Here is a 72,089-nt window from a genome sequence, read left to right as displayed (position 1 = left end):
TCAAAACGGCCTTAGGCGCGTCCTCATAAGGGAGCCGCCTCAAAAGGCTTCTAGAAACATGTAGAATGTAACAGTCCGATTTTCGCTAGAGTTATTTTTAATTATTTTTATGTGTGTTTATATGTGCTCGTATGTGATTATTTGCCTTTGTGTGTATTTTTGGTTTGGATTCGTAGAATTTGGTGTTAGAGGGGTATTTTAGTCATTTTGGACTTAGGGGCATTTTGGTCCTTTTGTGAGTAGGGGTAATTTTGTAATTTTGCTGGGGATTATTTTTAGTGCTTAGTGAGAGTTGTTATTTTACTAAGTTACTAGAGAGTGTGGTAATTATTCCGTTAACCGGTAAGTGACCGTTATTATTACATTTTACCGTTAAGTGAGTAGTAACATTTTGGGTTAGAATAGAAATGGGTTAGGCACATTAAGACATTGTGAGTTGAGTCCAATTATGTGGAACCTATATAAACACTATTCTTTGAGAGAAATAAGTTTTACCATCATTTTTCATTTTGGAGAGAAGAGGTAGAGAGAGAAAGACAAGAGAAGAAAAGGGTTTGAAGAAGGAAGGCTAGAGAGAGCTAGAAGAAGGTATAATTCAAGGGGATTGGAGCTAAAGTGAAGCACTAGCTTGAGATTGTGAAGAATTAAGGTAAGGGGGTTAGTCTTTGGTCATAATCACTTAGTTGTAGCTTCTACCCTAATTCTTTTCATAAGTGCTTATTTGCATAATTGATTATTGTGGAATTAATTGGTAAAATTCGTGCTTATGTTTTGATGCAATGTTTGGGTATGTGAATTGAATGTTAATTGAGTTGTTGATGATGAGATTACATGTTCAAGTTATGTATATATGTATGCTTGTGTTTTTGCTCAAAAATTGGTGAGATATAATGTGTTCTTGATGAATTATTGATGAACCCATGATTGGCTGTTATTGTTGTTGTTGAGAGATGTTATTGTTTATGAAATATTGATGAACCCATGATTGGTTGTTGTTGTTGTTGTTGAGAGATGTTGTTGTTGATGAATTATTGATGAATTCATGATTGGTTGTTGTTGTTGATGTTGTGAGATGTTGTTGTTGATGATTAAAAACTTGGGTAATCATAATTGTTGAGTTTGTTATGAATTTAAATTGTTCTTGAGGTTTTAATGAAAAATGGGTCAATTGGTGGATTTTGTTGGGAGAATGTTTTGGGTCAATTTTATATGAAATTGAGAGTCTTTTCATGTTTGGAAATGTTTAAACAAACTTTGGGATCAAATTTGAGCTTTGGGAAGTCAAAATTGAGGTTTTGGGGTGAAAAAATGAGTTTTTTCCCGTAATAGGACTGTCCCAACTCGCCACAGCAAGTTGGGGCGAGTTGGGTGCGAGCAGGAGGTGCTCACTGTGAGCTTACTCGCCTCGTGAGTAGATTCACTCGCCACGGCGAGCTGCACAGTGGCAGCATCCCTGTTTCGCGTTCCCGCATCATTTTCCCTCGTTTCTATTTTGAATTAGCCTTCGGTGTAAACATTAAAGTTGTAGATAATTTTGTTAGCTTTCCATAGGCTTTAGTTTGACTTGAAAATGATTTTTGGTTTTTTAGTTATGATGAAAATACTCCAAGGAGGTCTTAGTGAATTCATACATGTTTATGTTATGTTGTTTGTTGAACATGTTAATGTTGGTTGTTGGTTGTGAATTCATACATGCTAATTTGGATGGTGATATTGTTGGTGAATGCATGTATGCAAAATGATGGTGATGATGTGGTGAATTGATTGTGTGAACATATGCATTGTGTTGAGTCATATCTAATTGAGGTGAATTGTAAGAGAGGAGGTGTATTCTTACATACGATGTTTTTGTTGCATCGAAGGTGACGACCTTGAGGTGATCTGGTACCACATGCATCTAGAAGAGTCTAGAACATTGCATGCATTTGAATGGTTGATGAGTTGTGTCATAATTGAATATGTGACTTGATGAATTGTGCATTGGTGAAAATTAGTGAATGTTGTGATTGTGTGAATTGGTGTATATGTACATTGGTGGATTTTGTTGATGGTTGTGAATAATTGAATTATGAACTAATTTGCATGTATTACTTGTTTGTGCTTATACACTTGGTGAATCAATTTGATGATAACTGTTTTGATAATAATGATGAGGTGAGCATTGTATATGTATATACCTATGATGTGGTGATTCCTTGATAATGATGATTGCGTGCTTATAACTTTGAAATGATGTATTGTACTTGTTGAGCTAAGCATGCTAGATGAGTAACGAGGTGAGTAATGTTTTCATTGATTGATGTTGATAAATGATGAACTCTTGTCGATGACTTGATTAAAGATTAGATATGTTTGTTATGCTATGATAATAATGTGATAGCTTGAAGTGCAAGTGATAGGGGATAATCATGTGATGCTAGTATTCTAGGAGGGATGGTTATGTATATGTGATATGTATGAATCCTTGAATGCTACGTTTATTATTTGTTGATTATGATTAATGTAATGCTTACCCCCAGTGGTTTCAACCGTCTACCTGTTTGTATGGATGGGTAGTCGTTGTGCAGGATTAGTCGTTTGGTACTTGCTTTCGGTGAGTGCTTGGATAACGGGAGTTATACCCGCTATCGGTCGGAGTCGTAGGTTTAGGCTTTGATTAGGTTACCGTGTCTTGTCATTTTGTTAGATTCTGTTTTATTTTATTGGAATTTGTCAATATGTCGGACATGGAGGATTTTGAAAGATGATGCATTGTTGACCATGGCATGAATATGTTGGATGTATATGATTTGTTCCGCTGCGACAGTTGAGATATTATATATATGTATGTTGCTTGTTTGGATTTTGTTAGACGTAGCGTCTATTTCTTGAATATTTGTTATATTCGCGTGTTTTATCGCTTTAATAGAAATAGGGCGTTACAAGTTGGTATCAGAGCCGTGGTCGGTCTTGTCCAGACTAGCATTCGTTGAATTTCCTGTTTGTATGCGACATGTACGGAAGTACTGTCGGTACTTGTTGTGTTGTTCCGTTCTTTTAGGTGAGTTTGAGTGTAGTGGGGGAGTAGCAGGTTGTTTCAGGTTTGTTTGGTCCGCCAAGGGAAGGTATCTTTGGCTGGGAAGGCTCAGTTGGTTGTGGTTTGTGTTATGGTTCCTGTTAACTTTGAGTTTGATCTTGCATGTCTTCCGTTGAAGCATATGGATGTGATTTTTGGTATGGATTGGATGTTGACTTTTGGTGTTAATATTAATTGTTTAACCAAGAGTGTAACGTTTTCTAAGCCGGTAGCTGAGGAAGGTGGGAAGTTCTTGACCGCGGAGCAAGTGAAGAAGTCTTTGTACGGCGAAGCTAGTTTGTTTATGATGTTTGCTTCCTTGAAGGAAAGTAGTGAGAAAGGTGTTGGTGATTTGCCGGTAGTGCAAAAATTCCCAGAAGTTTTTTCGGACGACATTACCAAGTTACCGCCGGAGAGGGAAGTTGAGTTTGCAATTGATTTGGTACCAGGAACGAGTCCTATTTCGATTGCACCGTATCGAATGTCTGCATCAGAGTTGGGTGAATTAAAGAAGCAGTTGGAAGAGTTGCTTGAGAAACAGTTTATTAGGCCGAGTGTTTCTCCGTGGGGTGCTCCAGTGTTGTTGGTTAAGAAGAAGGATGGAAGCATGAAGTTGTGTGTGGATTATCGGCAGTTGAATAAGGTGACGATTAAGAATCGGTATCCGCTTCCGAGGATTGATGATTTGATGGATCAGTTGGTTGATGCGGAAGTGTTCAGCAAGATTGATTTGAGATCAGGATATCATCATATTAGAGTGAAGGCGGAAGATATATCCAAAATTGTGTTCCGAACGAGGTATGGACACTATGAGTATTCTGTGATGCCATTTGGAATGTCTAATGTGCCAGGTGTCTTAATGGAATATATGAATAGGATATTTCATCCTTTTCTGGACTGTTTTGTGGTGGTGTTTATAGATGATATTTTGGTGTATCTGAAGTCGGAAGAAGAGCATGCCAAGCATTTGAGGATTGTGTTGGGAGTCTTGAAGGAGAAGAAGTTGTTTGCTAAGTTGTCAAAGTGTGAGTTTTCGTTGCATGAAGTGAGTTTCCTTGGTCAAGTGATTTCTAAAGGTGGTATTGTCGTGGATCCGTCGAAGGTTGATGCGGTGTTGCAGTGGGAATCACCTAAGTCTGTTTTTGAAGTTAGAAGCTTTCTTGGATTGGCAGGTTATTGTCGGAGGTTCATTGAGGGATTCTCTAAGTTGGCGTTTCCATTGACGCAGTTGACTAGGAAAGGACAAGCTTATGTTTGGGATGCTAAGTGTGAGAAGAGTTTCCAAGAGTTAAAGAAGAGGTTGACTTCAGCTCCGGTGTTGATTTTGCCGAATCTGAAGGAATCGTTTGTTGTGTATTGTGATGCTTCTAAGATGGGTCTTGGGGGTGTGCTTATGCAGAATCGTCAGGTTGTGGCTTATGCATCGAGGCAGTTGAAAGTGCATGAGAAGAATTATCCGACTCACGATTTGGAATTGGCAACCATTGTGTATATGTTGAAGATTTGGAGGCATTATCTGTATGGTTCTAAGTTTGAAGTGTTCAGTGATCACAAGAGTTTGAAGTACTTGTTTGACCAAAAAGAGTTGAATATAAGGCAGAGAAGATGGTTGGAGTATCTTAAGGATTTCGATTTTCAGTTGAGTTTTCATCCCGGGAAGGCGAATGTTGTTGCTAATGCTTTGAGTAGAAAGTCGTTGCATATGTCTACTTTGATGGTGAAAGAGTTGGAATTGATTGAACAGTTTAGTGATTTGAGTTGGGTTAGTGAGTTGACGCCAGATGATGTGAGGTTAGGAATGTTGAAGCTGACGAGTAATATTTTGGAAGAGATTAAGAATGGTCATAAGGAAGATTTGGAACTTATAGATCGAGTGGTGTTGGTTAACTAAGGTAAAGGAGGAGACTTCAGGTTGGATGAGAACGGTGTTTTGATGTTTCGTGATCGTGTTTGTGTACCATATGTTCTTGAGCTTAAGAAAAGGATTTTGGAAGAAGGTCACAGGAGTAGTTTGAGTATTCATCCAGGAGCGACTAAGATGTATCAGGATCTGAAGAAGTTGTTTTGGTGGCCTAGAATAAAGAAGGAGATTGCAGAGTTTGTGTATGCTTGTTTGATTTGTCAGAAGTCTAAGATTGAACATCAAAGACCGTCGGGTTTGATGCAATCGTTGTTTGTGCCGGAGTGGAAGTGGGATAGTATATCAATGGACTTTGTTGGATCGTTGCCGAAGACTGTTAAGGGTTTTGATTCTATTTGGGTGATTGTTGATTGGTTGACGAAGTCGGCACATTTTGTTCCTATCAAGACTGGTATGTGTGTGGCGAAGTTGGCTGAGATCTACATTGAGCAGATTGTTAGATTGCATGGTATTCCTTCTAGTATTGTGTCGGATCGGGATCCGAGGTTTACTTCCAAGTTTTGGGAGAGTTTGCAAGCTGCTTTGGGAACTAAGTTGAGGTTGAGTTCTGCTTATCATCCCAGACTGATGGCCAGACGGAGAGGACTATTCAGAGTTTGGAAGATTTGTTGAGAGCTTGTGTGTTGGAGCAAGGTGTCAGTTGGGTCGAATGTTTACCGTTGATTGAGTTTACTAACAACAACAGTTTTCATTCTAGTATCGGAATGGCACCGTTTGAGGCTTTGTATGGTCGGAGGTGTAGGACGTCGTTGTGTTGGTATGAGTCAGGTGAAAGTGCTTTGTTAGGACCGGAAGTTGTGCAAGAGACTACGGAAAAGGTTAAGATGATTCAAGAGAAGATGCGAGCGTCTCAGAGTAGGCAGAAGAGTTATCATGATAAGAGGAGGAAGGACATTGAGTTTCAGGTTGGTAATCATGTGTTTTTGAGAGTGAATCCTGTAACCGGTGTTGGTCGTGCTTTGAAGTGTCGGAAGTTGACTCCTCGTTTTATTGGACCATTTGAGATTATTGAGAAGGTTGGGGTTGTAGCGTATCGGACTGCGTTACCACCGTCTTTGTCGAATCTTCATGATGTGTTTCATGTGTCTCAGTTGCGGAAGTATGTGTATGATGCATCTCATGTTATTCAAGTGGATGATTTGGAAGTAAGAGATAATTTGACCGTTGAGACTTGGCCAGTTAGGATTGAGGATCGGGATGTGAAGCGTTTGCGTGGCAAGGAGATCGTTTTGGTTAAAGTGATTTGGGTTGGACCGACTGGTGAGAGTGCCACTTGGGAATCGGAGAGTAGGATGAAGGTTTCATATCCGGAGTTGTTTCCTTCAGGTGATTTTCGAGGGCGAAAATTCTTTTTAGTTGGGGAGAGTTGTAACTATCCGATTTTCGCTAGATTTATTTTTAATTATTTTTGTGTGTTTATATGTGCTCGTATGTGATTATTTGCCTTTGTGCGTATTTTTGGTTTGGATTCGTAGAATTCGGTGTTAGAGGGGTATTTTAGTCATTTTGGACTTAGGGGCATTTTGGTCATTTTGTGAGTAAGGGTAATTTTGTAATTTTGCTGAGGATTATTTTTAGTGCTTAGTGAGAGTTGTTATTTTACTAAGTTACTAGAGAGTGGTAATTATTCCGTTAACCTGTAAGTGACCGTTATTATTACATTTTACCGTTAAGTGACTAGTAACATTTTGGGTTTGAATAGAAATGAGTTAGGCCCATTAAGACATTGTGAGTTGAGCCCAATTATGTGGAACCTATATAAACACTATTCTTTGAGAGAAATAGGTTTTACCATCATTTTTCATTTTGGAGAGAAGAGGGAGAGAGAAAGACGAGAGAAGAAAATGGTTTGAAGAAGGAAGGCTAGAGAGAGCTAGAAGAAGGTATAATTCAAGGGGATTTGAGCTAAAGTGAAGCACTAGCTTTAGATTGTGAAGAATTAAGGTAAGGGGGTTAGTCTTTGGTCATAATCACTTAGTTGTAGCTTCTACCCTAATTTTTTTCATAAGTGCTTATTTGCATAATTGATTATTGTGGAATTAATTGGTAAAATCCGTGCTTATGTTTTGATGCAATGTTTGGGTATGTGAATTGAATGTTAATTGAGTTGTTGATGATGAAATTACATGCTCAAGTTATGTATATATGTATGCTTGTGTTTTTGTTCAAAAATTGCTGAGATATAATGTTGTTGTTGATGAATTATTGATAAACCCATGATTGGCTATTATTGTTGTTGTTGAGAGATGTTATTATTTATGAAATATTGATGAACCCATGATTGGTTGTTGTTGTTGAGAGATGTTGTTGTAGATGAATTATTGATGAATTCATGATTGGTTGTTGTTGTTGATGTTGTGAGATGTTGTTGTTGATGATTAAAACCTTGGGTAATCATAATTGTTAAGTTTGTTATGAATTTGAATTGTTCTTGAGGTTTTAATGAAAAATGGGTCAATTGGTGGATTTTGTTGGGAGAATATTTTGGGTCAATTTTATATGAAATTGAGTGTCTTTTCATGTTTGGAAATGTTTAAACAAACTTTGGGATCAAATTTGAGCTTTGGGAAGTCAAAATTGGGGTTTTGGGGTGAAAAAAATGAGTTTTTCCCGTAACAGGACTGTCCCAACTCGCCATAGCAAGTTGGGGGCGAGTTGGGTGCGAGCAGGAGGTGCTCACTGTGGATTCACTCGCGAGGCCAGCTGCACAGTGGCAGCATCCCTGTTTCTCGTTCCCGCATCATTTTCCCTCTTTTCTATTTTGAATCAGCCTTCTAGTTGAAAATGATTTTTGGTTTTTGAGTTATGATGAAAATACTCCAAGGAGGTCTTAGTGAAATTTTAAGGAAATTCGGCATAACTATTTCTAAGTCGACCCAAACCTTATGGATTGTTCCAAGCTTCGAAACTTGAGTTTTATGAGTTCAATTAAGGTGTTTAATGGTATTTAAATTATGATGTGATGGATCTAACTTGTTTTGCTTTAGAAATGGGATTTTTCTTAAAAAGTGATAAAGAGAGACGAACTTTGTGATTTTCATGAATTCGTCGTGTTTAGCCGGTGAAACCGTGATTGTATACTCTACTGCACTTATATGTGGCCTAGAGGTATACTTAGTTGAGGCATTGGATCTTGTTTACTTGGTTTTGGTTCGATAGCTTCAATTATTTTGAAAATGGTAGAATGATAGACGAACTTTGTTGAAAATGGTTCCTTTAAACCGATTACTTTATAAATCTTTCGTGAATGGTTTTATATGATTAATTGAGGATATGTGGATGGTTGTTGATGGTTGAATATGATGTATATCATAAAAGTGTCGTATTGTTCCACTTCACTTGATTTATGAAAGTACATGGAATGTTGAAATAATTATGTGAAGTTGATTGAAGATGTATATATGTGACAACTATATGTTGATTGAATGGTGAGTGTTATGGATGATTGTATATATGTTAAGTGGTGGTGAATTGTTGTCGATTGCATATATACTAAATGTTGGTGATGATCATTTGATGAATGAATGGTGGTGAACATGTTTATGTTATGTTGTTTGTTGAACATGTTAATGTTGGTTGTTGGTGGTGAATTCATACATGCTAATTTTGATGGTGATATTGTTGGTGAATGCATGTATGCAAAATGATGGTGATGATGTGGTGAATTGATTGTGTGAACATATGCATTGTGTCGAGTCATATGTTCATGCATTCATGACTGATGGTGGCTGATTTTATATCCAATTGAGGTGAATTGTAAGAGAGGAGGTGTACTCTTACATACGATGTTTTTGTTGCATCGAAGGTGACGACTTTGAGGTGATCTAGTACCACATGCATCTAGAAGAGTCTAGAACATTGCATGCATTTGAATGATTGATGAGTTGTGTCTTAATTGAATATGTGACTTGATGAATTGTGCATTGGAGAAATTTGGTGACTGTTGTGATTGTGTGAATTGGTGTATATGTCCATTGGTGGATTTTGTTGATGGTTGTGAATAATTGAATTATGAACTAATTGCATGTATTACTTGTTTGTGCTTATACACTTGATGAATCAATTTGATGATAACTGTTTTGATAATAATGATGAGGTGAGCATTGTATATGTATATACCTATGATGTGGTGATTCCTTGATAATGATGATTGCTTGCTTATAAATTTGAAATGATGGATTGTACTTGTTGAACTAAGCATGCTAGATGAGTAACGAGGTGAGTAATGTTTTCATTGATTGATGTTGATAAATGATGAACTCTTGTCGATGACTTGATTAAAGATTAGATATGTCTGTTATGCTATGATAATAATGTGATAGCTTGAAGTGCAAGTGATGGGGGATAATCATATGATGCTAGTATTCTAGGAGGGATGGTTATGTATATGTGATATGTATGAATCCTTGAATGCTCGTTTATTATTTGTTGATTATGATTAATGTAATGCTTACCCCCAATGGTTTCGACCGTCTACCTGTCTGTATGGATGGGTAGTCGTTGTGCAGGATTAGTCGCTTGGTACTTGCTTTCGGTTAGTGCTTGGATAACGGGAGTTATCCCCGCTATCGGTCGGAGTCGTAGGTTTAGGCTCTGATTAGGTTACCGTGTCTTGTCGTTTTCTTGGATTCTGTTTTATTTTATTGAAATTTGTCCACATGTTGGACTTGGAGGATTTTGTAAGATAATGTATTGTTGACCATGGCATGTATATGTTGGATGTATATGATTTGTTCTGCTGCGACAGTTGAGATATTATATATATGCATGTTGCTTGTTTGGATGTTGTTAGACGTAGCGTCTATTTCTTGAATATTTGGTATATTCGCGTGTTTTATTGTTTTAATTGAAATACGGCGTTACATAGAACGCTCTAAACTTGACTTAGAGCCTAAGTTGTTTGGGGCCTAAGTCACAGAAATAAAAGTCCAAGAAAGACTATAAATACCCTTCTTGAGATTATTCTCAAGGCATGACCTAAACAGACTAATCTCTAGTTTTAGATATATTGTACTCACTGCTAGTACACAATGATAGAAAACTAACATACATATTGAGGCAAGGTAACAATTTAAAATCAAGATTCCTCTGACGTATAAAAAAAAAACATTTGAACAAAAATTTATAATACTAAATAAAATATTTTTTCACAACTATCACTACAAGAAATCTTGCATTTTGCCAGGGGCGGAAGCCCTGGCAAAATGCAGAAAGCCCTGGCAAATGGACGTTTGCCAGGAGTTTTGCCAGGAGCAGAATACCCAGCAAATCCGCTCATCGCAAATGACCCTGCCAGGGCTTTAGCTCCTGGCAAATACGCTCCTGGCAAAGGCCCTGGCACAACCCCTGGCAAAATGTGTCTGGTAGAACACATGCTTTTCTGACGCATTCTGGTCAATGCAGAATGTGTCCCCTCACGTCAGTCCTTTTCAGAAACATGTCAGGCGCTTTGCCAGGGGTTAACCCCTGGCAAATTGTGTACGACTTTTAAAAAAAAACATTTTAAAAAAAGATAAAAATATTAAATTTAATAATTAAAATAATTTTAAAAAAGAAATTAAATTTTCTTTTTGAAAATTAATTAAATTTAATTATTAAAATATTTAAAATAAATGTTTTTAAATTGTTTTTTATTTCTTTTTTAAAAATTGATTTAATAATAAAAATTATTTAAAAAACATTTTTAAAATGTTATTTTAATTTAATCAAACATCAAAAGAAATGTGAACTTTTCAAACATCAAAAGAAGTTGAAACATAAATTTGATCCAACATACTTATAGAAAATATTCTTTAAAGTTGCAGAAAAGTAAAACTCTCTCCTTGACAACCAATTATCTATTTCCAAAATATCTTTGAACTTAACCTATACCAAACCAACATTTCGAAACAAGGCATCTATTCCAATATAAGCATCATTTTACAAAAAAATGAATTTAAACAATAATAAAGTCAACAGGTTTCTAAATTGACACAAACCTATTGTACTCAAGCCTATACTCTTCATAACCTAAAGTCTTTGTTCACTATTGTCACTTGATGAGAACCACATCAAAATCACCTTAAATTTCGATTCTCTCTCCAAATAACCAGTAACAATTTCACATCAATGGCTAGTGAACCAAAAGTTAGGATCATGAACTGTTGAATTAGAGTACCACCAGATTTTCCTAATGGGTTGCATACAACATCAATGGCTGCCTTCCCTAACACATTTATTGTAACAAGTCGATATCATACGTATAAAGTTGTATAATTTTGGAGTATTAAGGCCTTGTTTGGTTAAACATCTTAATTAAGCGTTTAGAGCATACACGCATATCAGATAAATGTTAATGTATAAGCTATTTCTATCATAAATGATAAAACTATATAAGCTATTCTAGAGAGCTTACGGAAATATGCTGAAAACAATTTATGGACATGTCATAAGTTGTTTTTGTAAGCTCCCCAAAACGGTCTTACAAGTGTTTATAGCAGTAGTTCAGGAGATGTAACAAATGAATGGATTATGTTAATATGAGAATGAGAGGAGTAAACTTTGACTATCATAACATAAAGTTAATCATACTAAGATGTGACCTTTACATAACTTTTAATCTTTATTCATGTATGACAAAATTTCATTGGAAATTTAATGTTATAAATATGATATGATTAGAAATTTTAAGAGACGAGTTCAAACCTTGGTATCCTCATCCAAGGGTATGTAGGCCATTTCTTTGCACGGATCAAATAAACTGTACTTAGCACTCTTGCTGAATATGTTTTGCAAGGCACCAACATAAACAACAGCTAGCAATGGAGTCAACCCAAACTTTCCAATAACGGTGCGAGTGGATCACCAAATAATATGAGAGAAAAGAAACCAACTCCAGTCATAAAAAGTATATATTAGTATTCTCATTTTTCCTTCAGAAACAATAAGAACTTCATCATGAGCTAGTTCGGATAAATGCCTGAACAAGTACTTATAGAAGCATTGCAATCAGTTTTTTAAATAGTAGTTTCTCATGTAAGTTTAGAATTATGTTGTGCTCTCTTGTCCAATTCCTTGATAAACAACTTCAAACTTACAAGAAGTTTTAACAAGTAAATAACAATAAACTTAATTTAATAGAGAAGTTCTAGTTAACTATTCAAAAATGGGCCAACATCATATTCCTCTTGCTAATAGTTTACATCATAAAAGGTTCTGAATTAAGTAAGCAACATCTTAACCAGCCGTCACATGATAGCATGTATATTATCCACTTAAGTATTACTTGATGAACAAAGAATAAACTTTCTAAATTAAGTAGTAATATCATTAATCAATTCATTAGACAAAAGATTACAAATGAGGGATCATTTACGCAATGAATAACTCCCAATATCCCTTTAACAAACTTAACAATGAAAAACTATAACAGAAATAAAACTAACTAAACTAACTAACGAACGATAAGGAGAAAAGGTTATCAACAAACTACTTATCTAATATTACGATTTAATCCATATTATTGCAAGTAAAACAAGGGTCTAACGTTCATGAATTAAATTTAGAAATCATAGTAACATAGAACAAACTAATCAAATGATCATCATGTTTAGGATAATATTAAGATGACATGTTTAGTTTAGGATATCAGAATAAAAAATTATCATGGGAAATACTACAACAGAACAGAACAGAACCAATCGAATAATGAACTAATAACAACAAAGTATGAAAGCTAAAACAATGAAATTACCTGATTGGCAAGCCCCAAAACAGGATAGAACATCAGATAACTTTGTGTACAATAACATAAAACCAATAGCCATAGGAAGATTCACCCATGTTTTCAAAAAAGGTATAATCTCAGCACTACTTTGGTTTCTCAGTAGGAAACACACAGTCAGCCTGTTATACCCTAATTTTGGACCTAAAAATGCTAGCTCAATTCTTCTTTTCTTGTATTTCAAGTCATTTGATATGTCTCTGATCAATTGCACCTTCCTCTACATCTTATTTCAATGTTACTTGCAAAATTCATGAAAAAGGGTATTTTAGTCCTTTCTTGTATCCAAACTCATTTTAGTCCTTTAAAAATTGTTTGAGTCTTTTCAATTGGTTTGAGTAAGTCTTTATTTCAATTCTATGTCAAAATCCATTTTAAGAATCACAGTTGAAGTCATTTTGAGTCAGTCTAGGTCCTAGGGGCATTTTAGTCATTTCACACAAAATTTCGACAGAGAGAGGTTACTTTAAAGTACCTCATTTAAGTAATTGGTTCATTTTAGTCAGTTTTATTATTTTTATCGTTTCACTTTACGTTATTTTCCAGTTACCAATTTTAATTCATTTTTATTTTTAATTTTCATTTTAGTCCTCAAACTTCCTAATAATTGCATTTTAGTCCCTGTTATACCCTAATTTTGGACCTAAAAATACTAACTCATTTCTTCTTATCTTGCATTTCAAGCCATTTGAACTATCTCTGATCAATTGCATCTTTCTCTGCATTTTATTTCAATATTGTTTGCAAAATTCATGAAAAAGGGTATTTTAGTTATTTCCTGCATTTAACTCATTTTAATCCTTGAAATTTGTTTGAGTCTTTTAAATTGGTTTGTATAAGTCCTTGTTTCAATCTCATGTCAAAATTCATTTCAAAAATATCAGTTGAGTCATTTTTTTAGTCAGTTTAGCCCCTAGGGGCATTTTAGTCATTTCCTATGTTAAAATTTCCTTCAGTCTTCTAAAAATTTGGTTGAGTCCTTTCAAATAGTTTGAATAAGTCTTCATTTCAATTCTATGTCAAAGTCCATTTTAAAAATTGCGTTTGAAGTCATTTTGAGTCAGTTTTGCCCCTAGGGGCATTTTAGTCTTTTCATGTGTTAAAACCCTGTTTAAATTCTAAAAAATGTCTCTGAGTCTTTTAATTTGCTTGTATGAACTCTTGCTTTAATCCCTTGTTAAAAAATCATTTTTAAATTGCATTTGAGTCATTTCGAGTCATTTTAGTCCCTAGGGGCATTTTGGTCATTTCACATAATATTTCTGTTTCATTTTAATCTGCTTTGTTGTTTTTAATCGTCTCGCTTTACGTTTATTTTCAATTTACTTTTTTCAATTCAATTTTAGTTTCAATTTTCATTTTGGTCTTGTACTTTTGTTATTTACATTTTAATCCCTTTTAAGTTTGTTAGAGTCCAAGTGCCATGTGTCCAAATGCTATTGGTCCATAAGAGTTTGTTACAAGTCCAGTGCCACATGTCCCACTCCAATTGGTTCAAGGCTTACCACATCACCTATATAAGTCAAAGTCATGGTCAAGGTTCATACACACTAATCATTTTCACAAAAAACTCCACAAAAATCACAAAAAATTCATAATTTGTTTTCTCTCTATTTTCCCTCTCTTCTAACAACTTTCTCTCTCCTCTAACTAATTTCCACCATAGCCAAAAGCTTCATCTTCAACCTCTAACAAACCACCATAACAACTTCCCTCCACCACCTTCAACCACCCTAACAACCTCCATAACCACCACAACAACTTCCATAACCACCACACTCTCTCCATTTCATTTCATTTCCAATAACAGTAACAACATACAAATCCCTTTAATTCCTCTTCTTTGTCAAGAATGTACATGGCGGCATCATCATTTTCATCTTCTCCAATGAACGAACCTCCTCTTCAAGATCAACACCACGATCTTCAACATCAATTTCAACAAGAACGACAGCAATCTTCACCAATCATCAAAGACTTTCTTCACAAAACCAAATCCCCAATTTTCGATTTTCCCATTTCAGTTCAATCTCATCAATTCAATCGAACCCTAACCCTAACAATGTTTCAATTACCCGTGTTCAACACCAGAAGAATCATCGCCACCCAACGGTTTTCGATGAAGATGCATACGCTGAAGCCTTGGAGAAGATAACCGAGTGTGATAACTTTCCTAATGTCTCGAAGCTTCGTGATCGACTTGATTGGCTTGAAGTGATAAAGACTGGTGATCCTGTTCAAGTTCGTGATGCCCAGTTGAAGATTACATACGGTTGATTCTAGAATTTCGCGTACGCCAGGTTCGATTTTTGTTAGAAATTTTACTCCTTTAGATGAATTTGATGGTAAAACGCCTGTAGTGAATGGTATAGAAGAAGGACCAAGAACAATCCTGTTCTTACTGGTAAGCTTGGGCCGAATTTGTTGATTTCGTTTTCTGCATACCTATTTTGCTAAATGCACACTGCAAGCTGGTCTTCACACCCCTGCTCATGTCCAAAACCTCTAAAAAATTGCTACATACTTTAATTCTTCTCTTTGATTGATTCTCCTATGTTAAATTTTCACCTCTAAAAATCTGAAAAATATATGCATGTGCTTCTTGTATTCGATTGTGTTTCTTTTCTTGATTTAGCGTTCTTGTAGATTTTTAGATGTACATGAAACTTTATGTGTTCTTGAGTTTCTTGTGTGTTAATTGTTGCCTTTGGAAAGTATATAAAAATACATGTGATTATAGTTTGTCTCATTTTCCTTGTGGATTCGTTCCTTCGTTTTTGCCTTGAAATGTAAGGATAAATGTAATGAATGTGTACATGAAAATTGCTATAAAATTTTGGTGTCTCTCGATCTAATTGGTCTTTAATACTTCGGTTTGGGAAGCATATTATAAGTCTTCATGATATAGAGACCTTAAGATTGAGACTTATCATTATCTTGTAGTAATCTTCTAAGCACGTTATCACGTTTGTTGTTGCATCTTACTTCCAATTTGTTAAACACTTTCTTGTCTTCAAAAACACTCCAAATATATGCTTGATGCAATTTTTTCTTCTTTTATATTTCTATGTGAATTTGCCTCTTGTGTGTTCTATGTTTCTATGCTTTTTACCATTTCAAGTGCTTATAAAAACTCTCCAAAAATTCTATGTGATTGTATATACTTCTAGTGCATTTTGTTAGTTTTTTTTCTTTGTTTTTCTACCATTTCTTTTATGTCATATTTCCATCATTTCATGCATTTTTGTTCACTAACCCCTTTATTTCCATCTTGTGTTTTTTAGCCTCATTTTCCTTACCATTTAGAATTCATGCAAGATTTAGAATGTAAAACTTAGGAATTTTTGTACTTTACTTTTATGCAATTTTAATTTCTTGCAAGACCATAGAATGTATCTAGGCCAATGATGTAATAAGGACAATGGACTCTAATAATGTACACCGACACAAGCACCGACACATGCACACACACCACTTTAGGTATATAGCTAGAATATGCATGTTTAGATGTATGTTTAGGATTGTATGCTTTAGATGTATGCCTAGGATTTACACTTAGAAAAAACCAATTTTCCAAAAAAATGTGAACAATATCACTCAAGCCATTACCTTGGGATCAAAATCCCATTGTAATTTTTCCTTTTCTTTTCCTTAATCAAAACCTTAATGAACTTTAATCATACTTAGACCATATTTTGTAAATGACTAGTTCAACCTCACAATTTCATAATCTCATGCCCTTGAGGCCTCTCTCTTATTCTTCAAATTCCAATTTTCAAACTTAAAATCAACCAACAAAAACAAAAACATTTTTGGAAGAGAACTACGATGGATTTGATCCCTTAAACGGGTACGTAGGCAAGGAACCAAAATTCCTTCAATTCAAATAAAATAAAAATTCAAACACATTCTTCTTCCTCCAATTCTTCACTTAGCAAACTTTAGGTGTAAATATCATTTCAAAATAGCATTTAAAAATAAAGCGCGCGCGTAGAAATTAAAGACGGTTCCTATAGGATACTATAGTCGTTATGGGTGCCTAACACCTTCCCGTAGCGAAAACAACTCCCGAACCTTGATTCTCAAAGGGTTTTGCTTACTTTTTCCCTTCCCAAGAAATAATAAGATATCACCGGTTTAAAAGGTTCAAACGTAATCAATGTTTGACACCCGAAAAACCAAGATAAAACAGCTGGCGACTTCACTGGGGAGATTCGAGAGTTACGCCTAGTCTTTATTTCCACGCTTGCGCTTGTATTTTTACTTGCTTCTTTTACTTGCTTTCCTATATGAATAAATGTTTAATTTCTTGCAAACGTGTGGGGTGAGAATATCAAAAGTCCTGCACCCGGGCTGAGTGAACTTAGGATTTAGGAGGGATATAATCGACAATTCATTCCGGGGGTTGCCTCGTGTTTTGGATTATGCGATCAATCCCGCATAGCTGAGGCATTTTGGGGGTGATGTTGTCGGCGCGTGTTGTCGCGTTTAGGCACTTTACTTCTAATTGTTCTATGACGCTATGAACCGTAGATAACCAAACCCATCCATGGCCATTTTCTAGCATGTAGTGCGGAGGCTAAACCGAGTGTTGTCTCGAATTTTAGTCGTCACGCGATACTACACTCAAGTTAGACCTTCCACGGATAATCATGGAGCGAGTGTTGTCTCGTGACACCGTGATATACGTCGGAGAGGTTGCAACTTGGGAACCTTTTTAGAACCCGGTTACTATTTCCTAAAGCCCTAGTTTCACCGGACACCGTGTCCACCCATGACTCCTCGACTTTGAACTTCAACCCACCATGTTTTCTCCGAACTTGAACATAATCATGCATCCATGCATACATGCATAAACTTTTTTCCATGCATTTATCGGAGGACTTAGACAAGTCATCTTTTGAACATCACGGATGTGAACACCAAGTGATCCCATCTCAACTAAACTTCTAGTTTTGCTCAAGATCTTCAAATAAAACCGTGTTTCTCCGTGATGTTCACAACCACTTTGACAAGTCCTCTGAAAAAAAAAAGAGTCTTTTTACACTTGCATATCATGCATCATTCATCGGTCACAAATGGCTTCCCGTGCTCATTGTCTCCTGGTTCTTCTGCCGCAGTCTGAAAGGTGGCTCGTGCTCGCAAGGTTTACCGACCAGATAGAGTTCATCAGACAAGATTGTACAAGAGAAGAAACATGGCTAACCTTGAGGAAGAGAATGCCAGCCCCTCGGGCCAGCCCGTTGAAGAGTCTAATCTGGACGAAATTCTGAGGCTCATCAAAAAGAGCGATTATAAAATTGTTGACCAGCTGCTGCAAACTCCATCAAAGATATCCATCTTGTCTCTGCTCTTGAGCTCAGAAGCTCACAGGAAAATGTTGATGAAAGTACTGGAACAGGCCTATGTTGACCACGAAGTCTCTGTGGATCAGTTTGATGGAATATTGGGTAATATTACTGCTTGCAATAACTTGGGGTTTGGTGACGATGAACTCCCCGAAGAAGGGAAACATCACAATTTAGCTCTGCATATCTCGGTACACTGCAAGTCTGACATGATATCCAATGTGCTGGTGGACACTGGATCATCCTTGAATGTAATGCCTGAATCTACACTAAGGCAGTTGAGTCATCATGGGATTTCTCTGAGGGGAAGTAGCTATTTGGTTAAAGCTTTTGACGGATCTCGCAAAGATGTTCTTGGGGAAGTAGACTTGCCAATTACCATTGGTCCTGAGACATTTCAAATCACTTTCCAAGTCATGGACATCAATGCTTCGTACAGCTGTCTCCTCGGAAGACCGTGGATTCATGACGCTGGAGCAGTCACTTCTACTTTGCATCAAAAGCTCAAGTTCATGAGGAACGGTAAGATTGTCACTGTGCATGGTGAAGAAACATTTCTGGTTAGCCAAGTATCATCTTTCTCTTGTGTTGAAGCAGGGTCCGCTGAAGGGACGTCGTTTCAAGGCTTGACCGTTGAGGGTGCAGAACCCCGGAGGGCTGGTACTAGCATGGCTTCACTAAAGGACGCCCAGAAGGCTGTTCAAGCAGGGCAAGCTGCTGGCTGGGGCAAAGTGATTCAGATCTTGGAAAACAAGCGCAAAGAAGGCCTGGGATTCTCCCCAACCTCTGGAGTTTCAACGGGAACTTTCTACAGTGCTGGGTTCATCAACGCTATTACTGAAGATGCTGCTGGAAGTAGTCACGTGCCTACATTTGTTGTACCAGGAGGCACTGTGAGAAATTGGGAGGCCATTGATGTTCCTTTAGTCATGCATGCTTCCATGTAATGTGTCTTGTTGCTCATGTTTTTATTTGTTTTCAAAATAACAATCCTTTCGCTCTGCCCAAGGCGAAAGTGATATCATTGTAAGGGTATGTTTGTTTCGGCATTGCCGTTATCAATAAAAGTTGTCGTCTTTCCCACGACTCTTTGTTTTTTACTTTTTAGTGCCTTTTTCTTGGAAATAATGGTAATGCCAGAAAAAACCAAAACATTTGTATCTTCTTATTAATTTCAAAAATCTGCATAGAAAACATTTTTCTAAAAAATCATCCCAATCATATTATGCAGATTGAACCATAATAAACCCATTGAACACAGTGACCCTATGGTTCCTCCAAATTTTGAATTCCCTGTATATGAAGCTGAAGATGAGGAAGATAATGAAGAGATACCGTATGAGATCACTCGACTGCTTGAGCAAGAAAGAAGAGCCATTCAGCCTCACCAGGAAGAGATTGAGCTTATCAACCTGAGTACTGAAGAAAACAAGCGAGAGATCAAGATTGGTGCCGCACTTAAGCCAGAAGTGAAAAAGAAGATCACTCAGCTTCTCCTTGATTATCCAGATGTCTTTGCATGGTCTTATGAAGATATGCCGGGTCTAGATCCCAAGATCGTGGAACATCGGATACCGACAAGACCTGAATGTCCCCCCGTCAAGCAGAAGTTAAGAAGGTCTCGTCCAGACATGGCTCTTAAGATCAAGGCTGAAGTGCAAAAGCAAATGGATGCGGGTTTCCTCATGACAGCTGAATATCCTGAGTGGATTGCCAACATTGTGCCAGTACCGAAGAAAGATGGGAAAGTTCGAATGTGTGTTGATTACAGAGATTTGAATAAAGCCAGTCCGAAAGATAACTTCCCATTGCCTCATATTGATGTGCTTGTTGACAGTACTGCTCAATCCAAAGTGTTCTCCTTTATGGATGGTTTCTCTGGCTATAACTAGATACGAATGTCACCTGAAGACAGAGAAAAGACGTCCTTCATCACTCCATAGGGAACATTCTGTTATAAAGTGATGCCGTTTGGCTTAATAAATGCTGGGGCTACCTATCAAAGAGGTATGACAACTCTGTTTCATGATATGATTCACAAAGAGATTGAAGTATATGTTGATGATATGATTGTGAAGTCAAGTGATGAAGAGCAGCATGTTGTGTATTTGAAAAAGATGTTTGAAAGATTAAGAAAGTACAAGCTGCGGTTGAATCCTAACAAGTGTACATTTGGTGTAAGATCTGGAAAGTTGCTGGGCTTCATTGTCAGCCAAAAAGGCATTGAAGTTGATCCTGACAAAGTCCGAGCCATTAGAGAGATGCCGGTCCCTCAAACTGAAAAGCAAGTCAGAGGTTTCCTCGGACGTCTGAATTATATTTCAAGATTTATATCTCACATGACCACTACTTGTGGACCAATTTTCAAATTGCTCAGAAAGAATCAGCCTGTTGTATGGAATGATGAATGTCAGGAAGCTTTTGATAGCATTAAAGAATACCTGTTAGAACCACCTATCCTTGTCCCACCCGTGAAAGGAAGGCCTTTGATTATGTATCTGTCGGTGTTAGATGATTCAGTGGGCTGTGTTCTCGGTCAGCAAGATGAGACTGGTAAGAAAGAGCATGTCATCTACTATCTGAGCAAGAAATTCACCGACTGTGAGACTCGGTATACAATGCTTGAAAAGACTTGTTGTGCTTTAGCTTGGGCTGCCAAACGCCTGCGTCATTATATGGTGAATCATACAACTTGGTTGATATCCCGAATGGATCCAATCAAGTACATCTTTGAAAAGCCTGCTGTTACGGGAAAGATTGCGCGTTGGCAAATGTTGTTGTCTGAATATGATATTGTGTACAAAGCTCAGAAAGCAATCAAAGGAAGTGTCCTCGCTGAGCATCTTGCTTGTCAACCTCTTGATGATTACCAGCTAATTAAGTTTGATTTCCCTGATGAAAAGATCATGTATTTGAAAGCGAAAGACTGTGAAGAACCACTGATCAATGAAGGGCCGGACCCCAATAACAAGTGGGGATTGGTGTTTGATGGTGCTGTTAATGCTTATGGTAAAGGAATTGGAGCCATCATTGTAACTCCACAGGGGCACCACATTCCTTTCACCGCTCGAATAACTTTTGAATGCACAACAAATATAGCTGAATATGAAGCATGCATCTTGGGCATTGAAGAAGCCCTCGACCTGAGGATTAAGCACCTTGATATCTATGGAGATTCTGCACTTGTTATCAATCAGATAAAGGGTGAATGGGAGACTCATCATGAGAAGCTGATCCCTTATCGTGACTATGCCAGACGTCTGTTGACATACTTTACCAAGGTTGAGCTGCACCATATCCCTCGGGATGAGAATCAGATGGCTGACGCTCTTGCTACTTTGTCTTCCATGTTTCGTGTTAATCACTGGAATGATGTGCCCGTGATCAAAGTGCAGCGTCTTGATAGACCCGCTCATGTGTTTACTATTGAAAATATGCCAGATCAAGCTGATAGAGATGTGAATGACAAAAAGCCCTGGTACTACAACATCAAACAATTCTTGCAGAATCATGAATATCCACCTGGTGCTTCCAACAGGGATAAAAAGACCTTGAGAAGATGGGCTAATAGATTCTTTCTGGACGGAGAAATCCTATACAAGAGGAACTATGACATGGTCTTGCTGAGATGTGTTGACAAACAAGAAGCTGAGAAGTTGATGCATGATGTACATGATGGTACTTTCGGGACCCATGCTTCGGGCCACACCATGTCAAGGAAACTGTTAAGAGCCGGCTATTACTGGATAACCATGGAGCGTGACTGCCACAAACATGCTAAAAGATGCCACAAATGTCAAATCTATGCTGACAAGATTCATGTGCCTCCACATGCCCTCAATGTTATCTCTTCCCCATGGCCCTTCTCTATGTGGGGCATTGACATGATCGGAAGAATTGAACCAAAGGCTTCCAATGGGCATCGTTTCATTCTAGTGGCAATTGACTACTTCACCAAGTGGGTTGAAGCTGCTTCCTATGCAAATGTGACCAAGCAAGTGGTTGTCAAGTTTATCAAGAATAACATCATCTGTCGATATGGTGTTCCCAACAAGATCATCACTGACAATGGTTCCAATCTGAACAATAGCATGATGCAAGCTTTATGTGAAGAATTCAAAATCGAGCATCACAACTCTTCTCCTTACCGACCTCAGATGAATGGTGCAGTTGAGGCCGCTAACAAGAACATCAAGAAGATTGTTCAGAAGATGGTCACTACTTACAAAGACTGGCATGAAATGCTACCTTTTGCCTTGCATGGTTACCGTACCACAGTGCGTAGTTCAACCGGGGCAACTCCTTTCTCTTTGGTATATGGTATGGAAGCAGTTCTCCCTCTGGAAGTGGAGATTCCATCTCTTCGAGTGATCATGGAAGCAAAATTAACTGAGGCTGAATGGTGTCAAAGTCGGTACGATCAATTGAATTTGATTGAAGAGAAACGTATGGATGCCATGACTCATGGACAGTTGTATCAAGTACGAATGAAGAATGCTTTTGACAAGAAAGTCCGACCTCGAGAATTCAAGGAAGGCGAACTTGTATTGAAAAGAAGGATAAGTCAGCAACCCGACCCAAGGGGCAAGTGGACACCTAACTATGAAGGTCCTTATGTTGTCAAGAAGGCTTTCTCTGGTGGTGCTTTGATTCTTACACACATGGATGGTGTTGAGCTCCCAAATCCTGTTAATGCCGATATAGTCAAGAAATACTTTGTCTAAAAAGAAAAGAACAGCGTGGTAGGTCGAAAACCCGAAAGGGCGGCCTAGGCAAAAATGCGCTTCCCGGTGGATCGAAAACCCGAAAGGGCGATCCAGGCAAAAGTTAGGGACAAAAAAATGAATATGAAAGAGCTCGCTGAGATTGTACGCAACTCAGGCAAGAATGAGCGCCTCGATGAGCCGAAAACCCGAAAGGGCGGTTCATGCAAAAATGAGGTTGATAAAAGACAAGTAACTATATCTGGCAAACTACCATCACCCCTTGGGACATCTGCAACTGTCAATGATCATCTTCATCAGAAGCTTCTGTACTTGTGAATTCAAAATTTCTATGAAACGTAGCGGTCATCGTGTTCAATGTATCACCAACCAATAAAATTACCATTTTCCAAGCTTTGTAAATCCGTGAAGTCATGCCTTTGGCTGACTCTCACTCTTCTACATCAATTTGAGCCTGTGCTATTGTTTGAAACTCTATTTTTCTTTCTACTTTCAATGTTGTACACAAAATATTTTCTTTCCATTTTGATAATGTCAATATCTGAAACAAACATTTTTGAAAATTGAAAAATCTTTTTCTGTCTATTTTGAAAGCAAACCTGAGCAATAAGGTACATTTCAATGAAACATGCATGAATAAATGAATGTCAATGTCTATTTCAATACTTGTTACAAGCAGGTTACTCCCCAGGATGATCTGTGGTCAATGGCAAGAATGAAAAAACAGAATGAAAATGAAAAAGTTGAAAAATGAAAGTAAAAAGCTCGCTAAGTTGAAAACCCGAAAGGGCGGCTTAGGCAAAAATGAGCACCCCGCTGATTGACAACCTATGAAGGCAATTCAGGCAAGAATGGGGCAATGAAAAGAATTTACTCCCCGGTGAATCGAAAACCCGAAAGGGCGGTTCAGGCAAAAATGGGGTTTGAAAATGAAAAATGAAAGAATGAAAATGAAATAAAAGCATTGACCACAGATGCGAACATCCAATATTTACCCAGCACTGACACGCCTAACAACGGCGACCTGTATCCAAGAATCTTCCAAGGTTCCCTTCTCTACAAGTTTTATTGCCCTCAGCCATGGTTTCGATACGTCTCTCAACGACGATCTCTCCAAAGAGGTTTTCCCCTGTAAATATGTTGCAGCACGAGCCACTACGTGCCCAATCTTCCAATGTTTTGTCTGCCTGTGTGAAACTTCTCTGTCAAATTACAAACCAATCATGCATTTCAAGCATTCATACATGCATAATCATGCATTTTATGTGCTCATGCAATTCAATAGTCTTGTTATGCCATACATACATGCTGCATTTCCAATTTCAATTTCCAATCTAAATCAGTTTCCACTTCCAATTCCAATTTCAAATCAATCCCAATCTCAATTCCAATCCAAATTTCAACTGTCAAAGTCAATTTCAATTTCAATTTCAATTCCAACTGTCGATTTCAAATCATTTCAACTGTCAAATTCGATGCAATCTCAACTCCCCAATGTCAAATTCGAAGCAATCTCAATTTCAATTCAATGTCAAATTCGAAGCAATCTCAATTTCAATTCAATGTCAAATTCGAAGCAATGTCAATTTCAATCCAATTCAATCTCAAATTCGAAGCAATGACAATTCCAATGTCAATTCCAATTTCAATGTCAATGTCAATTTCAATTTTCAATTCAATTCCAATCCAATCTCAATGTCAATGTCAAATATCCAATCCAATGTCTATGTCTATGTTTCTAATCAACTTTCAATCTCTCTTTCAATGTCAACTTTCAATTCAATTCAAACCAATGTCAATTTACTCTCAATTTGCTTTTGGGCCAACAAAAATGGTCATGTCTACCTTCAAATCGAATCAATGTCAATTTACTCTCAATTTGCTTTTGGGCCAACAAAAATGGTCATGTTTATCTTCAAACCAAGTCAATGACAATTTACCCTCAATAGGTATCTTGTCAAAACAGACTTCCAACATATCTTGTTACTGGTCAAGTGCCAGGTTCGATCCAAAAAAGAACCACTTGTACCTGCTTACATACCTATACCCCCGGACAAACGACAAGTTCGATCTAAAGAACAGTTTGTACCCAGCTTATGCTTTGTTATCGGTCAAACGGCAAGTTCGATCTAAAAGAACAGTTTGCACCTACCCACATGATGTGGTGATAATCCAACGGCAAGTTCGATCCAAAGAACAGTTTGTATCTACCCTTTTGTCTATATCTCCAGCCAAACAGCCAGTTCGATCCAAAGAACAGTTTGTGTCTGCCTATCTGTTTGTATCTTCAATCAAGTGTCAAGTTCGATCCAAAGAACAGCTTGTATCTGCCTATATGTCTATGTTTCCGGTCAAGTGCCAAGTTCGATCCCAAGAACAGCTTGCACCTATCTCTCGTTTTGTGTTCCTGGGTCAAGTGCCAAGTTCGATCCCAAGAACAGCTTGTACCTATCTCTTGTTTTGAATTCCTTGGTCAAGTGACTAGTTCGATCCAAAGAACAGCTTGTACCTTATTTTCTATCCCCTGGTTTGTCTACCCTGTCAATGTCCACCTGAATCCCCAGTGACATGACATGTTCCATAGACTCCAGTCGTTTGTCTTGCATTCATAACCAAAATGTTGCATGACATTCATATCTTTGAAAATCTGAAAGCGTATTTTTATGTCCAAAAGCAGTGCAAATGTTAATATTTAAGTATCTTTGTCCCGTCAACTCTAAGACTTCGTCTCTTGACCCTCCGGACAAAGAAACTTAAATAGGGGCAGATGTTATACCCTAATTTTGGACCTAAAAATACTAACTCATTTCTTCTTATCTTGCATTTCAAGCCATTTGAACTATCTCTGATCAATTGCATCTTTCTCTGCATTTTATTTCAATATTGTTTGCAAAATTCATGAAAAAGGGTATTTTAGTCATTTCCTGCATTTAACTCATTTTAATCCTTGAAATTTGTTTGAGTCTTTTAAATTGGTTTGTATAAGTCCTTATTTCAATCTCATGTCAAAATTCATTTCAAAAATATCAGTTGAGTCATTTTTTTAGTCAGTTTAGCCCCTAGGGGCATTTTAGTCATTTCCTATGTTAAAATTTCCTTCAGTCTTCTAAAAATTTGGTTGAGTCCTTTCAAATAGTTTGAATAAGTCTTCATTTCAATTCTATGTCAAAGTCCATTTTAAAAATTGCGTTTGAAGTCATTTTGAGTCAGTTTTGCCCCTAGGGGCATTTTAGTCTTTTCATGTGTTAAAACCCTGTTTAAATTCTAAAAAATGTCTCTGAGTCTTTTAATTTGCTTGTATGAACTCTTGCTTTAATCCCTTGTTAAAAAATCATTTTTAAATTGCATTTGAGTCATTTCGAGTCATTTTAGTCCCTAGGGGCATTTTGGTCATTTCACATAATATTTCTGTTTCATTTTAATCTGCTTTGTTGTTTTTAATCGTCTCGCTTTACGTTTATTTTCAATTTACTTTTTTCAATTCAATTTTAGTTTCAATTTTCATTTTGGTCTTGTACTTTTGTTATTTACATTTTAATCCCTTTTAAGTTTGTTAGAGTCCAAGTGCCATGTGTCCAAATGCTATTGGTCCATAAGAGTTTGTTACAAGTCCAGTGCCACATGTCCCACTCCAATTGGTTCAAGGCTTACCACATCACCTATATAAGTCAAAGTCATGGTCAAGGTTCATACACACTAATCATTTTCACAAAAAACTCCACAAAAATCACAAAAAATTCATAATTTATTTTCTCTCTATTTTCCCTCTCTTCTAACAACTTTCTCTCTCCTCTAACTAATTTCCACCATAGCCAAAAGCTTCATCTTCAACCTCTAACAAACCACCATAACAACTTCCCTCCACCACCTTCAACCACCCTAACAACCTCCATAACCACCACAACAACTTCCATAACCACCACACTCTCTCCATTTCATTTCATTTCCAATAACAGTAACAACATACAAATCCCTTTAATTCCTCTTCTTTGTCAAGAATGTACATGGCGGCATCATCATTTTCATCTTCTCCAATGAACGAACCTCCTCTTCAAGATCAACACCACGATCTTCAACATCAATTTCAACAAGAACGACAGCAATCTTCACCAATCATCAAAGACTTTCTTCACAAAACCAAATCCCCAATTTTCGATTTTCCCATTTCAGTTCAATCTCATCAATTCAATCGAACCCTAACCCTAACAATGTTTCAATTACCCGTGTTCAACACCAGAAGAATCATCGCCACCCAACGGTTTTCGATGAAGATGCATACGCTGAAGCCTTGGAGAAGATAACCGAGTGTGATAACTTTCCTAATGTCTCGAAGCTTCGTGATCGACTTGATTGGCTTGAAGTGATAAAGAATGGTGATCCTGTTCAAGTTCGTGATGCCCAGTTGAAGATTACATACGGTTGATTCTAGAATTTTGCGTACGCCAGGTTCGATTTTTGTTAGAAATTTTACTCCTTTAGATGAATTTGATGGTAAAACGCCTGTAGTGAATGGTATAGAAGAAGGACCAAGAACAATCCTGTTCTTATTGGTAAGCTTGGGCCGAATTTGTTGATTTTGTTTTCTGCATACCTATTTTGCTAAATGCACACTGCAAGCTGGTCTTCACACCCCTGCTCATGTCCAAAACCTCTAAAAAATTGCTACATACTTTAATTCTTCTCTTTGATTGATTCTCCTATGTTAAATTTTCACCTCTAAAAATCTGAAAAATATATGCATGTGCTTCTTGTATTCGATTGTGTTTCTTTTCTTGATTTAGCGTTCTTGTAGATTTTTAGATGTACATGAAACTTTATGTGTTCTTGAGTTTCTTGTGTGTTAATTGTTGCCTTTGGAAAGTATATAAAAATACATGTGATTATAGTTTGTCTCATTTTCCTTGTGGATTCGTTCCTTCGTTTTTGCCTTGAAATGTAAGGATAAATGTAATGAATGTGTACATGAAAATTGCTATAAAATTTTGGTGTCTCTCGATCTAATTGGTCTTTAATACTTCGGTTTGGGAAGCATATTATAAGTCTTCATGATATAGAGATCATTATCTTGTAGTAATCTTCTAAGAACGTTATCACGTTTGTTGTTGCATCTTACTTCCAATTTGTTAAACACTTTCTTGTCTTCAAAAACACTCCAAATATATGCTTGATGCAATTTTTTCTTCTTTTATATTTCTATGTGAATTTGCCTCTTGTGTGTTCTATGTTTCTATGCTTTTTACCATTTCAAGTGCTTATAAAAACTCTCCAAAAATTCTATGTGATTGTATATACTTCTAGTGCATTTTGTTAGTTTTTTTTCTTTGTTTTTCTACCATTTCTTTTATGTCATATTTCCATCATTTCATGCATTTTTGTTCACTAACCCCTTTATTTCCATCTTGTGTTTTTTAGCCTCATTTTCCTTACCATTTAGAATTCATGCAAGATTTAGAATGTAAAACTTAGGAATTTTTGTACTTTACTTTTATGCAATTTTAATTTCTTGCAAGACCATAGAATGTATCTAGGCCAATGATGTAATAAGGACAATGGACTCTAATAATGTACACCGACACAAGCACCGACACATGCACACACACCACTTTAGGTATATAGCTAGAATATGCATGTTTAGATGTATGTTTAGGATTGTATGCTTTAGATGTATGCCTAGGATTTACACTTAGAAAAAACCAATTTTCCAAAAAAATGTGAACAATATCACTCAAGCCATTTTCTAAATAAACCTTGGGATCAAAATCCCATTGTAATTTTTCCTTTTCTTTTCCTTAATCAAAACCTTAATGAACTTTAATCATACTTAGACCATATTTTGCAAATGACTAGTTCAACCTCACAATTTCATAATCTCATGCCCTTGAGGCCTCTCTCTTATTCTTCAAATTCCAATTTTCAAACCTAAAATCAACCAACAAAAACAAAAACATTTTTGGAAGAGAACTACGATGGATTTGATCCCTTAAACGGGTACGTAGGCAAGGAACCAAAATTCCTTCAATTCAAATAAAATAAAAATTCAAACACATTCTTCTTCCTCCAATTCTTCACTTAGCAAACTTTAGGTGTAAATATCATTTCAAAATAGCATTTAAAAATAAAGCGCGCGCGTAGAAATTAAAGACGGTTCCTATAGGATACTATAGTCGTTATGGGTGCCTAACACCTTCCCGTAGCGAAAACAACTCCCGGACCTTGATTCTCAAAGGGTTTTGCTTACTTTTTCCCTTCCCAAGAAAAAATAAGATATCACCGGTTTAAAAGGTTCAAACGTAATCAATGTTTGACACCCGAAAAACCAAGATAAAACAGTCCCTAGAGTCTTTTTGTTTGCATTTTGGTCCATTTTTTCCCTTTCAGTCCTTTAAATCCTTTTTAATTTACAATTAAGTCCTTTTAGTCCAAAAGTTTGCAGTCCAGTCCATTTTTTTCAAATTGCAGATTGGTCCCCAAAGTTTCTAAAATTGCAAAAAGGCTCTCAAGTCACAAACCCAGCAAGGCCGAAGCCAACCAAGTCCAGGTCCACATGCCAGCAATTCATTGGTCCAACATTACACATGGCAGCCTATAAATACAGCCACATCACCAATTACTAAAAAATCATCAATCACAATTTGCCAACTCAACAAACACGTTTCACCAATTCTCTCTCCTCTAACAAAATCAAAAACCACTTTTCATCAAGAACATGATGAAGCTTACGAAGAAGCTTACGAAGAACTTCATCATCTAACAAACCCTAACCATTTCCAGATTCACAGAAACCAACACAAATCAACGAATCCTTCATCAAATACACAAAATCAATACAAGATTCCAGAAGATCGAAGCCAAAATGTGTTCAATTTAACAAAATCAGTGCGAATTTGGCAAGAGTTCTCAGAGATTACTTGTGTAATCATCATCATCGAACGTACTTCCTTGCAATTCAAGTGTGAATTCGTCAAATTACGACGAATTCAACACGATCACAAGGAAAGTGTTGAAGAGAAGGAAGAAGAGAGGTTGATTTCGAAGAGAACCAGAGAAGAAGAAGAAGAAGGTTGTAACTGATTTATTTTCGGTTTACAACAACAACGAACACTTACCAGGAAGATCCGAAGGTTACACGAAGTTTTCTGCGGATTTTCCTTCGTTTTTGCCTCCGATTGAACCTCAGGTAAGTTTTTCCCCAATCTTACCTTCATCTGTGTCATCATCTGCGTTTGCATTCATATTGATGCGATGTGAGTAGATCTAGAACAAATCACAAAGAATGACGAAGAACACACGTTGAACATCAGTTTCGAAAAAGTTGAGAGCAAGAACGAATGGAATCCATCTGAGAAGACGATGATTCCGTCGTTCTTGAAGACAACGGCGTGTTCTTCTTCATCTCTTCATATTTCCAACGCCGTTAGGGTTTCAAGTGAGAAAGAACGAAGGAGCCTGAGAGAACGAGAGAGAAAGAGGAGTGAATGAGTGGTTTGAACCGGTCCTTATGCTTATATATGTGTATGAACCAGACCGGTTCGTTTGAACCAGTCTGGTTCACTTTTGGACCAATATCTTTGCCGTTAGATCTAGGTTTGGTGTTTTTGGGTCAATCCTGCGCTTTAGAATCCTCCCTGTGACCCAAGATCCTAGTGAGCGTGGGTTTGGGCCTGGTGTGTGTGCTGAATTTCGTTCTTGCACACATTCTTGCTATTTTAATACAATTGCTTGCTAGTTACACCCCCTGCCTTGCCTAAATCTCTTACAAAAATTCCATAAAAATTCCTAGATATTTCTTGATGTATTTGTGATGTTTTTGTGATGATTTTGCATGATAAAAATTGATAAAAATGTGTGTAATATTTTCTTGCTTATGTGATGTGTTTGTGTTAAACTTGTGAAAGTTTTGCACGTTCTTGAGTCTAAAAATATTTTAAAATCTCTAAAAAATTTCATGTATATTTCTTGTTAATTTTGTGGTATTTTTTTGTGATGATTTTTGCATATTAAAACTTGATAAAAAATAATGGGTTGATTTTCTTGCTATTTTGTGATGTTTTGAATTAAAGGCTTGTGAAAATTGCTTGATTCTAATTCCCATTTCTTGATAAAAGTTTGTGACCTATACCATATGATTTTGTGAAGTTTTAGCTATTGTTTGTATATGCTTTTGCTGCATGTGTGTGAATTTTGCTTAATTGCTTGGTTTGCAAGTTATGTTTGTGAATAAATAATGCAAATATGCCTAAGCTTACTTTGGAAAATGTCAAGTTCATTATATTGCTTTAATCCACATTCTAAAGCTTGATTCTAAACCTTTGGAAAATGTGTTGGAATGTAAGAATTCTAGGTCATATGGTTCTTGTATTTTATGAGTAATTTTAGTCATGTTTTGCATTCATTTAGGCTTTATTTTGGGTTATCTTCTATGCTTTTGTTATAACATTGTTCTTGCTTATTTTCTCTTGATATTACCATGTGCCACTAACCATTTCCTTGTGTTTCATGTCTCATACACTCCATAAGCATACTTCATTCTCCCATTATAGTTTCATTTCTTGCACTTTAATTCCCATACTAGTACTTAGAATGTAAAGACTTAGGAATTTTGTATTTTTTTCCTTATGCTTTTAAATTCTTGCAAGACCATAGAATGCAAACTAGGGCATGATGTAAAGGACAATGGAATCTAATAATGTACACCGACACAAGCACCGACACATGCACACACATCACTTAGATATTTTTAGATGTATGGCTAGGATATGCCTGTTTAGATGTATGTTTAGGGTTTGAATGCTTTAGATGTATGCTTAGGATTTGAAACTTAACAAAATATCATTTTCCAAGTAAACATGAACAATATCACCCAAATCATTTTCTAAATAAACCTTGGGATCAAAATCCCATTGTGTTTTCCTTTCATTTTCTTAATCAAATTTCAATGAAAATTAATCATACTTGACCTTATTTTCAAAAAAATCACTAATCAAACCCCACTTTTTCTTAAATCTCATGCCTTTAAGGCCTCTCAATCTCCATTCTTCAAAACTCCAATTTTCAAACTTAAAATCAACCAACAAAAACAAAAACTTTTTTGGAAGAGAACTACGGTGGATTTGATCCCCTAAAAGGGTACGTAGGCAAGGAAACAATATTCCTTCAATTCAAATAAAACAAAAAAATTCAAACATTCTTCTCCCTCCAATTCTTAGGTGTAAATATCATAACAAAGCATTTAAAAATAAAGCGCGCGCGTAGAAAGTAAAGACGGTTCCTATAGGTTACTATAGTCGTTATGGGTGCCTAACACCTTCCCGTAGCGAAAATAACTCCCGGACCTCGATTCTCAAGGGCTTTGCTTATTTTTCCCTTCCCAAGAAAAAATGAGATATCAAAGGTTAAAAAGGTTCAAACGTAATCAATGTTTGACACCCGAAAACCAAGATAAAACACAGCCTCAACACAGGAAACAACAGGGGACAATCAAACACGATTAATTGTCAACAAATACGACTTGGAACAATTCTGACGTTTCAATACAATAGAGAAAACTAAAATTAAAAGCATCCAAACAGAATCATCATTGAGCTAGAATGGTCTAACTTGAACTGTCAAAGCAAATGATCAAAATACACACATACTCATAAAGTGTTGAATTATTTCCATAGCAGTGATTCATCTTTTAAAATTAGCTTCTTTGTATTGCTTCAAAATTTGAAAGCTATAGAAGGTTTCATACACACAAAAAATACACTACTGTATTTAAAGACTGAAATTACATTCCATAAAACTAATCACAACATTTCAAATTCACGTGTGTTGATAGCATAACAAAGCAGTGATAGCATAACAAAGCAGTGAAAACTAACGTGAAATGATTAAAAAAGAAAACGCTACTTTCAAATTCAAAAAATCCAATCCGATTAGAACTTATTAACCTAGAACAGTAAATTTGAAAATCAAAAAGAAAATACTAGATGCAAATTCAAAAATCAAAACAGTTAATTATAATCCAGAAGGCGGCTTTCTGTCCAAAAATTCAAAAATCAAACAGTTAATTATAATTTTTTTTTGCATCACTTGGCATAAGACATGGGTGTGAAGATATGCATGAATTGAAATTCAACCATTTTAGCATTTTGATAATAGATCTAGAACCTGATTATCACCACAGAAAATATTGATATATTGATTTGAATCCTATTTTGATCCAAATATCACCACCGAAAATTGCATGTTAATCTATGAATAAGGAAATAATGAGAATACCAGAGGCAAATCTGAGATATGAACGGCGGCTGTGAGGAACAATCGAATCATAAAATCAAGAAGTTACAGATCTAAAGAAGAGTGATGACAAACCTGATGAACGGCGGCTGTGAGAGAGTGAAGGAAGGAAGGAACGACGGAAGGAAGGAAGCAGCGCTCTTGAGAGGAAGGAACGGCCGCTGGTAAGAATGAAGGACTGAACACAAAAGCTGAAGCCTTTAGGGATTTTAGGGTTTGATGAAAATGTCAAAAATGCCCTTGGCAAAGTGTGCTATTCACGTAGCCTTTGCAGGCTGTGCTGACAAATTTGCAGGCTTTGCAATTTGCCAGGGGTTTTTTGTGGCACAACCCCTGGCAAAGTGTTGTACCGTCCTGCTTTTTCTGACCACACAAGAATCTTTTCTGATCAAGACATTTTGCCACGGCTTTTGTGAGGGGTTGCCCCTGGCAACTTTGCCAGGAGTTTTCCCTGGCATAGCTCCTGGCAAATTTGCCAGGACTACTTGCTCCTGGCATTGTTCCCTGGCAATATGCAAGATTTCTTGTAGTGTATGAAGGACCGACTTTGTTTCTATCAACTTCTTAAAAGGGACTACCAAAGCAATTTACATTGAATTAGACACCAGTAATATAATTATCAAATCTAGAAGACTTGGGGTTTGTTTGTTTGGTTCTCCAAAAATGTGAAAGGAAATAAATTTTTTGCTTTTCCCCTGGCTGAAAAAGCTTCCCTCTCAAATCAGGGAAAAATTGGAAAGAGATCAACAATATTGTTTGAAAATATCAATTTGACCATTTTATGCAAAATCCTACTACGCATCAAGTATACTATTTTTTTTTTATTCCTTTATTAATTTTGTCACAATAAGCTTTTGTTTAAGGATATTTTGGTCATTTCAGAAATTTATTTTATTTTATTTTCACTTTCTACGAAGTTTAATCTATGTTTCCTTCAACTTTCTCTCACAAACAATTGAAAAAATAATCTCACTTTCCTTCAAGTTTTATGCATTTTAAGATTTGTATAAGCCAGCGTAAAGACATAGAAGCAAGGTCTTAACAATTAATATTTCCATCAATTAACAATTAAATTAAAGAGACTAAAGCTGTGATCTTTCTCTTGCATCATCAATCTACATGTTGCAAATATAATATAGATAAATCTCATATGAAACAAAGAAAGAGTTGTATTCACATTATCATCTGGCATCATGCTTATATGCTTTGAAGTTTGAAGAGTTCACTTCGGTGTTCAAACGTGTTTTGGACATCAATGTCAAATTCAATATTATGTGTTCACATTACCGGTAGCATAACATCTATATAAACGGAAGCTTTCATAAACCTAAAGCATAATATTCCATATCCACTACCTTGAAAAGAAAAAAATAAAATAAAGAATCCTCCAATAAGAAAAATGCCAAATAACATAGATGCTGCATTCCGTTCATCTAAAGTTAATGAATGTTACATTTTTGTGAAAGATAAGTATATGGTTGTGAATTATGCTAATGGAGACAGAAAGAAAGATATAATTAGTGGTGCAACTAAAATTGTTGATGGGTTTCCTATGTTTGCCAGAACCCTATTTCAATATCATATAGATGGTTCCTTTGACACCGGAAACAATGTGGCATACTTCTTCTCCGGAGATCAATGCGCGAAAGTAGAGTACACTGCACATTCATTCACTAAAGCCAGATTACTTCTAGGTCCTATTCCAATCAATGCCATGTTTCCTTGTCTCAAGGGAACTGTATTTGAAAATGGAATAGATGCTGCAATTAGGGCCTACACAGGGAGTGATGTTTTCTTATTCAAAGGAGATGAGTGTTGCCGTTTAAATTTTCAATCCTGTACTAAAGCTGGTATATATAAGATTTGTCAAGAATTCAGACCATTACTTGGTACTGTCTTTGAAGGGGGTATTGATGCAGCTTTTAATACTCACGTTGATCGTGGTGAAGTTTTCATTTTCAAAGGAAAATACTATGCACATTTCGATATTGTGTATGATAAGTTTTTAAGTGGGAACATAATAAGGTTAATCAGTGATGATTGGCCAGCTCTTCGTGGCATATTATAAAATGCTACATATCTGATTGTTGATCACTTCTAGAAAGGAAAAAAAAGAGAGATGTCATCTCTCCTTTCTAAATCTCTTCTAGCTGCAATGTCATGTGTGGTAATTGATGTTTGCCCCAGATTCTGTGTTGTTGTTATTAATGTATGCTTTCAGAAAATCAATGTGAGATGTGTGCGTGATTGTATGTTTCTTTTTCAAATGAATAATCGAATAAATATATGATCCCTATCTATTTTGTGTTCTGCAAATAATTTTTCTTTTTTGGCAATAATTAATTGAATAGGATAGGATAGAAACCACGGGACCTAGTTCATCCAATAACTTTCAATTTTAGAATGATAGTTACAATCAATGTCTTCCAAAACATCTACGATCTGATAATTATCAAATAATCACAAACTATGGTGATTCTAACAAGATAGCAAACCCCTATGGATATTCCAAACAAATACAAAGAGCAGACATAACTAGAGGAATTATCTAAGTAACAAATATAACATACTCTATTTTCAGCTGAAACGGAGATCATCCACCAAACACACTTTTTTCACCGAAACCCAAAATAATATTCCTCACTGCCAATCTCATAGTGTATCTCTTTTCTTTTACTGTTGGGCGCTATTTTCTTTTTATCGCAACTCAAATACTAGTTTGAAACCTGGGATTCTTTTCCTTTTTTAAACGTCAAGATTTGTTTTTAGTCCCCTGTATCTCTAAGGCCCCCAAGTTTCTACTTTTGTCCTTTAATTACAGTCCAATAGATAAATACCGGACAATCCGGGACATATCTTCCGTTCGCCTTCCTTTGGTTGCTATTTACCGGAATTTCCAAAGGGACAGTTAGAGGACATGTGTAGGGTGATCCTCGCGCGGGGGCGCGCTTTTGTGTGGTGCGGTGCACTTGAGCTGACGTGTTCGTTCATGCAAGAAGCCCTAAGGCGGTGTAAGTTATGCTACTTGTCAACGTGTGATTTGTCTTTTGACCGGTCAGAACAAGAAGACATAGGTAATTGTCTTGGTCATTCTTAAATATTATCAATTATGCAACTAGTTTACATTGGTGACCAGCAATGTGTTATTTAAATAAACCAATTGATCAAGTTGGATTTAACTAATTTATATATTGTTGATCTTTCCTTTATATCATAGTTAGGTCCACTTATGAATCTTTCTTTTATGACATTCCAAAATATACGAGTTGAAAATATAATCTATCTACATATAAAAGTTAACCCATAAGCAAATGTTAGCCCTAATTTTAACCTAAACCTAGAGATTAAATTTCCTGTTTTACCCCTAACCTAAATTTTACCCCTAACCTAAATTTCCTGTTTCACGAACTACTGCAAGCAACATCATTCATTTCCTTTTCATTTCCTCCCTCCTCTCATCGACCAAACATGACTCGCCGGCGACAACACCTACATCTTCTCTCTTCTCTGTCACCATCAAATCATTAGTTTCCTTTTCATTTCCTCCCTCCTAATCGATTTTGAATCTGCGATTTGAAGGTATGTGTCTGCGATTTCAATCTCTTCCATATGCCTTTTTTACTTTGCTGCTAAATTTAATGTTCACAAACACAGAACACAAACGCGATTGATGCTGTGATTCGAAGATGAAAACCTAGAACACCAAGCTTGATGCTGTGATTTGAAAAACCTAGAAAACAAAGTTTTGCGATTTGAAAAGACACAGAATTCTGCGATTTAAAGTTGCGATTTGGAAAACCTAATCGATTTTGAATCTGCTATTTGAAGGTATGTGTCTGCGATTTAACGATGTATGGTTCATTGGTTCTGGAAACGATTTTTATGTAAGGTTTTGTTGTTAACCTTTTTTTGTCAATTATGTGATTAAATAATTTATCTGAATTTGTTTATGGTTTCTCCAGTTTATGATTTTGTTCCTGTAATTGAGAGCTCTAGGTGCATCACTGTGATGAAAGCATTTTTTTTATTGTTAGGACTTCATTGTAAGTATTGTATAATTACTTATTTTTATCTTAATTAATTCATGATTATCTCAAATTTCCTCTTGATCAATTAATCCATGGCTCATTTACTGATTTGGGATTCGTTTTAATCTCCTTATTCCAGAGAAGGCCCTTCATGATTTCAGGCAAGAGAAGAAGAAATGATAGAATGATAAAGTATGTAGGCCTACCAAAAGAAATTGGTGAAGAGTATTTTTCCCCCCTCTAATCATGTAGATGGTTGGTAGTATGATATCAATGGAGGTAAGTCCATATTTTTCTCCCTTTAATCTGTTAAGACTATTTTTTTGTCCATATCAATGGTGACAAGTTAGTGATTATAATTATAACGAGCCACACTTATATCACAATGCTATTGATTGATTTTAATCTGTTGTAAATTTGTTCGTCTTTGTATTGCAGATTTAAGCAATTAATGGAACAAGAGGCAAAGAAGAAACAATAGAGAGAAGAAGAAAAAAGGAAGGTCGAGGAAGCAGCAACTAAAGCTAATAATCACAAACAAACTGTTCAAGGAGGAAACCAAGTTGTAAACGACTTAGATAAAAATTCCCAATCTGTGGCTGATGATACTGATCCATCTATATCTGGAGTAATAAATGGTAATAGTAAGCACTTGCAGGGAAATCAGAATTCTACATCTACATATATACTGCAAATGATGAAGGTTCTGCTCATTTGAATGCAGTAAACAAGAAAAATCTAGAAAAGGTATTATTGCATATATATATATATATATATATATATATATATATATATATATATATATATATATATATATATATATGACATGTTCCTAATTTTTTTTGTAAGGATAAATTGCTTCATCCATAAATTGTCTAACATTTAAGAATGGTGGGGGAGTGGAAACTATTACATGCTTGCGTCAATTTTGGCTGATGTTATAAGAATCATGCAAGAGTAGCAACATCTCCTTTGATATCAGTGTTTCCTTGGCACTGCTGTTTTATGTCTCAAATGCTATGTTTCTGATATTGGGATAGTTAAATTTTGCAATACTATAATATACAGAAGTATACAAAATTACAGTTTTCTCTCAAAAAAAGAAGTATACAAAATGACAGTTTGTAATATTATACTGCTTGCTAAGTTATGATTAATTGATATAACGGGTGCTGGCAATAATGTGTTTATTTTTTAATTATCACTTATTACTTCTTTGGGGGTAATGAGGAAACATTCTTTTTCAGTAGATAAAGATAACTATGATTTGTTTTGTAAATCTTACAATTCTCTCTCCAATTTCACAATTTCATAGGAACCAGGAGAAGCATTGTCAACCAGAGCTACCCAAACAAGCAAGCTCATGGAAAAGACTCAGATCGCGTGTCAAAGGATTGATCAATTAGAGGAATTAGAAGTTGTGCTGTTATAATTGAGTAATTTTTTTAGTTCTATATAACCAAATTTTGTAGTAGTCTCTGAGTAAAAATTCAGAAATTGTTTCACGTCAACCTTCATCTCATACAAGTTTCAACGTCTCTAACAGAAATCCATTGTCCGACATCACAAATGGTTAGTCAAGCACAAGCACCGCAACACTATTAGTAATTGTTTCACCTAATTTTGCTAAAACATGGATGTTTCTTTGCAGAAGTACCGAATAGGCGCGGTTCTAATAGCCAGACCAACGAAATCCTTGGAACCAGTGGACATGTTTTAGAAAATGCCACACATGTGTCTCACGACCATTCTGTTGGATCTTTCGATGGCACATGCGGTGAAAACCGCGAGGATTCTGATATACCAGACAATGAAGGTAAACTAGCAATGAACACACTTGGTTTCTATGCTATTCTATTTAGATTAGAATAGAAGCACACGCACCTATTTGACCAAAAACTAAATTTTAATATACCAGGTGTATGTCAGTTTTGCCCACTATGCAGTTGCTCTAAATGATTTAAATTAGTGCTAAATTACTATCTAACAAGTTCGTATTACAATACTTTTTTTTCTCCAAATACATAGGAAATATATTTACTCAGTACAGAAGGAAGAAAGAAAGAAAAGATATACTAGAGAGATTTCGTAAATGGAAACAGGGAAGAATATATTGAAAATGAACAGCCAGCCCAAGTAATGCATTAGATGATCAAATAGTGAAAGATATATTAGGAACTAAGACTAAACAAATAGTGCATTAGATGCTCAAGTAATAGTTGAGACTTTTCTGCATAAATTTTACTATCTTAGTTGATATACATATGCTGGAGCGTTAATGTTGGTTGCGAGATTTTTGTGCCAATGATTAATAGCAATTCTCCCATGTATTTACGACATTTCCCATACTAAAAAAAATTTTGTTATTAGATTGCAGTCCTAATAAGACCTCCCTGAATAAAATTAAGCCCTATCAAGATCTATAGATCATCCAGATAAATAGGAAAGAAACTCCAAATAGGAAAGACAGGTCATGTAGTTGAGCTTTTCGATATCATAGTTGAAACTAGACTCCAAGATTTATCTTGATTATCATACTTGCTGACATTAAAGGTCTGCCAATCCATGTTTTAATGTCAAAGCATGATTCCATCTAGATAACTTCTTTTAGCTTACATTAAAGGTCTGCCAAGCCATGTTTTAATGTCAAAGCATGATTCAATCTAGAGAACTTCATTTTAAAAATTTGAATTGCTTCATCCCTAGCTGATGGTTTGAGTTTAGTAACCAAGTTATCAAACCTTGCAGATTTACCAAATCAGAGCTTTACTAAAAGAAATAGAAAGCACAGTGTTTGATTCAAAAAAATAGGATTATTTTTTAAATAATGTTTTGTATGTGAAGAAAAATTCTGTCATTGTATGTAAAAATTGTAGTCTGGTTATTTTTGTTGTCATGTTCTCTTATTAAGAAAAGTTTTCTCCATAAGGTTGCTTATTAAAATCTCTCTAAACCTAAACAGATAAAAAAAAAAAAGAATAACTATGCAATTTTTTCCCTGTGTGATTGCCAGCATCTCTAAGAATTTCTTTTTTTTTTCCTCTCTTCCCAAGAACAATTTAATCTGCGTGCCAATTCTTCGACTTCCATGTTGTTTCTTTCCTGTATGGCCTGGCAGAAAGTTAAGTACTTTTTTTGGATTTCTTATATCTCAGTTGGTAGAACACTTTGTTTCTTTACAAAAACTGAAAGTTATAAAAAAACAATTAAGCTGAAAAGAACATTACGACCCTCTCGAATTTGTTTATTTCATTTGATTCAGTGATTCATTTGGATGATGATGTAAGTGTAAACCAGAACCATCTTTTTCGAGCCACATACACAATTTTGCCGTCTGTCACATCTACTAATGAAGAATTAATAGTTGAAAACTGCCTTCAAAATCAGGAAGACGAAGATATCCCACCAAATTCAGGTAATGTTGCTTTTTGTCCCTGCAACTTTATATTTATACTGTGTTGCTAATATCGTATTGGATGAATATGACTTTTCATCGTAAAATTATATTGGTCGAACAATGATTTCTTAACGTATATAGTTGTTGTATTTGAACAGACATCAACACTGACATTATGCATCAGAATTGCACCGATATGTTGTTGGAAATATTTTCGTCTCTTCGATCAGGTACCATTATTTGTAATTTAAACATAAATATGTTTGCTTTCATCCGAGACATTGTTACAATATATACAATTGATGATACTCGCGTTATTTTCAGATTCTGTTGAAAGTGTAAGTTACGAGGATTTTGGGCAACCAGATTGTATATGCAAAGATTGTGGATCACACATGTGGTATGGAGAGAGGACTCGCGAGGATTGCAAGCCAATAGTGCAAGAATTCTCTATGTGTTGCAGGGAAGGGAGGATCAAAATTGCGTACCCACCGTTGCCTGAACCTCTCGCTGATTTGTATTACTCTGACAATAGAAGAAGCAAGTACTTTATGGAAAATATTCGATCTTTTAACAGTATGTTTGCCTTCACATCAATGGGTGGCAAGATTGACAGCTCTATGAATAGTGGGAACGCTCCTCCGACGTTTGTTCTGAATGGCGAAAACTATCATCGGATCGGTAGTTTGCTGCCAATGGAAGGAAATGACCCAAAGTTTGCTCAATTGTACGTTTATGACACCGACAATGAAATCAAGAATAGAATGGCAGCTGTAGGGTAAAATGTCATTAAATTTATATGTTATGTTACCGTAACATGGTCGATGTCGTGGAAATTGTTTAATGTGGTACATTAAAAAGGTTTCTGACAATTTATTTTATGAATTGAATTATACTATTTTTTTGATTCAAGTAAAATGTTTACTTTCATATTTGCGCTATATTTTTTTCTTTTGAATGGTCCGTGCGTTAGCACGGGTCGATGGTCTAGTATAGAGATAAATCACATGTGGGACGAAGAAATCACATAGGTTGAATTCCACACTTTAATACGACAGGAATTCTGCTCTTTACCCAAATGGTTATGCTCATTCCTAAAGTAAAAGTCCATAATGCCCCTACGTAACTTAACATGCGTTAGTGTATCTTGTACGTATGTTAAGTCACGCTACGTGACTCAACATGCGTTAGTGTAATATGAACGTGACTTAAGTCACGCATCACTTAGCACTAGCGCAAGTTAACTCACGCTAGTTGGCCAGTGAAGAACAAACGTTTTTCCAACTTTGGTCAGCTTTTCAACATTAAAGAAACACGTTTTTTACCACTTTCACGCATTTTTTTTACCACATTTATGTTAGATACAACCTAGGTTCACATTTCTACCTATAAATACCCTCACATACTTCCCATATTCCTCACATTATCTCCTCCCACTCTCTCCCTCTAATTCTCTTCTCTCTTTGTTTTTTTTTTTTCAATATTCTCTTTGGGGTAAAAAGTGATCAAAATTCGTCGGGGTAAAATAGTGAGTAGCCTACTTGGGGAAGTGATCGACCCGTGGGATAATTTTAAATCTGCTTTTTTAACCGCAGAAACTTTTTACCGTGGGTAAAAAGAACTTCTTGTGGTAAAAAAAACCAAATTTAAATTTAGCTCAAGGGTTGATGATGTATTTTCCCCAAGAAGGCTGCTCACTATTTTACCCCACGAAGATTGTTCACTTTTTACCACAAGAAGGATAAAATAAGTAGATTTAGTGAATAAGTTCAAAATTATTGTATGAATAATTGTAATGTATGAATTATCAATGAAATGAGATATTGTTATATTTACTTTTATTTATATTTAGTCCATTTGCTTTTATTTATATTTCGTCCATTTCCTTTTATTAATTTAGTCCATTTACTTTTATTTATATTTGTATTTATTTAAAGAATAATATCGAATCAATAATGTAGAATAATGTTAACAAAATAATTTCGGAATAATGTTAATAAAATAATTTAGAATAAAGTTAAGAAAATAATTTAGATTAATGTAAACAAAATAATTTAGAATAAAGTTAATAAATTAATTTAGATTAATGTAAACAAACTAATTTACAATAATGTTAAGAATATATTTCAGAATAATGTTAATAAAATAATTTAGTATAAAGTTAAGAAAATAATTTAGATTAATGTCAACAAAATAATTTAGAATAAAGTTAATAAATTAATTTAGATTAATGTAAACAAACTAATTTACAATAATGTTAAGGAAATATTTTAGAATAATGTTAATAAAATAATTTAGTATAAATTTAAGAAAATAATTTAGATTAATGTAAACAAAATAATTTAGAATAAAGTTAATAAATTAATTTAGAATATAGGCCTTAAATGTAACCAAAAAAAATGAAGGCCTAATTAAAAATTATTTAGTGCATAGGTTTTATATGCACTAAATTCAGTCAAAAACAGTAAAAAAAACGTGTAAAACACAATAAAACCATGGTTGAATAACCGACCAAAGTCCAACAAACGTGTTATTGAGTTGTGACCACCGGCCTAACTAGCGTGAGTTAACTCACGCTAGTGTTAACTTGTGCGTGAGTTAACTCACGCTAGTGTAAATCGTAGGCGTGAGTTAACTCACGCTAGTGTTAATCCTGGGCTCAAGAACACGTTTTTTTGACTTTGTTCAATGCATTTTAATTGATTTTACACGTTTTTGATAAGTTTTTACACGATTTTTGACCCTATTTATGGTAGATATAACCTATGTTACAATCTCCCCCTATAAATACACCCCTAAACTTCCCTATTTCCTCACACCATCTCTCATTCTCACTCTCTCCCCCTATGAATCTTCTTCCTTTCCTTCTTTTTTTCCTTCTTTATTTTGGTGTAAAAAGTGAAAGAATGATAAGTAGTGGGAATGCTGGGGAAAATATAAGTAGTGAGCAGCTTTCTTGGGCAAAAAACCACATTGGATAAAACTAAATGTGCAGATTTAGTTTTACCCCAGAAAGGTTGGTTTTCTTGTGGTTTATTTTTAGTTTTACCCCAGGAAGATAGGTTTTCTGGTGGTTTTTATTTTTTCACAGTTTTAGTTTTACCCCATTGTAAATGTAATAAGAATTATATTAATAAAATGATATTTTATATTTATTATTTTTGTTTTTTTATTTTTGTTCATTGTCGCATTTATTTTACGATTGCGTATTGAATTAATAAATTCAAATAAAGTAAATTAGAATAAAAATTGCGATAGTTAAGTCACATTCATCTTATAACTAGCGTGACTTAAGTCACGCAGCGTGACTTAAGTCACGTTCACCTTATAACTAGCGTAAGTTAACTCACGCCACGTGAGTTAACATGCGTAGGGGCATTATGGACTTTTAGTTTGGCAGTGAGTAAAAACATTTGGGTAAAGAGCAGAATTCATACGGCTACGGCAGCATGCAAAATTTTCAAAAAGGCCTGTTTCTAATGCAGTTGCCAAGAAATATGGCTTTAAATATTGTTAATTCCCTTGGTCATTTTTTAATCTATTTAGCAAGTTTGATTTAACTAATTTAGGGCCCATTTGTTATAGCTTTTTTTAAAATAGATTTTGATAGTGTAATGTGTTTTTATTATAATTTTTTTGACAAAGAAATTTTCAAGAAAAGCTTCAAATGAAAAATCTGTTTGAATAGTTTATCTTAAAATGTCATTCTAAGTATTTCATCATTTGGTCAAAAAAAAATTATACTAAAATTTTGAAAAAATCTCTAAAAAAAAAAAAGCTATTTCAAATATCTTTTCATAAAAATCATTTTTGAAAGATGTCATTTTGAAAAAATATGTGATTTTTACTATGTAAAATCTCGAACAATGAATATTTAAGTTAGTGAATGTCAAAATCTCTTTTTTAACTTATATCAAATGAGTTTGAAATAATTTTTACAATTTTTGGGTAAATTTCAAAAAAATCCATTTTTAAAAATACAAAAAAACAAATCTATTTTTTTAAAATCTAAAACGACTAACCATGTGTTGTTTAAAAGACCAAACTTGTCGTTGTTAATTAGGTGCACTCACCTTTTTGAATACTCCTCTTGCATCAATAATCTAAATATAATCAGGTTGCAAATATAAAGGATTAATGACAGAAAAAAGTTTAAATCTCTTCCTAAGTTACATCATCCGGTCACTATTATAAGCAAAAATTAATATTTTAAATTCATTTATTAAATGATGTATGTGATCTATAATAAAGACCATATACATCATTAATTCAATAAACCTAAAATGTAAATTTTTATTTATACCAGTGACCATGTGTGTAAAATTATGATTGAGATTTCATATCTTCTCTCTAAATCTTCTTCATTAATTTAGTTTTTTTTCTAGTTGCGCGGAGATGAGCTCAATAATTTAATATTGATTTAATAATATACGAGGTCAATAACATCATATTGATGTTTTAGGATTTTTAATAGCGCTTTCTACAAAATGCTATGAAAATGACAACATATTGATATTTTCATCTTCTTCGATTATGAATGTATGATTATCATAATACTTATAAGAGAGCAAGTGGACTTAGTGCCCTGTTAATAAAGGAATTTTACTAGTTGGTATTCCTCCAACACAGTATTATGCTGATTTTATCAAACAAATAAGATATTGTATCCATATAGACCGCGCTTAGTTTACTTGTGTTTGTATCGACAAATTTTCTTAACAAATTGTTAATAAAATGTTTTGGTGGATTAAATCAAAGTAAGCTGAATGAATATAGATTGAGTTGTGCTGAGATTGAATTTCAATAACTATTCCTCATATATTTCCTCTGAATTGATTGTATACTATTTATGACTAACATATAACTCCACCTTTTCCTAAGCATACGTCTCCAATCTAAGGTTAACGACGTGAAATAACATAGAAACATCTGACTTTCGATGCTCGAAGGACAAATAGGGTATTGTTTCTATGGCCTACGCTCAAAAAGTTTTTATGGCCTTACTAGGGTCTGACTAAATCAAAAGATCAATTGTGGCACATTACATCGGCGACAAAGCATCAAGAAAATATTTAGACTAAAATTATATTGAGAATGCAAATCATATACAACCAACTGGACTAAGAACACTACATAGATTCCTGGCTATTTTACATCTAATCCTAACACAAGAGAGAGTTTAGTTACCCGTATGTAGTATGACTAACAAAAGAGAGTTGTTGAATCTTGGAGAAGCATCAACAAGCTTATTTCCAAGCTTCCTTTACCCTAATGGCTCCAGCAACTCTATGTTAGATGATATGGGAATTCCTTGTTGCATATTAAATAAAAAGTTCATTTTCGAAATGAACGTCAGCAAAAGCATTAAGAATGAATTTAAATCAAAGATTGTATTGAATGCATAAATCATATACTACCAGCCAGATTAAGAGTACTACATAGAATTCTATCTATTTACATCTAATCCCAACATATGTATAAGAGAGTTTAGTTACCCATGGTAAGCATAACCAAGAAGCTTGAATCCAACCTCCCTATCTCTCTGCGCACACCTTCCTCTATATGATTACACTCCTATATACATAGTGTTTTTGCACGTTTATATTCGCTAGGAAAAGTGAGGCTTGCCTAGCGAATCGAGCTTTCTTCAATCGAGGGAAAAGTCAGTTATCTTTTGATATTTTTTGAAACTACCTTAGTTCTCTCAGCGGACCTAAGCTCACGTAGCAAGCCGGCGGTGGAAAATCTTCCTCGAACTTTATGTGTTGTATCACACCAATAGTGGTTTAAGGCCCACAAAGCATAAAAAAATTAGCTGAAAATTCAATTTCTAGGTAAAAGTTTCTATCATTTAAGTAAATATGAATAATGCGCTAGAATTCATATTAAATATCAAATTCTATGATTCTCTAATTCTCAAACTAGAATTCATATGATATACTCCCTCCGTTCCATATTACTTGACCTAGTTGACTCTGTCACGTATGCCAATGCACAATTTTAAACTTAAATTTCTTTAATAATCTAGTAGAAAAAATTACGAAAATTTGATATTTTGAAAATATTAATCGAGACGAATCTAACAACATCTTATATGCTATATTTTGTTTTTATATATTAGTAGAAAAATAGAGTCAAAGCATGTTACATGAATAGTGCAAATATTCTAAATAGGTCAAGTAATATGGGACGGAGGGAGTAATATATAGTCAAATTCTATAAAAAAATCATGTTAAATATCAAAAGTGAGTTTAATCTTACTAATCTATTAGTTCGCTAATTTATTTAAACTTGAATCACATTACTTATTATTTAAAGATGTTCATATAAAACAGACTAATAGGCCAGATCAAACTTTCAAAAGGCTTGACTCACGCTTAAAAAAACAAGCCTATGACATACCACATGCAAAATTTATGCCTTAAACTTTTTGACAGACTAGACTTAATTAGACCTTATAAAGCCTAACTTGTCCTAATCTATTTCATCATTTAAATTTCCTTAACAAGTTTTATGTTTTTGAAGATTTGTATATAGCCAGTATTATTCCATCTTCAAGGAAAGACATTGGTAATTTCCTTCGTCATACTTTATCTATATCTATTGTTCAGCAAATTGGATTTGAGTAATTTATATTGGTAATTTAAAAATGTGTAGTTTAAGGAGACCATGCAATTTATTTATTTTAATCAAAGAGACCATGAATTCACATTTAATTTTGTGTTCACATCACGGATAACATCTATATAAAAAGAGTCTTTCTTAAACTGAAATCAGAACATAAGTAAATACTTCTGCAATAAGAAAAATGCCAAATTCTCACATAGATGCGACATTCTGTTCAACTCGACCTAATGAATGTTACGTGTTTGTGAAAGGAAAATATGTGGTTTTGAATTATGAGATGGGAAAGAGAGATATTGTTAGTGGTCCAGTTCATATTGCTGATGGGTTTTCAATATTTGCTAACACAATATTTGAAACGAGAATTGATTGTCCCTTTGATGTTATGAATCATGGAATCTCACGGATAAAGATCATAGTGATCAGCTAGAAAGAGAGCATAGGTGTATTCATGTGGGAGATACTCATAGTGACTCATAATAGAGTAAACTAGAATTGATAAAAGATGAATGAGAGTACAATAGTTGGGACTTATTTATAGAGGTGAGTTAGTCTAACTAACTCTTAACAACCTAACTAACTAACTAACCATAGTTTACATATAACCTAACTATGGTTTATTCACTATACGCTAATAGTCCCCCTCAAACTCAAAATGGGGAAATTCACCAATTTGAGTTTGAAATACAATGAAAATTTCAAGTTATTCATATTGAAGTAACTAGGTAAAATTGGGGTAAAACGAGTAAATGGCAAAAATTCAGCAAAGCTAATGAAGCCCATAGTGAAGCCCAGTAATTTGGAGGATGCCCAATTGAGAACAAGTGAGAAAGCTTGAAACTCTGTGCTCAAACCTCACTTACGTGTTTCTTTCTGACTTCTTCTTCGTCTTAACACTTTAACAAGCTTATTCCAGAAGCACTTTTGCATTGCAACCAAAAGAGCTTTCTCCAAACGCACTTCTGAACCAAAGTAACTTGTTGAAAATGAGCTTTTGTAATGATTAAGCAAACATGACATAAAGAAAACACAGTTGAACCAAAGACAGCTTTTGCAAATCGTGATTCTGAAGTGCTTCTCCAGCAAACGCGATTCTGAACAGATACAACTTATACCAAACGCATTCTTCCTAAAAGAGCTTTTCCAAACACAAAATCAAACAAACTTCTTCATAACAGAATTCTCCAAACAGGAATTTCTACAGAACTCTATGATGTTGACAGAAACCATACACCTCCAAAATCAGAATCAAGAAACGGCTTTTCCAAAAAAGTGCTGACTAGAAAGGATTCTGTAAACGCGAGTATGGGGAGTGCTTCTCCAAATGTGAAGGAAAATTCTATGATCGAAAAATATAGAACTGAAATTGATGTGCAGAGAGAAAACCTAAAACTGCGTTTTGTGTTGTTGATCTGTCGAGAAGCTGAGATTCTGTAATGTGTGTGTTGAATCGAACAGACACAAAGCTTTTCTTTCCTCTATCCCAAGGTATCCACCACAAGCGAAAATGGATTCGTCGGAGATCAGTGAGAACGGAGAACAGCGAACACGAGAAAATGCTTCCGCCAGGGAAAGCTTTTCTCTCCTGACTTTCCCTTAGCTCCTTGATCATGTGCCTGAATATGTACTTGGGCACATTGGCTTTCTCCTTCGTGATGAAGTAGTGAAGGAATACCCTGTGCTCCAAAGATGGTTGATCACTGCCACCACCTTTTGGTAGCAGATTCTCATTCTGAATCTTCAAGAGCATCTTCTTCTCCATGCTCAAATCTCCATATGCACCTTTCTTTGTGTTGTTGAACATGGATTGATTAACAGTCTTATTCCATGGACTAGTCTTTGGATTACTTATCCAACCTTTGTAGCTTCCTGTTGCATCTCTTCTGAGAACACATGCTATGATCTCTTCTGAGATGAACACATGGATGCCCATGATGCTAGACCTAATTTCCGTGCATCTAAATGGTTCCAAACTTATTTCCTCTCTTGTCTTTCCTTCCAAATTAGGGTCAAGCAGCACCTTCTCTGTTTCCTCCTCCTTAGCAGCAATTCTGTCATACACATGCGCTCTCACCCAGAAGTGCCTTACTAAGGTTTTGTATGTTGGTCCATTCAACATGTTGAAATACTCCATCAAACCTTGAGCTTCATAGTAGCTCCTGATGTCACATCCATGATACGCTAAAGAGTTGAAGTCTATCGGATTCTCTGTTTGAATCTTAAATTCCCATTCTTCTATAGACATGGTTCTTCCGTTGATTTCGTAGGCCGGTGCTTCTTGCATGCTTGAAGATGTTTCTTGAACAGAACTTGAACTTGCCATTGAAGTTAAAGAAAGCTTTTTAGGGTTCTAGGTTTTGATTGCAGAGAATGTGTTTTACTTTGCAGAGAACGGTTGAGATAGGAAAGTGTAGGTAGTGAAGTGAGTAGTGTATGTTTCTGTCTAAGTATTTTGAGTAAAAACGATTGCAATTCAGTAGGGGACAAAGAAACACATCATTAATGACAGTACTTTCAAAGCTTAAAATCATCATTGCCCTGTTACGTTATACACCAGTACACATAAGCCACGTCAGAGTTTCTCAGAGTAACTGCCAAGTTAGTGGGACAGGTGTTACTAAAAAGTAACTTCCAGCGTTTCCACTAACTCTGCTATTCGGAAGCACAAAATCCAGCTTCTTGAGTTCAAATGCTGATGCCATCTTCAGAAGAACATTTTCCTCAGAACCTCACTAAAGAGCTTCTGATGGACCACAACTTCTGAACAGACTTCCGGACCTAAATTCCTATTCAGAAGCAAGCAAATTTAATCAGACACAAAGTGCATGTTCAAATTTTTCTTTATAAAATCAAATCTTTCCACAGTTAAAGGCTTAGTAAATATATCAGCCCATTGATGCTTAGTATCAATGAATTGTATAACTAAAATTCCGTTTTGAACATAGTCTCTAATAAAGTGGTGTTTGACTTCAATATGCTTGGCTCTTGAATGTAGAATTGGATTCTTTGACAAACAAATAACAGCAGTATTATCACAATAAATGGGAATACTGTTAGCATTAATCTGATAGTCTTCCAACTGATGTTTCATCCAAAGTAGTTGTGTACAACAACTTGCAGCTGAGATGTATTCTGCTTCTGATGTAGACATAGCAATAGTTGCTTGTCTTTTGCTAGACCAGGATATCAGATTATGGCCCAGAAACTGCCAGTTGCCATTGGTTGACTTTCTTTCAATCATATCACCAGCATAGTCAGCATCACAAAATCTAGGGGTGTTCGCGGTTCGGTTTGGATCGGTTTTGAGGTAAAAAATCAACCGATCCAAAATAAAAATCACGTGCGGTTCGGTTCGGTTTGGATGATTACATTAAAAAAATCCGAACCGATCCGATCCAAATATATGCGGTTTTATTTGGATCGGTTTTTGGATATCCAAAGTGCAACATGTAATTGTTTTATTAATATTAATATTACTCATACACCGTAAAATAATAGGTTTGATACAAAATATGACACAAATTTATTAAAAAAGTTAACATTACACAATGAAAATGATTGATTATATTTGAAATAGATGAAGTGGTAATAATATAGATTAAATTAATGCAATATATAAGATTAAATACCAATAAGAAATATATTAATGCAACATATAATACTAATAAAATAATAAATAAGTATAAAAATTTGTTTTTGCGGTTCGGTTTGGTTCGGTTCGGTTTTGAAAAGGCAATCCGAAATTCGATCCGATCATAGCGGTTTTTCCAAAACAACATCCAAAGACATCCAAAAATATTCACTTTTTTGCGGTTTTCGGTTTTTTTGGATCGGTTTACGGTTTTATTTTGGATCGGTTTGGATTTGAACACCCCTAACAAAATCCAACCAACTGATAATCTAAGGATTTCCTATAAAGGAGTCCAAGATTAGTTGTTCCTTTCAAATACCTGAAGATTCTCTTAACAGCAGTTAAATGAGATTCTCTAGGATCTGATTGGAATATTGCACACAAGCATACACTGAATAAAATATCTGGCCTAGATGCAGTGAGTTATAACAAAGAACCAATCATACCTCTATACAGCTTCTGATCTACTTTTGTTCCAGTATCTTCTTTGCTTAAGGTGCAGGTTGGATGCATTGAGGTGTTCATCACTTCACAATCTTCCAGCTTGAACTTCTTCAGAAGCTCCTTAGTATACTTTGTTTGATGAACATATGCTCCATCTTTGCTTTGATTGATTTGAATTCCAAGGAAGAACTTCAATTTTCCCATCATGCTCATTTCAAATTCATCCTGCATTAACTTATAAAATTCCTTGCAAAGAGATGCATTAGTGGAACCAAATATTATACCATCAACATATATCTGCACAACAAGAATGTCTTTCTCAAGAGTCCTTCTGAAGAGTGTTGTGTCAACCTGACCTCTTTTAAAATCATTTTTGATCAAGAAATTACTTAGTCTATCATACCAGGCTCTGGGAGCTTGTTTCAAGCCATATAGTGATTTCTTAAGTTTGTAAACATGGTTAGGATGTTTAATATCCTCAAAACCAGGAGGTTTCTTGACAAACACTTCTTCCTCAATGACTCCATTAAGAAATGCACTCTTGACATCCATTTGATATAATATTATGCCATGATTTACTGCATAAGATAGAAGTAACCTGATTACTTCCAATCTTGCAACTGGAGCAAATGTTTCCGTATAATCAATGCCTTCTTGTTGACTGTAACCTTGTGTAACAAGTCTTGCTTTGTTTCTGACTACTTCACCTTGTTTATTCAACTTGTTTCTGAATACCCATTTTGTTCTAATAATGTTCTTATGCTGAGGTTTGGGTACCAGATCCCACACATCATTTCTTTGAAACCAATTAAGCTCTTCTTGCATAGCTAGTATCCATCCATCATCTGAAAGTGCTTCATCAACTGTAGCAGGTTCAATCACTGATAACAATCCTATCATTGACTCTTCTTGTTTGAAGTATGATCTTGTTCTTCTAGGACTCTCTTTGTTTCCAATGATTTGATCCTCAGGATGTGAAGACTTGTACTTGAATGTGTTCTTGGATTGAGTAGCTTGCTGAGAGCCATCTTGAGCTTCATCAGAAGCAACTTCATCTTGTGCTTTTGAAGTTGGTTCAGCTTATGGACTATCTTCAGATTCAGCTATCCGATCAGGTTCTGGAGTATTTTTCGAAACCTGTATATCTGCAAAACTTTCATCTTGCTCTGAAGTTTTATTTCCAGGCTCTTTGTTATCAAATTTAACGTGCATTGATTCTTCAACACAAAGTGTTTCTGAATTATACACTCTGTATGCCTTTGACCTTTCAGAGTAACCTAGAAAGATTCCTCTTTGGGCCTTGGCATCAAATTTCTTTAGGTAAAGCTTGTTATTTAGAATGTAACAGGTACATCCAAATTGATGAAAGTAAGAGATATTGGGTCTTCTTCCCTTAAAGAGTTCATATGATGTTTTCTCCAAGATAGGTCTGATATAATCATCAACAATAACTAATCCATATTTACTTCCATATAAGGATGCAGTGCTAACTGGTCCAAATAAATCAATATGAAGTAGTTGTAAAGGTCTGGAGGTTGAAACAATGTCTTTTATTTTAAAAGATGATTCACAATTTTCCCTTTCTGGCATGCACCATGTAACGCCCTATTTCTATTAAAGCGATAAAACACGCGAATATAACAAATATTCAAGAAATAGACGATACGTCTCATCTAAACAACAATCAACATGCATATATACTAATATCTCAACAGTAGCAGCAGATACAAACATATATCTCCATCAATACATATGCCATGATCAAAATACATCAGTATATAAATCCTCCAAGTCCTAAACAAATGGACAACTTCAACAACAAAAGAAACAGAATCCAACAACAAAAGACACCGACCCTAATCAGAGCCTAGACCTACGACTCCAAATGATAACAGAGAAAGCTCCCGCTATCTAAGCACTCACCAATGCAACTACTCCTGCACAGCGTCTACCCATCCATACAGACAGGTAGGCGGCAAAAATCACTGGGGGTAAGCTTTACATTAGTCATAATCAACATATGAAAACATAAGCATTCAAGGATTCATACATATCACATATATATAGCCATCCCTCCTAGAATACTAGCATCACATGATTATTATCCTCCATTACTTGCACCTCAAGCTATCACATTATCATCATAGCATAACAGACATACTTAATCTCTAATCAAGTCATCTACAAGAGTTCATCATTATCAACATCAACCAATTAAAATATTACTCACCTCATTACTCATCTAGCATGCTTAACTCAACAAGTACAATTCATCATTTTAAAGTTATAAGCAAGTAATCATCATCAACAAAGAGATCACCACATCATATGTATATACATATACAATTCTCACTTCATCATTATTATCAAAGTAACTATCATCAAATAGGTTCACCAAGTGTATAAGTACAAGTAAGTGAGACATGGAATTAGAACATAGTTCAATTATTCACAACCATCAATAAAATCCACCAATGTACATATACACCAATCCACACAATCACAACATTCACCAAATTTCACCAATACACAAATTCATCAAGTCACATATTCAATTATGTCACAACTCATCAACCATTAAATTCCAAATGTCACAAGTAAGTATTCATCAAACACACTTATCATCAACAATCACCATTCACATGCAACAACAAGATAACATTTCAATATGCAATGCGCCTATACTCGACACATATATGCATGTGGTACCAAATCTCCTCAAGGTCGTCACCCATGATGCAACAAAAACATCATATGTAAGAGTACATCTCCTCTTACAATTCACCTATGTAAAGTCCATCTCCTTTACATTTCAACATATGACTCAATATGATTATGATGCATGGACATACAAGTAAATACCCAACAATGCAAAAACTCCAACAATTATATCACCAACAACAATGTAAAAGTCCATCTCCTTTTACATTAATCAACTCAAAAACAATTGCATTATCAAGTATTCACGTCCACACAATCAATCAAATCATAATTCAACTAAGAGTCATCATCACATTATCATCAACATACATCTACATCAATTCACATATACCTCCACATTCCATATACTTCATAATTAACTAAATTGGCACAACACATCATTTCATGATAAATATCTTATTCAACCTTCAACAAATCATCCACGTATCCTCAATTAATCATATAACACCATTCATGAAAGATTTATAAGGAAATCGGTTTAAAAGAACCATTTTCAACAAGTTTGTCTCTCAAACTCACAACATTAGAAATAATTAAGCAATTGAGCCAAAACCAAGTAAACAAGTTCCAATGCCTCAACTAAGCAAACCTCTAGGCCACATATGAGTGCAGTAGAGGATGCCTTGGCGTTTCACCGGCTAAATACGACGAAAGCATAAAAATCACAAAGTTCGTCTCATAATTACTCAATTCAATGTAAAGCAACACAAGAACTCATTAGACCCCTTAAACAAAGTTATTTCTTTCATAAAAACACCCCAAGATAGTTAGGATAAAGCCCCTACACTTTGGAACAAGTTTGGAAACAATTGGATCGAAGAAAAATGCGTTTTTAAGGTTTCTGGTCTGACAGGATCGTGGCACGTGGGTCTCCCATCGTGACACGATTTTTCCAGGATAAAAAACACTAAAATTTCTGGCCAGAATCGTGGCACGTTGGTCCCGCATCGTGGCACGTTCATAGTTGATAGACAACACCAGATTTTCAACCTTCACGTTTTCGCGCATAAAAATTAAACGTTGATCCCTTTTCAGTGTCGTTTTTGCCTACATTCTCCTAACACTTAGCTCTATCAAAATGTACAAAAAAATTCAAGTTTCAACCATCCCAAAATCATTTTCCAAAACCTCCCATCAACACTCATTTTTCAAAATGGTTAACACTCGAATTTTCACCCGAAAATCCCGTTTTCTCCCAAACGACTCGACTAACACAACCTCAACATGAAAACAGAAATTCTACTAAGTCTAAGTCACCCAACAACACCAAAATCTCAACCAACAACTTCATATATCAAAATTTCATTTGCGTCCTTCACATGAACAACTTAACACAAACTTCACAAATTTGAACAACAACAAAAAATCTCATCATAATTCATCATTTCAATGATACCCATTGCATCAATTCATCAACAACACATCTAACAATAACAACAACAACAACATCTAATCATGAAATCATCCACAATTTAACAACCACAACTTCATTCTTCATCAATTTCACACAAAAACACATCATGTTCATATATACCCATTTTGACATACAATTTCAACAACAACAACAACACAATTATCATTCAATTCATACATATAATCTTATCATCAAAATTAAGCACGAATTTCTACAACTAAAATCAAATTAATCACTTAACCACAATTATGCAAAGAATTAGGGTAGAAATTAAACTACTAGATTATGATTAAAGACTAACCCCCTTACCTTAATTCTTCACAATCAACACTAAGGCTTCACTTTAGCTCCAATCCCAGCTCCAATCCTTGAAGCTTGACCTCCCTCTAGCCTTCTCTAGATCTTCCTCTCCAAACCCTTGTCTTCTCTCTATCTCTATCTCTTCTCAATTGAATATGAAAATGTTGGCAAAAACCCTATTTCCTCTACCAACTAAAGCTTATATAGGTTCACCTAATTGGGCTTAACTCACATTACCTTAATGGGTCTAACCCATTTTTATTCTAACCCAAAATGTTACTACTCACTTAACGGTAAAATGTAATACTAACGGTCACCTAACGGTAATAAAATAAATTACTACAACTCCCTAGCACTTAGTAAAATAACAACTCTCACTAAACACTAAAAATAATCCTCAACAAAATTACTAAATTACCTCTACTCATAAAATGACCAAAATACCCCTGAGTCCAGAATGACTAAAATACCCTTCTAACACCGAATTCTACCATTCCCGACCAAAAACACACACAGAGGCAAACAATCACATAAGAGCACATATAACACACATAAATAAATAATAAAATAAATCTAACGAAATATCGGGCTGTTACAACTCTCCCCCACTAAAAGAATTTTCGCCCTCAAAAATTACCTGAAGGAAACAACTGCAAATACGAAACCCTCATCATACTCTCTGATTCCCAAGTGGCACTCTCACCAGTCGGTCCAACCCAAATCACTTTAACCAAAACGATCTCCTTGCCACGCAAACGCTTCACTTCACGATCCTCAATCCTAACTGGTCAAGTCTCAACGGTGAAATTATCTCTTACTTCTAAATCATCCGCTTGAATCACATGAGACGCATCATACACATACTTCCGCAACTGAGACACATGAAACACATCATGAAGATTCGACAAAGATGGTGGTAACACAATCCGATACGCTACAACCCCAACCTTCTCAACAATTTCGAACGGTCCAACAAAACGAGGAGTCAACTTCCGACACTTCAAAGCACGACCAACACCGGTTACAGGATTCACTCTCAAAAACACATGATCACCAACCTGAAACTCAACGTCCTTCCTTCTCTTATCATGATAACTCTTCTGCCTACTCTGAGACGCTCTCATCTTCTCTTGGATCATCTTAACCTTTTCCGTAGTCTCTTGTACAACTTCCGGTCCTAACAAAGCACTTTCACCTGACTCATACCAACACAACGGAGTCCTACACCTCCGACCATACAAAGCCTCAAACAGTGCCATTCCGATACTAGAATGAAAACTGTTGTTGTAAGTAAACTCAATCAACGGTAAACATTCGACCCAACTGACACCTTGCTCCAACACACAAGCTCTCAATAAATCTTCCAAACTCTGAATAGTCTTCTCCGACTGACCATCAGTCTGGGGATGATAAGCAGAACTCAACCTCAACTTAGTTCCCAAAGCACTTTGCAAACTCTCCCAAAACTTAGAAGTAAACCTCGGATCCCGATCCGACACAATACTAGAAGGAATACCATGCAATCTAACAATCTGCTCAATGTAGATCTCAGCCAACTTCGCCACAGACATACCGGTCTTGATAGGAACAAAATGTGCCGACTTCGTCAACCGATCAACAATCACCCAAATCGAATCAAAACCCTTAACAGTCTTCGGCAACGCTCCAACAAAATCCATAGAGATACTAGCCCACTTCCATTCTGGCACAAACAACGGTTGCATCAAACCTGACGGTCTTTGATGTTCAATCTTAGACTTCTGACAAACCAAACAAGCATACACAAACTCCGCAATCTCCTTCTTCATTCCAGGCCACCAAAACAACCTCTTCAAATCCTGATACATCTTAGTCGCTCCTGGATGAATACTCAAACTACTTTTGTGACCTTCTTCCAAAATCCGTCTCTTAAGCTCAAGAACATCTGGTGCACAAACACGATCACGGAACATCAAAACACTGTTCTCACCCAATCTGAAGTCTCCACCTTACCTTGGTTAACCAACACCACACGATCAACAAGTTCCAAATCTTCCTTCTTACCATTCTTGATCTCTTCCAAAATATTACTCGTCAGCTTCAACATCCCTAACCTTACTCCCTCCGGTGTCAACTCACTAACCAAACTCAAATCTCAAAACTGCTCAATCAATTCCAACTCTTTAACCATCAAAATCAAAATCCTTAAGATACTTCAACCATCTTCTCTGCCTCATATTCAACTCCTTCTGATCAAACAAGTACTTCAAACTCTTATGATCACTGAACACTTCAAACTTAGAACCATACAGATAATGCCTCCAAATCTTCAACACAAACACAACAGCTGCTAATTCCAAATCATGAGTCGGATAATTCTTCTCATGCACTTTCAACTGCCTCGACGCATAAGCCATAACCTGAAGATTCTGCATAAGCACACCACCAAGACCCATCTTAGAAGCATCACAATACACAACAAACGATTCCTTCGGATTCGGCAAAATCAACACTGGAGCTGAAGTCAACCTCTTCTTCAACTCATGGAAACTCTTCTCACACTTAGCATCCCAAACATAAGCTTGTCCTTTCCGAGTCAACTGCGTCAATGGCAACGCCAACATAGAGAATCCCTCAATGAACCTCCGATAATAACCTGCCAAACCAAGAAAGCTTCTAACTTCAAAAACAGACTTAGGCGATTCCCATTGCAACACTGCATCAACCTTTGACGGATCCACTGCAATACCACCTTTAGAAATCACGTGTCCAAGGAAACTAAATTCCTGCAACCAGAACTCACACTCAAACAACTTAGCAAACAACTTCTTCTCCTTCAAGACACCTAACACAATCCTCAAATGCTCAGCATGCTCTTCCTCCAACTTCGAATACACCAAAATATCATCTATAAACACCACCACAAAACGGTCCAGAAAAGGATGAAATATTCTATTCATATATTCCATGAAGACACCTGGCACATTAGATACTCCAAATGGCATCACAGAATACTCATAGTGTCCATACCTCGTTTGGAACGCAGTTTTGGATATATCTTCCACCTTCACTCTAATCTGATGATATCCTGATCTCAAATCAATATTGCTGAACACCTCCGCACCAACCAACTGATCCATCAAATCATCAATCCTTGGAAACGGATACCGATTCTTAATCGTCACCTTATTCAATTGTCGACATTCCACACACAACCTCATGCTTCCATTCTTCTTCTTAACCAACAACACAGGAGCACCCCACGGAGAAACACTCGGCCTGATAAACTGCTTTTCGAGCAACTCTTCTAACTGATTCTTCAACTCACCCAACTTTGATGCAGACATCAGATACGGCGCAATCGAAATAGGACTCGTTCCTAGTACCAAATTAATTGCAAACTCAACTTTCCTCTCCGGCGGTAATTCGGTAATGTCGTCCGAAAAAACTTCTGGAAACTCTTGCACTACCGGCAAATCACCAACTCCTTTCTCACTACTTTCCTTCAAGGAAGCAAACATCATGAACACACTAGCCTCACCGTCCAAAGACCTCTTCACTTGTTCCGCAATCAAGAACTTCCCACCTTCCTCAGGTACCGGCTTAGAAAACTTTACACTCTTGGTCAAACAATTAATGTTAACACCAAAAGTCAACATCCAATCCATACCAAAAATCACGTCCATATGCTTCAACCGAAGACACACAAGATCCAACTCAAAATCAACAAGAACCTTAACACAAACCACAAACAACTGAGCCTCCGTAGCCAAACATACCTCCCTTGCCAGACGCAACAAACCTGAAGCAACCTGCTACTCCCCCACTAAGCTCAAACCCACCTAAAGAACGAAACAACACAACAAGTATCGAAGGTAACTCAATACCATTTGAGTACAAACAGGAAATTCAACGGATTTTGGTCTGGACAAGACCGACCACGACTCTTATACCAACTTGTAACACCCTATTTCTATTAAAGCGATAAAACACGCGAATATAACAAATTTTCAAGAAATAGACGATACGTCTCATCTAAACAACAATCAGCATGCATATATACTAATATCTCAACAGTTGCAGCGGATACAAACATAATCAACATATAAAAACATAAGCATTCAAGGATTCATACATATCACATATATATAGCCATCCCTCCTAGAATACTAGCATCACATGATTATTATCCCCCATTACTTGCACCTCAAGCTATCACATTATCATCATAGCATAACAGACATACTTAATCTCTAATCAAGTCATCTACAAGAGTTCATCATTATCAACATCAACCAATTAAAATATTACTCACCTCATTACTCATCTAGCATGCTTAACTCAACAAGTACAATTCATCATTTTAAAGTTATAAGCAAGTAATCATCATCAACAAAGAGATCACCACATCATATGTATATACATATACAATTCTCACTTCATCATTATTATCAAAGTAACTATCATCAAATAGGTTCACCAAGTGTATAAGTACAAGTAAGTGAGACATGGAATTAGAACATAGTTCAATTATTCACAACCATCAATAAAATCCACCAATGTACATATACACCAATCCACACAATCACAACATTCACCAAATTTCACCAATACACAAATTCATCAAGTCACATATTCAATTATGTCACAACTCATCAACCATTAAATTCCAAATGTCACAAGTAAGTATTCATCAAACACACTTATCATCAACAATCACCATTCACATGCAACAACAAGATAACATTTCAATATGCAATGCGCCTATACTCGACACATATATGCATGTGGTACCAAATCTCCTCAAGGTCGTCACCCATGATGCAACAAAAACATCATATGTAAGAGTCCATCTCCTCTTACAATTCACCTATGTAAAGTCCATCTCCTTTACATTTCAACATATGACTCAATATGATTATGATGCATGGACATACAAGTAAATACCCAACAATGCAAAAACTACAACAATTATATCACCAACAACAATGTAAAAGTCCATCTCCTTTTACATTAATCAACTCAAAAACAATTGCATTATCAAGTATTCACGTCCACACAATCAATCAAATCATAATTCAACTAAGAGTCATCATCACATTATCATCAACATACATCTACATCAATTCACATATACCTCCACATTCCATATACTTCATAATTAAGTAAATTGGCACAACACATCATTTCATGATAAATATCATATTCAACCTTCAACAAATCATCCACGTATCCTCAATTAATCATATAACACCATTCATGAAAGATTTATAAGGAAATCGGTTTAAAAGAACCATTTCCAACAAGTTTGTCTCTCAAACTCACAACATTAGAAATAATTAAGCAATTGAGCCAAAACCAAGTAAACAAGTTCCAATGCCTCAACTAAGCAAACCTCTAGGCCACATATGAGTGCAGTAGAGGATGCCTTGGCGTTTCACCGGCTAAATACGACGAAAGCATAAAAATCACAAAGTTCGTCTCATAATTATTCAATTCAATGTAAAGCAACACAAGAACTCATTAGACCCCTTAAACAAAGTTATTTCTTTCATAAAAACACCCCAAGATAGTTAGGATAAAGCCCCTACACTTTGGAACAAGTTTGGAAACAATTGGATCGAAGAAAAATGCTTTTTTAAGGTTTCTGGTCTGACAGGATCGTGGCACGTGGGTCTCCCATCGTGGCACGTTCATAGTTGACAGACAACACCAGATTTTCAACCTTCACGTTTTCGCGCATAAAAATTAAACGTTAATCACTTTTCAGTGTCGTTTTTGCCTACATTCTCCTAACACTTAGCTCTATCAAAATGTACAAAAAAATTCAAGTTTCAACCATCCCAAAATCATTTTCCAAAACCTCCCATCAACACTCATTTTTCAAAATGGTTAACACTCGAATTTTCACCCAAAAATCCCGTTTTCTCCCAAACGACTCGACTAACACAACCTCAACATGAAAACAGAAATTCTACTAAGTCTAACTCACCCAACAACACCAAAAGCTCAACCAACAACTTCATAAATCAAAATTTCATTTGCGTCCTTCACACGAACAACTTAACACAAACTTCACAAATTTGAACAACAACAAAAAATCTCATCATAATTCATCATTTCAATGATACCCATTGCATCAATTCATCAACAACACATCTAACAACAACAACAACAACAAAAACACCAACATCTAATCATGAAATCATCCACAATTTAACAACCACAACTTCATTCTTCATCAATTTCACACAAAAACACATCATGTTCATATATACCCATTTTGACATACAATTTCAACAACAACAACAACACAATTATCATTCAATTCATACATATAATCTTATCATCAAAATTAAGCACGAATTTCTACAACTAAAATCAAATTAATCACTTAACCACAATTATGCAAAGAATTAGGGTAGAAATTAAACTACTAGATTATGATTAAAGACTAACCCCCTTACCTTAATTCTTCACAATCAACACTAAGGCTTCACTTTAGCTCCAATCCCAGCTCCAATCCTTGAAGCTTGACCTCCCTCTAGCCTTCTCTAGATCTTCCTCTCCAAACCCTTGTCTTCTCTCTATCTCTATCTCTTCTCAATTGAATATGAAAATGTTGGCAAAAACCCTATTTCCTCTACCAACTAAAGCTTATATAGGTTCACCTAATTGGGCTTAACTCACATTACCTTAATGGGTCTAACCCATTTTTATTCTAACCCAAAATGTTACTACTCACTTAACGGTAAAATGTAATACTAACGGTCACCTAACGGTAATAAAATAAATTACTACAACTCCCTAGCACTTAGTAAAATAACAACTCTCACTAAGCACTAAAAATAATCCTCAACAAAATTACTAAATTACCTCTACTCATAAAATGACCAAAATACCCCTGAGTCCAGAATGACTAAAATACCCTTCTAACACCGAATTCTACCATTCCCGACCAAAAACACACACAGAGGCAAACAATCACATAAGAGCACATATAACACACATAAATAAATAATAAAATAAATCTAACGAAATATCGGGCTGTTACAACTCTCCCCCACTAAAAGAATTTTCGCCCTCAAAAATTACCTGAAGGAAACAACTGCGAATACGAAACCCTCATCATACTCTCTGATTCCCAAGTGGCACTCTCACCAGTCGGTCCAACCCAAATCACTTTAACCAAAACGATCTCCTTGCCACGCAAACGCTTCACTTCACGATCCTCAATCCTAACTGGTCAAGTCTCAACGGTGAAATTATCTCTTACTTCTAAATCATCCGCTTGAATCACATGAGACGCATCATACACATACTTCCGCACTGAGACACATGAAACACATCATGAAGATTCGACAAAGATGGTGGTAACACAATCCGATACGCTACAACCCCAACCTTCTCAACAATTTCGAACGGTCCAACAAAACGAGGAGTCAACTTCCGACACTTCAAAGCACGACCAACACCGGTTACAGGATTCACTCTCAAAAACACATGATCACCAACCTGAAACTCAACGTCCTTCCTTCTCTTATCAAGATAACTCTTCTGCCTACTCTGAGACGCTCTCATCTTCTCTTGGATCATCTTAACCTTTTCCGTAGTCTCTTGTACAACTTCCGGTCCTAACAAAGCACTTTCACCTGACTCATACCAACACAACGGAGTCCTACACCTCCGACCATACAAAGCCTCAAACAGTGCCATTCCGATACTAGAATGAAAACTGTTGTTGTAAGTAAACTTAATCAACGGTAAACATTCGACCCAACTGACACCTTGCTCCAACACACAAGCTCTCAATAAATCTTCCAAACTCTGAATAGTCCTCTCCGTCTGACCATCAGTCTGGGGATGATAAGCAGAACTCAACCTCAACTTAGTTCCCAAAGCACTTTGCAAACTCTCCCAAAACTTAGAAGTAAACCTCGGATCCCGATCCGACACAATACTAGAAGGAATACCATGCAATCTAACAATCTGCTCAATGTAGATCTCAGCCAACTTCGCCACAGACATACCGGTCTTGATAGGAACAAAATGTGCCGACTTCGTCAACCGATCAACAATCACCCAAATCGAATCAAAACCCTTAATAGTCTTCGGCAACGCTCCAACAAAATCCATAGAGATACTAGCCCACTTCCATTCTGGCACAAACAACGGTTGCATCAAACCTGACGGTCTTTGATGTTCAATCTTAGATTTCTGACAAACCAAACAAGCATACACAAACTCCGCAATCTCCTTCTTCATTCCAGGCCACCAAAACAACCTCTTCAAATCCTGATACATCTTAGTCGCTCCTGGATGAATACTCAAACTACTTTTGTGACCTTCTTCCAAAATCCGTCTCTTAAGCTCAAGAATATCTGGTACACAAACACGATCACGAAACATCAAAACACTGTTCTCACCCAATCTGAAGTCTCCACCTTACCTTGGTTAACCAACACCACACGATCAACAAGTTCCAAATCTTCCTTCTGACCATTCTTGATCTCTTCCAAAATATTACTCGTCAGCTTCAACATCCCTAACCTTACTCCCTCCGGTGTCAACTCACTAACCAAACTCAAATCTCAAAACTGCTCAATCAATTTCAACTCTTTAACCATCAAAATCAAAATCCTTAAGATACTTCAACCATCTTCTCTGCCTCATATTCAACTCCTTCTGATCAAACAAGTACTTCAAACTCTTATGATCACTGAACACTTCAAACTTAGAACCATACAGATAATGCCTCCAAATCTTCAACACAAACACAACAGCTGCTAATTCCAAATCATGAGTCGGATAATTCTTCTCATGCACTTTCAACTGCCTCGACGCATAAGCCATAACCTGAAGATTCTGCATAAGCACACCACCAAGACCCATCTTAGAAGCATCACAATACACAACAAACGATTCCTTCAGATTCGGCAAAATCAACACTGGAGCTGAAGTCAACCTCTTCTTCAACTCATGGAAACTCTTCTCACACTTAGCATCCCAAACATAAGCTTGTCCTTTCCGAGTCAACTACGTCAATGGCAACGCCAACATAGAGAATCCCTCAATGAACCTCCGATAATAACCTGCCAAACCAAGAAAGCTTCTAACTTCAAAAACAGACTTAGGCGATTCCCATTGCAACACTGCATCAACCTTTGACGGATCCACTGCAATACCACCTTTAGAAATCACGTGTCCAAGGAAACTAAATTCCCGCGACCAGAACTCACACTCAAACAACTTAGCAAACAACTTCTTCTCCTTCAAGACACCTAACACAATCCTCAAATGCTCGGCATGCTCTTCCTCCAACTTCGAATACACCAAAATATCATCTATAAACACCACCACAAAACGGTCCAGAAAAGGATGAAATATTCTATTCATATATTCCATGAAGACACCTGGCACATTAGATACTCCAAATGGCATCACAGAATACTCATAGTGTCCATACCTCGTTCGGAACGCAGTTTTGGATATATCTTCCACCTTCACTCTAATCTGATGATATCCTGATCTCAAATCAATATTGCTGAACACCTCCGCACCAACCAACTGATCCATCAAATCATCAATCCTTGGAAACGGATACCGATTCTTAATCGTCACCTTATTCAATTGTCGACAATCCACACACAACCTCATGCTTCCATTCTTCTTCTTAACCAACAACACAGGAGCACCCCACGGAGAAACACTCGGCCTGATAAACTGCTTTTCGAGCAACTCTTCTAACTGATTCTTCAACTCACCCAATTCTGATGCAGACATCTGATACGGCGCAATCGAAATAGGACTCGTTCCCGGTACCAAATTAATTGCAAACTCAACTTTCCTCTCCGGTGGTAATTCGGTAATGTCGTCCGAAAAAACTTCTGGAAACTCTTGCACTACCGGCAAATCACCAACTCCTTTCTCACTACTTTCCTTCAAGGAAGCAAACATCATGAACACACTAGCCTCACCGTCCAAAGACCTCTTCACTTGTTCCGCAATCAAGAACTTCCCACCTTCCTCAGGTACCGGCTTAGAAAACGTTACACTCTTGGTCAAACAATTAATGTTAACACCAAAAGTCAACATCCAATCCATACCAAAAATCACGTCCATATGCTTCAACCGAAGACACACAAGATCCAACTCAAAATCAACAAGAACCTTAACACAAACCACAAACAACTGAGCCTCCGTAGCCAAACATACCTCCCTTGCCAGACGCAACAAACCTGAAGCAACCTGCTACTCCCCCACTAAGCTCAAACCCACCTAAAGAACGAAACAACACAACAAGTACCGAAGGTAACTCAATACCATTCGAGTACAAACAGGAAATTCAACGGGTTTTGGTCTGGACAAGACCGACCACGACTCTAATACCAACTTGTAACACCCTATTTCTATTAAAGCGATAAAACACGCGAATATAACAAATTTTCAAGAAATAGACGATATGTCTCATCTAAACAACAATCAACATGCATATATACTAATATCTCAACAGTTGCAGCGGATACAAACATATATCTCCATCAATACATATGCCACGGTCAAAATATATCAACATATAAATCCTCCAAGTCCTAAACAAATGGACAACTTCAACAACAAAAGAAACAGAATCCAACAACAAAAGACACCGACCCTAATCAGAGCCTAGACCTACGACTTATTTCTATTAAAGCGATAAAACACGCGAATATAACAAATATTCAAGAAATAGACGATACATCTCATTTAAACAACAATCAGCATGCATATATACTAATATCTCAATAGTAGCAACGGATACAAACATATATCTCCATCAATACATATGCCATGGTCAAAATACATCAACATATAAATCCTCCAAGTCCTAAACAAATGGACAACTTCAACAACAAAAGAAACAGAATCCAACAACAAAAGACACCGACCCTAATCAGAGCCTAGACCTACGACTTCAAATGATAACAGAGAAAGCTCCCGCTATCTAAGTACTCACCAAAGCAACTACTCCTGCACAGCGTCTACCCATCCATACAGACAGGCAGGCGGCAAAAACCACTGGGGGTAAGCTTTACATTAATCATAATCAACATATGAAAACATAAGCATTCAAGGATTCATACATATCACATATATATAGCCATCCCTCCTAGAATACTAGCATCACATGATTATTATCCCTCATTACTTGCACCTCAAGCTATCACATTATTATCATAGCATAACAGACATACTTAATCTCTAATCAAGTCATCGACAAGAGTTCATCATTATCAACATCAACCAATTAAAATATTACTCACCTCATTACTCATCTAGCATGCTTAACTCAACAAGTACAATTCATCATTTTAAAGTTATAAGCAAGTAATCATCATCAACAAAGAGATCACCACATCATATGTATATACATATACAATTCTCACTTCATCATTATTATCAAAGTAACTATCATCAAATAGGTTCACCAAGTGTATAAGTACAAGCAAGTGAGACATGGAATTAGAACATAGTTCAATTATTCACAATCATCAACAAAATCCACCAATGTACATATACACCAATCCACACAATCACAACATTCACCAAATTTCACCAATACACAAATTCATCGAGTCACATATTCAATTATGTCACAACTCATCAACCATTAAATTCCAAATGTCACAAGTATGTATTCATCAAGCACACTTATCATCAACAATCACCATTCACATGCAACAACAAGATAACATTTCAATATGCAATGCGCCTATACTCGACACATATATGCATGTGGTACCAAATCTCCTCAAGGTCGTCACCCATGATGCAACAAAAACATCATATGTAAGAGTCCATCTCCTCTTACAATTCACATATGTAAAGTCCATCTCCTTTACATTTCAACATATGACTCAATATGATTATGATGCATGAACATACAAGTAAATACCTAACAATGCAAAAACTCCAACAGTTATATCACCAACAACAATGTAAAAGTCCATCTCCTTTTACATTAATCAACTCAAAAACAATTGCATTATCAAGTATACACGTCCACACAATCAATCAAATCATAATTCTACTAAGAGTCATCATCACATTATCATCAACATACATCTACATCAATTCACATATACCTCCACATTTCGTATACTTCATAATTAAGTAAAATGGCACAACACATCATTTCATGATAAATATCATATTCAACCTTCAACAAATCATCCACGTATCCTCAATTAATCATATAACACCATTCATGAAAGATTTATAAGGAAATCGGTTTAAAAGAACCATTTTCAACAAGTTCGTCTCTCAAAATCACAACATTAGAAATAATTAAGCAATTGAGCCAAAACCAAGTAAACAAGTTCCAATGCCTCAACTAAGCATACATCTAGGCCACATACAAGTGCAGTAGAGGATGCCTTGGCGTTTCACCGGCTAAATACGACAAAAGCATAAAAATCACAAAGTTCGTCTCATAATTACTCAATTCAATGTAAAGCAACACAAGAACTCATTAGACCCCTTAAACAAAGTTATTTCTTTCATAAAAACACCCCTAGATAGTTAGGATAAAGCCCCTACACTTTGGAACAAGTTTTGAAACACTTGGATCGAAGAAAAATGCGTTTTTAAGGTTTCTGGTCTGACAAGATCGTGGCACGATTTTTCCAAGATCAAAAACACTAAAATTTCTGGGCAGAATTGTGGCACGTTGGTCCCGCATCGTGGCACGTTCATAGGTGACAGACAGCACCAGATTTTCAACCTTCACGTTTTCGCGCATAAAAATTAAACTGTTAATCCGTTTTCGGTGCCGTTTTTGCCTACATTTTCCTAACACTTAGCTCTATCATAATGTACAGAAAAATTCAAGTTTCAACCACCCAAAATCATTTTCCAAAATCTCCCATCAATACTCATTTTTCAAAATGGTTAACACTCGAATTTTCACCCGAAAATCCCGTTTTCTCCCAAACGATTCGACTAACAGAACCTCAACATGAAAACAGAAATTCTACTAAGTCTAACTCACCCAACAACACCAAAAGTTCAACCAACAACTTCATATATCAAAACTTCATTTGGGTCCTTCACATGAACAACTTAACATAAACTTCTCAAATTTGAACAACAACAACAACAAATCTCACCATAATTCATCGTTTCAATGATACCCATTGCATCAATTCATCAACAACACATCTAACAACAACAACAACAACAACATCTAATCATGAAATCATCCACAATTTAACAACCACAACTTCATTATTCATCAATTTCACACAAAAATACATCATGTTCATATATACCCATTTTGACATACAATTTCAACAACAACAACAACACAATTATCATTCAATTCATGCATATAATCTTATCATCAAAATTAAGCACGAATTTCTACAACTAAAATCAAATTAACCACTTAACCACAATTATGCAAAGAATTAGGGTAGAAATTAAACTACTAAATTATGATTAAAGACTAACCCCCTTACCTTAATTCTTCCCAATCAACACTAAGGCTTCACTTTAGCTCTAATCCTAGCTCCAATCCTTGAAGCTTGACCTCCCTCTAGCCTTCTGTAGATCTTCCTCTCCAAACCCTTGTCTTCTCTCTATCTCTATCTCTTCTCAATTGAAAATGAAAATGTTGGCAAAAACCCTATTTCCTCTACCAACTAGAGCTTATATAGGTTCACCTAATTGGGCTTAACTCACAATACCTTAATGGGCCTAACCCATTTCTATTCTAACCTAAAATGTTACTACTCACTTAACGGTAAAATGTAATACTAACGGTCACCTACCGGTACGAAAATAAATTACTACAACTCCCTAGCACTTAGTAAAATAACAACTCTCACTAAGCACTAAAAATAATCCTCTACAAAATTACTAAATTACCCCTACTCATAAAATGACCAAAATACCCCTGAGTCCAAAATGACTAAAATACCCTTCTAACACTGAATTCTACCATTCCCGACCAAAAATACACACAGAGGCAAACAATCACATAAGAGCACATATAACACACATAAATAAATAATAAAATAAATCTAACCAAAAATCGGGCTGTTACACACCACAAAGTGCATCTGAATGATAGTCAATGTCTGGTAGGCCTTTGACAAGTTGTAACTTACTAAGCTTAGAGATTAATCTCCAGTTAGCATGTCTCAACCTTCTGTGCCACATCCATTTCTTATCATTAATTGACAGAAGGCAAATTACCTTCTGATCAACCAGTTCAGAGAAGTTAATTTTATAGACATTCTCCATCCTCTTTCCCTTGAATACAATGGATTTATCATCTTTGTTGATTACTGTGTAGTTGGTCTTTTCAAACATCACATCATAACCATTATCACAAAACTAACTGATACTCAAAAGGTTATGTTCAAGATCATCTACCAACCACACATTATTAATTGAGATAGAAGAGTTACCAATAGTTCCTGTACCAATGATCTTGTCAGACCGATTGCCTCCAAACTTCACATTTCCTCCTTCTTTCATTGTGAGGGTGAGGAACATAGACTTCTCTCCTGTCATATGCCTTGAGCAACCGCTGTCTAGGTACCATGATTTTTGTTTTTCCTTTGCTCTTATACATATCTGTAGGATTGACAATTTCAGATTTAGTTACTCATTGTTTTATGGGTCCTTTCAGGTTAGTACTAGAAGTTTTACTCTTTACTTCTTGTACCTTGTGCTGTAAGTTTTGTAGCTTCTGATTAATCATTACCATAGGTTTGACACCTTTTGGTTTTGATTCCCCAGGAGCAACAACTGTTTTGTTCTTCTGAGACTTTGACTTCAGGACCTCAGATTCAGGTTTCAACAGACTCTGTGGAACAGATTCTGATCTCTTCAGAATCTTAATCTTTGAAGTCTTAGAATCAGAGTTTATCATTCCCTTTGGCTTAGAGTTCTTTGGCTTTGATGTAATCTTAGCCTTAGAGCTGGAAGCTTCAGGTTCTGACTGAACTACAGTTTCAAGCTTAGCACCTTCAGGTACAAAGAAGGTTTTCAATCCTTCCTTGATGCATTCACAACATGCTTTGAGACTGGTTTCATTAGGTTTCTCTCCTGAAAATCCAATCCCTTTACCATTGTTTCTGTAAATGCTGTAAATCATTGAAGCAACATTGCTTCTGTCAATACCAGATATAATAAAATCTTCAAGAGCAATTTCACGTTTGCTTAAAGACTTTCCATTACACTTTTCTTTTAGCTTCTGACAAAGAAACTTGAGCTTCTCTTCATAAGTTTTACAAATGAAGTCAAAGCCTCTAAGTCCTTCTTCAGAAACTTTCAGATCCAATATAGTTGATTCTTGTTGTTTCATTAACTCAACATATTTTTCTTTCAAATCTTTCAACTCATTGGTTCTCAGTTCAAAATGTGTAAGAAGTTCTTTAAGAGACTCAATAAGTTCTTCTCTGGGAATTTTAGAATATACCTCATTTTCATCTTCAGAGTCTGAGTCAGGATTTGCTTCTGAAGTCATAGTAGTCACTAACCACATGGCTACATTTGCTTCATCTTCAGCTTCTTCCTTTTCAGACCCAGATTCACTATCTAAATCTTCCCAGGTTGTTATTAAAATCTTCTTAATCTGCTTTCTGAATTTCCTTGTGTTGAAACTTGATTTCTTTGACTTCTCCTTTGATTTTTCCTTCTGAAGATCAGGGCAATCAGCAATGAAGTGTCCAGGCTTCTTACAGTTGAAGCAACCTTCTGATCTTCTTTCTTGGAGCTCTTGTAGCCACCTCTCTTACTCAGAAACTTCCTATTCTTCCTTGCCAGATACTCAAGTTTGTTGGAAATCATAGCCATCTTCTCAGTAGGATCTTCATCAGAGTCTCCATCAGGTGACTCTTCTTCAGATTTAATAACTTTAAGAGCTTTTGATGACTTTCCTTTAGATGGTAGAGCAATAGATTTACTCTTCTTAGCAGGCTCGTGTTCCTTTAGACTTATCTCATGAACCTTGAGAGAGCTGACAAGATCTTCAACACTTAAAGTGTTTAAATCTTTAGCTTCCTCAATAGCAGTAACCTTAGCTCTCCATCTAGCAGGCAAGCTTCTTAGTATCTTGCTAACATGATCAGAAGCAACATAGCTCTTCTTCAGTTACATTCATTTTGGTGGTTGAAAGCTTATAATGTCAATTTTGGTTTAAACTCTCATATGTGGTGGTCGAGCCCTTTTGTTTGTATGGACATCATCTAAGTATTCTTGTTTCCTTGTTTTTGGTTTCGTTTTGACTATAATCTTTAAAGGTTCTTTCTAGTACACCTTGTGCTAGTAAGGACTCTCACTTGGTGTTAATATAATTCATTTTTGTTTGTTAAAAGAAAAAAAAAACACTACCCGAGACCCTCCCGTTACTTGCTATTTAAATAATAGTCTGCCTTTTATTAGGTATGCTCTTTCTTAATTTTTTTTCT

General features: G+C 35.9%; 2 protein-coding genes across 2 annotated transcripts; both read left to right on the top strand.

Annotated features, from left to right (window-relative positions):
• The first annotated feature begins 34,344 nt into the window (after positions 1–34,344).
• LOC146915129 (albumin-2-like) lies at positions 34,345–35,389 on the top strand. The gene has a single exon (XM_085716289.1). The coding sequence runs from the start codon at positions 34,491–34,493 to the stop codon at positions 35,157–35,159; it is 669 nt and encodes a 222-aa protein (XP_085572415.1). The 5' UTR covers positions 34,345–34,490; the 3' UTR covers positions 35,160–35,389.
• Positions 35,390–37,392: 2,003 nt separating this feature from the next.
• LOC146915128 (uncharacterized) lies at positions 37,393–41,446 on the top strand. Its single transcript, XM_085721247.1, has 6 exons — positions 37,393–37,398; positions 38,595–38,691; positions 38,771–38,935; positions 40,382–40,534; positions 40,675–40,746; positions 40,841–41,446. Exons 1-6 carry the CDS (start codon positions 37,393–37,395, stop codon positions 41,296–41,298), a joined length of 951 nt encoding a protein of 316 aa, XP_085577373.1. The 3' UTR covers positions 41,299–41,446.
• Positions 41,447–72,089: the final 30,643 nt, after the last annotated feature.

The sequence above is a fragment of the Medicago sativa genome, chromosome 6, assembly GCF_051527215.1.
Source record: "Medicago sativa cultivar Bolivia chromosome 6, Bolivia_mono, whole genome shotgun sequence".
NCBI classification, from domain to species: Eukaryota; Viridiplantae; Streptophyta; class Magnoliopsida; order Fabales; family Fabaceae; genus Medicago; species Medicago sativa.
Note: the sequence above shows the minus strand (reverse complement) of the source record. Positions and strands in the feature narration are given on the sequence as shown.

What these genes read in the sequence shown, in the direction of transcription:
- LOC146915129 (XM_085716289.1), top strand. Translation starts at nt 34,491, where the DNA reads ATGCCAAATAACATAGATGCTGCATTCCGTTCATCTAAAGTTAATGAA.
- LOC146915128 (XM_085721247.1), top strand. An exon ending in ATTGTCCGACATCACAAATG is followed by an intron (nt 38,692 to 38,770) that starts GTTAGTCAAGCA and finishes GTTTCTTTGCAG; the next exon opens with AAGTACCGAATAGGCGCGGT. An exon ending in TGATATACCAGACAATGAAG is followed by an intron (nt 38,936 to 40,381) that starts GTAAACTAGCAA and finishes CATTTGATTCAG; the next exon opens with TGATTCATTTGGATGATGAT.